This window comes from Euleptes europaea, chromosome 7 (assembly GCF_029931775.1).
Source record: "Euleptes europaea isolate rEulEur1 chromosome 7, rEulEur1.hap1, whole genome shotgun sequence".
NCBI classification, from domain to species: Eukaryota; Metazoa; Chordata; class Lepidosauria; order Squamata; family Sphaerodactylidae; genus Euleptes; species Euleptes europaea.
Window position 1 is genome coordinate 85,296,805 of NC_079318.1, and position 60,948 is coordinate 85,357,752.

Here is a 60,948-nt window from a genome sequence, read left to right on the forward strand (position 1 = left end):
AAGGGAGCTCACACCGCCTATTCTAGCCACCAAACAGGACTAAGCAGGGGCTCCACCTCCGTGAGACTGTACCAGCTCACACAAATATAGCGGGGAGGCGGACTGTTCCATTTGGTAAGGTATGCCCTGAAGATAGCACATGACCCATGTCTAGGTTCCAGCCCATCTGCTGAAGTCCAGCTGTTCCAGAGGGTCATTTTCCAGTAGGCCAGTACTTTCCCACGATTGCTTCTTAAGTGATCAGTGCAGGCGTTGGGCAACCTTTCCTGGCCTGAGTGCAAAACCACAACACAAGGTACACAGTGTGTGCTTGTGAAGATGTTGGGAGTACAGAGCAACAAAGGGGTGGGGAGAGACCACAATCGAAGCCCATCATGCGGTGTCAGAATCCCAAAGGTGCCTGCAGGCTCAAAACGTTTGGACAACCCTGTTTTACATGCGCTGCATTTTGCCTGGATGTTGTAGATAGTTGCTTTGGTTAATATGATTATTAATCAGATGGGGGGAATGCATGGTCTTCAGCCACCGGGCTCTGCTACCTCATTCGGTTTGGGCTTTTTAATTTTAGGTGCTGCTTCAGGGTATCTCAGGAGCCCCGTGGCGCAGAGTGGTAAGCTGCAGTACTGCAGTCCAAGCTCTGCTCACGACTTGAGGTCAATCCTGACGAAAGTTGGTTTCAGGTAGCCAACTCAAGGTTGACTCAGCCTTCCATCCTTCCGAGGTCGGTAAAATGAGCACCCAGCTTGCTGGGGGTAAAGTGTAGATGACTGGGGAAGGCACTGGCAAACCACCCCATAAACATAGTCTGCTCAGTAAGTGTTGTGATGTGATGTCACCCCATGGGTCAGTAATGAGTCCATGCATGCACAGGGGGACTACCTTTACCGGGGATCTTGCAGCTTTTCAGCGTGAGCATGACCACATTTCTCTTCTGTTTTCCAAGGGAGCTTTTTGATCCAATTAGAGCTGAGGCGGGATCGCATTAACTGGCAGCGTGGATATTTTCCGAGCGGGAGTGGCTGTTTGTTTTGCTTCTCCCACCCAGCAGAATCAGCTGCATCTTGAAATCTGTTTTGTAGTCTAATCCCATTAAGCCCGCGACACCTCCTGTTTCGAGGAGGCTACAGACTGCAGGCTTCGGATTTTTCCGTCATGCCTTGAAACATCCTCCCCCTCTCTCTCCCCGCTCTGTTTTATTTACTGAACATTCAGCTTGATAAAGAATTCTGGGAAGCAGAACCCCGCTCACTGGTTTTATGATGTTTCGGTTGGTCCCAATAAAAAGGAATTACACTGTCTTGTTTTGTGTTTAAACTAGATCATTAAGCACAGAAGGGATGATTGTGCTTCCCCACCAAAGACCCTGCCTTCGCAAAGACAGGTGGCTGTTTAGGACCACTCTGAACCCGGTTTGAACCTGGTTTGACCGGCACTGCTCCCTGAAAGGAGACCTAGGATTTTGGCAAGAGAGCTGAGGATCTTTTCATTATATCTCCAACCTCTGCGCAATGATAATCATTTCCAGAAATGTGGGGGCGAGGTAAATAATTCCACAGGGGTTGCCGTGTTCGGCTGCGTCAGCTACATTAAACAGAAGTCCAGGCGCACTTTAAGGACTAACAACATTTATTCCAGCATAAGCTGTTATTGAAGAGCCCCGTGGCGCAGAGTGGTAAGTTGCAGTATTGGAGTCAAAAGCTCTGCTCACGACCGGAGTTCGATCCCAACGGAAGTTGGTTTCAGGTAGAAGAAGAAGAGTTGGTTTTTTTATGCCAACTTTCTCTACCACTTAAAGAAGAATCAGACCGGCCTACAATCTATGGTGAGACCACACTTGGAATACTGTGTATAGTTCTGGTCACCACACCTAAAAAAGGATATTACAGAGCTTGAGAAGGTGCAGAAAAGAGCAACCAAAATGATTAGGGGACTAGAGCAACTGCCCTATGAGGAGCGGTTAAGATGCTTAGGGCTGTTTAGCTTGGAAAGAAGCCGTCTGATGGAAGACATGATAAGAGGTCTATAAAATTATGCATGGTTTGGAGAGAGTGGACAGGGAGAGGTTTTTCTCCCTCGAGGGTGAGAGATTCAAAACAGAAAAAAGGAAGTATTTTTTCACACAACACATAGTTAAAATTGTGGAACTCCCTGCCCCAAAATGTGGTGATGGCTGCCAACTTGGAAGGCTTTAAGAGGGGAGTGGACATATTCATGGAGGAAAGGGGTATTCATGGCTACTAGTTAAAATGGATACTAGCCATGATGCATACCTATTCTCTCCAGGATCAGAGGAGCATGCCTATTATCTTAGGTGCTGTGGAACACAGGCGGGATGCTGCTGCTGCAGTTGTCTTGTTTGGAGGCTTCCTAGAGGCACCTGGTTGGCCACTGTGTGAACAGACTGCTGGACTTGATGGGCCTGGGTCTGATCCAGCAGGAATTTTCTTATGTTCTTATATTCTATGGATGTACACTTCGTTGCAAAGTATGGCATTATACCCCCATTAAAGTCCCTCTCCGAGCCCCACCCTCCTCTGGCTCCATCCCCAAAATCTCCAGGTATTTCCCAACCTGGAGCTGACAACCCTACATAGAGTGCAACTTCCAAAGCGGCCATTTTCTCCAGGGGAACTGATCTCTCATCCCTGGAGATCAGTCATAATAGCAGGAGATCTCCAACCACCACCTGGAGGTTGGCAACCCTATTGGGGACCCCTGTCCTAAATCCAGCCCTCCAAAGCAGCCATTTTCTCCAGAGGAACTGATCTCTGTCATCTGGAGAACAGCTGTTTTGTTTATTGTTGTTACAGCCAATGGCCAGCATAGAACAGCTGTAATTCCAGGAGATCTCCAGGCTCCCGAGGTTGGCTGCCCTAATTCCAGCTCTTGTGGAAATCCACCTACTGTTCCTGTTTTGATCATTTCCACTGCTGTTTTGAATGTGGTTTGCTTTGAATTGCAAATGACTCCTGAAGCCCTGAAGTCCTGACGGCTATTACTTTCCCAAATAAATCCCAAAAACGTCTACACATGTTATGTCGGGTGTTTGGACCTTTTACAGTTTGCCCCCTGGGGTTGCATTTCTAACAACTTGTCAGTCTGAGATTTTTTTTCTGCCCTCTTCCACATTCCATCCTTCCCGTCTAACTAGACTAGTCATTCAGGTTTCTGATTAGGGAGGCAAAGAATTAAGCGGCTAAGAGCCGAATGTGGTTTTCAGCCCCGTGTAACAAAAACAGAAGTGGGAAAACTGCACCTTCCATGAAAGAAAAATATGCAAGTTTCCAGCCGTCAGCAGTGTGAGAAAATGCATGTTGTAAGTTTACGTTCAAGGTTTAGGCTGTGGGAGCTTAGTCACTTTTTCTCAGAAGTAAGCCCTGTTGCGTTCTGTGGAATTTACTTCTAAGTAAGGGTAAAACTAGATGATAATGCTTAGCAGTTCCAAATGTTCTTTGTGTTTCACATATGTAACCTTGTAATCCTTACAACAGTCTCCTGAGGTAGACCACTATCCCCCCTATCGGGTGCCAGCCTCCAGGTGGGGCCTGGAGATCTCCTGGAATCACAACTGATATCCAGATGACGCAGATCAGTTCCCCTGGAGAAAATGGCTGCTTTGGAGGGTAGATTCTATGGCCTTGTGCCACATTGAGGTCTCTCTGCTCACCACCCCCAACCTTCCCAGGATCCGCTCTCAGATCTCCAGGAATTTGCCATCTTGGAGTTGGCAACATTATGTCCCAACTGCAAGCAGAGAGAGGTAAGAAACTGGGGTCTTCCTAATACGAGCTGGAGGGTGAAGAGAAACTGGAGGGTGAGAGATTCAAAACAGAAAAAGGAAGTATTTCTTCACACAATGCATAGTTAACTTGTGGAACTCCCTGCCCCAGGATGTAGTGATGGCTGCTTTAAGAGGGGAGTGGACATGTTCATGGAGGAGAGGGCTATTCATGGCTACTGGTCAAAATGGATACTAGTCATGAAGCATACCTACTCTCTCCAGGATCAGAGGAGCATGCACATTATATTAGGTACTATGGAACACAGGCAGGATAATACTGCTGCAGTCATCGTCCTGCGTGTGGGCTTCCTAGAGGCACCTGGTTGGCCGCTGTGTGAACAGACTGCTGGACTTGATGGGCCTTGGTCTGATCCAGCATGGCTTTTCTTATGTACTTCATGAGCTGCACGTTTGGAGAGTCATGAAACATTATGTCTAATCACCAGCGAGGAAGACAGAAAGCTCACTATCCCTGGACTTTAGACATGTGACATCATATTGCAGGACACAGATGAAAACCAGATCCAGTCTAAAGAGTAAACAAACAATGCAAACCACTCCCAAGTGGCTGATGAATTGGCAAAACAAGCCAAGTAGTTTACACAGCCCTGGAAAGAGGGATGCCCATTGCCCAGACCTCGAAAGACCAGGCTTGATCTCATTGGATCTTGGAGGCTAATCAGGGTCAGCCCCAATTAGTACTCAGATGGGAGACCACCAAGGCAGCCCAGGGTTCCTACTAGGGTTGCCAACTGCCAGGTAATAGCAGGAGATCTCCTGCTAATTCAACTGATCTCCAGCCAATAGAGATCAGATCACCTGGAGAAAAATGGCTGCTTTGGCAATTGAACTCTATGGCATTGAAGTCCCTCCCCTCCCCAAACCCCACCCTCTTCAGCCCCCAACCCCAAAATCTCCCGCAGGTTGAGAAGAGGGACCTGGCAACCCTAATTCTTACACAGAGGCAGGCAATGGAAAACCATTTGTTTGTCTCTTGCCTTGAAAACCTGTGGGGTTGCCATAGTATTTCCAGGTCCCTCTTTGCCACTGGCGGGAGGTTTTTGGGGTGGATCCTGAAGAGGATGGTGTTTGGGGAGGGACTTCAGTGCCATAGAGTCCAATTGCTAAAGCGGTTTTTTTCTCCAGGTGAACTGATCTCTATTGGCTGGAGATCAGTTGTAATAGCAGGAGATCTCCAGCTAGTACCTGGATGTTGGCAACCCTAGGTTACCATAAATTGGCTTTGACTTGATGGCACTTTCTCCCACGTAAAGAGGGATAAGTAGGGCTGCCAGCTTTTGGTTAGGAAATACGTGGAAATTTGGGGGGAGTGGCGCTTGAGGCGGGTGGGGTTTGGGGAGGGGAGGGACCTCAATAGGGTATAATACCATAGTGTCAACCCTCCAAAATGGCCATTTTCTCCAGGCGAACTGATGTCTGTCATCTGGAGATCAGTTGTAATCCCTGGAGAGCTCCAGCCACCACCTGGATGTTCGCAAGTTTGAGGATAACTATATTCTGTAATGAGCAAAATGCTTCCAGTTTCTATTGAGTGCAAGTCTGATAATATCAAATCTACACATGGATTCTAATTCAGCAACCTCTAGCTTGCGTTTGCCTTTGAAATGCTTGAACACATGTACATATGAAGCTGCCTTAAACTGAATCTGACCCTTGGCCCATCAAAGTCAGTATGGTCTACTCAGACCGGCAGTGGCTCTCCAGGGTCTCAGGCAAGAGCCCACAGTCTAGCATGACGCTGATTTTTGAGCTCCCTAATCTGAAATGTTTGTGGGTAAGGGGGAAAGTCACAAATGGGAGCCAGGGCATCATCAAGAATGACATTTTTGACCACCCATCTTTGTGAGAAATGTTGGTGTGGAAGGATTCTGCATCTGTGGCATCCAACACGGTCATTTCGGGAGGATTCCTAACAGACTGTAGTTTCCTCAGGAAATCTGTGGGATCCCACAGTTAACTAGAAGTACTGCTAGCATAAGGCCTGAGGGTGTAGTACACACAGGCAGATGCTTATTTAGTGACTGTGTGTGTGTGTTAAGTGCCGTCAAGTCGCTTCCGACTCATGGCGACCCTATGAATGAAAGTCCTCCAAAATGTCCTATCTTTCACAGCCTTGCTCAGATCTTGCAAATTGAAGGCTGTGGCTTCCTTTATTTATTGAGTTCATCCATCTCTTGTTGGGTCTTCCTCTTTTCCTGCTGCCCTCAACTTTTCCTATCATGACGGTCTTTTCCAGTGACTCTTGTCGTCTCATGACGTGACCAAAATACGACAGCCTCAGTTTAGTGATTTTAGCTTCTACGGTCAGTTCAGGCTTGATTTGATCTATAACCCACTGATTTGTTTTTTTGGCAGTCCACGGAATCCGTAACACTCTTCTCCAACATCACATTTCAAAGGAATCTATTTTCTTCCTATCAGCTTTCTTCATTGTCCAGCTTTCACACCCATACATAGTAATAGGGAATATGATGGCATGAATTAATCTAGTCTTGGTGGCCAGAGTCAGTACCAGTTCCCAAAACAATGGAGAAACATCAAGTGTTCTCCATTTTGTGAGTCTTGGCAGCAAATAGAAGAATTCTAGTTGAGGTTCCTGGGACGTGTCTATGACGACTTGCTCCTATGAACTTTCCGGAAGTTTCTTCAGTGGGTTGTTTTGTTTACAGCGGGGTCTGGAAATTGATGCCTGTAGAAGATGGTGTGGGGCAGCTGCCTCTCAGTCTCCTGTTTCTTATCCAGTTTATCCAGGACCACCGTAACACCTTCGTTGTCAGAGTTATTCCTGAGGGTGTTGTGGGACTATGTCCTGCAGTACTGAGATTCTGGGCCCAGTGATGTTGCCTGTTCACAATTCCAGCCTGATCACAATGACAGAAGCACTCTACATAGAAGTCCAGTCTGGGGTTATCCACCATTAGGTTAATAAATAACCATTTATTACGCTACAAGAAATAAGGTGCCGCTGCACCGTTCTTGCTGCAGCCAGCTAACCCAGTTTCCCCTCTGGAACAGTTCAGTACCATCTGCTCTGGCTGGCAGAGAAGCTCTCCAGGGCCTTTTCCAACACCTGCTATCTGGGATCTTTGAACTATGCAGAAGCATAAATGCATACAAATCTGGCACTGAAATTTGTAATATCCAGAAACCAGTGGATACACATTTTCATCTTCTAGGGTATTCTGTTGCTGATCTGAAAGTCACCGTTCTCCTATGAAATAACATCAAAGGGAGAGTTCAATGGGAAATCTTTTTATTAACATTCATCAAGAAGTTCAACACTATCACTCCTCTAGGTCTTAACAGGATCTGGTGTTTCTCATTCACAACAGGTGCTAATTTCTTAGCATATTCCACCCATTACAGATGTTAATTAGTTCAACTGTGCCTCTAAAATTTTCTAATTGGCCCTGCATATCATGTTGCACCCTGCGCTAGACCCAAGTTATGTTAATTCTACTTTGCCTGTCTATTAGTAGCTGGGAGTGGTCCTCATCCACTCCACATGGATTTTTATTGGTTACTTGCCTCTCTTGATAACATCTTCCCATCACCACCATTGTGAGCAGCTTTTAGGATAAATTTGCCTAATGGATTAACACTTTGTGCATCTGATGAAGAGCGCTCTGATTCATGATGGAAGCTTTTGTTGGAATTAATTTTTTTAGGAGTCCAGTGGCACTTGTGTGTGTGTAAAGTGTGGGTGTGTGAAGTGTCAGCAAGTTGCAGCCAACTTATGGCAACCCTGTAGAGTTTTCAAGGCAAGAGACTAACAGAGGTGGTTTGCCAGTGCCTTCCTCTGCACAACAACCATGGCATTCCTTGGTGGTCTCCCACCCAAATACTAACCAAGGCTGACCCTGCTTAACTTCTGAGATCTGATAAGATCAGGCTAGCCTGGGCCATCAAGGTCAGGGCCCAGGGGCACCATAAAGATGGTTATATTTTGCTGCTACAAGCTAACAAGTCTGCCCATCTGAAATTAACTAGAGGCATTAAGAATTGAGCCAGGGGCCTTTGGCATGCAAAGCATGTGATCTGCTGAGGTGCAAACAGGAACACGTGAAGATGCTTAACCAAGAGTCAGACTATGAGTCCATCTAGACTAGCGTTGACTGACTGGTGGAATTACAACTCATCTCCAGAAAACACAGGTCAGTTCCGTTGGAGAAAGTGGCTACTTTGGAGGGTGGGTGGCATGGTATTATACCCCACTGAGGTCTCTCCCCTCCCCAAACCCTACCTTCACCAGACTGCACCCCCAGATCTCCAGAAATTTCTCAACTTAGAATTGACAACCATACTTCCACCAGTTTGTCATTTGGCATCTTCCGATTATGCCACAATCGAGTTCCGCTTTTTTTTTGAGGTTTACACTAAGTTATATCAGGAATATATCTGAAGAAGAGAGCTGTGACTCACAAAAGCTCACACCCTGCCAGAAATTTTGTTAGTCTTTGAGGTGCTACTGGACTCTTGCTCTTTTCCACTGCTGTACATAGTATTTTCTCAGCAGTTGCAGCATTTGAAACGGCAGGCTGTGCCCTCCAGAGGACATTAGTGTTCATGCTCACGCGTGGACGAGGATGTGCGCAACAGACAAATCTATACCCTTATTCAAAGATACAAGTTCTACAGACCCTGAGGAAGGAGAACTGAGAAAAATTGATGGTACTTGCTAAAGACACCCTCCCAAGGCAAAAAATAAATAAATCAGGGCAGTACTTCAACAGGAATAGGGTTGCCAGCTCCGGGTTGGGACATACCTGGAGATTTTTGGAGCCTGAAGAGGGCAGGGTTTGGGGAAGGGACAGACTTCAATGCCATAGAGTCCAATTGCCGAAGTGGCCCTTTTCTCCAGGTGAACTGATCTCTATTGGCTAGAGATCAGTTGTAATAGCGGGAGATCTCCAGCTACTACCTGGAGGTTGGCCACCCTAGGCAGGGACCAGGGCAGAGGGATTAAATAGAGGCAGCTGGAACCTCTGCAGTCAAGCCTGCCTATTTCCTCACGAGCAGCCCCCAGCACCCGGTTGATTGGCAGCTTCCCCAGGTCCACCTTCCTCTGACCTTACTGCAAGCCCCAGGTGGAGTGGGCGCGGAGTGGAGCTGGCACATGTGACACTCCCAGGTGAGCGGCAGGGGAGGGGTTGGGTTCAGCCCTTACCTGTTCAACCAGTGTGACCGCAGCAAGCTACACCCCACTGACTCAGGTAGCGCTGCACCTTTAACCTGCCCTACCAGTGCTTGCTTCTTCTCAGCCTTTCCTGACACCTTGCTGGGACTGCCTCCCCCGCCCATCCATCCAGCCTCATTCCAGACAATCGCTTTTCCTCCAAGCAGATAAACTTTGCTCCTTTTCCTCTCTGTCCAGGATCTCAAGCTGACTACCTCCTGGCTTTAGTGTTTTACATCTCTACAAAGAAACGCAGCCTGGTGGTTCCTTTTTTTTCTGTTTCCTTCCTGGTTTATTGGACTGCAGCGTGGTAGCTAAGGGAGGAAGCTAACCGAGGAAGGCTTCCCCAGGGGCAGCTGGCCCACCGAGGCAAGGAGCCATGGGCACGTCGGAAGAGGATTATAACTTTGTTTTTAAGGGTGAGTGCCAATTTGGGTCCTCCTACTGTAGAGGCATGCTCTTTGAAAAGTCATGCCTCTCTCAGACCTGCAGGTAGGGATGCCAGCCTCCAGGTGGGACCTGGGGAGCCCCCAGAATACACCTCGTCTCCAGACTACAGAGATCCATTCCCCTGGAGAAAAGATCCTCCCCAGGCTCCATCTCCAAATCTCCAGGAGCACCTATATATTAAACCGAATGACAGTAGTATTTTTCTTTCCAATCTCTTCATGGAGCACTAGGAGATGCTTTGCGGAGCACCAAGTGCTCCTTGGAGCACAGTGTGGGAATCTCTGAGGATGCATGCATGTTTCACTATGGCTATCATCTCAGAAGAGGCATTCCCTCTTGTGTGAGGAGGAATGCCTCTTCTGAGATGGTAAATAAAAATAAGAACAAGGCCGATGGTGCAAAATGTCTGTCTGTCTATCATGTTTCGACAAGAGGCTTCTTCAGGAGAATCTGTTAGCCTTGAAGTGGTTCTCCAAAAAGATTAGTGATTTTTTTTTAATTTCCTGTGACTGGCGTGGCCCTTTTATTTCCCCTTCTTCTATGGTGGTGCAAGGCATTTACAGTTCTCCTAAGTTCCTATATAAAAATAACTTGCATGTTTAAAAAGTTCTGCCGCTACTCATTAGACAGATGGCAAGTTTTAGTTGTTTAAATGGATTTTAATTGATGGGTCAATTAATTGTCTAACAGCTGCAGTCTTAATAATTCAGTCACTGATGTCAGATCTCCTGCCACTACCTGGAGGTTGGCAACCCTACTTCACCCTTATGTGACTCTCTCCTCCCATTATGTAGCCTAAGAGACATACACAGAAAGAGATTTGCCTGCAAACTACCACTGAATCCATACCTGAGAGAGGATCTGTACTGAAGTCTCTCAAGAATCACACCAACTTTTTGCTACTCTCATTAGCAGCCAATGAACAATTAAGGCCAAATATATATTTTTTCCTGAGCCCTGACTTGGACGGCCCAGGCTAGCCTGATCTCATCAGGTCATGGAAACCAGGGTTGGTCCTGGTCAGCACTTGGATGGGAGACCACCGGGGAAGTCCACAACTGATACACACAGGCAGGCGATGGCAAACCACCTCTTGCCTTGAAAACCCTATGGGCAGGGGTGTCGAACTCATTTGTTATGAGGGCTGGATATGACATAAATGTCACGTGTCCGGGCCATGCCTCGCCAACCCAGATCGGGAGCAGGGGAGTGGCTGCCTCAGCTGGTTAGCCCACAGCGGGCTTGTCAGCTAGGGTTACCAACCTACAGGTGGTAGCTGGAGATCTCGTGCTATTATAATTGATTTCCAGTCGACAGAGATCAGTTCCCCTGGAGAAAATGCTTTGGAGGGTGGACTCTATGGCATTATACCTCATTTAAGTCCCTCCCCTCACTAAATCCTGCCCTCCTCAGCCTCCGCCCCCAAAATCTCCAGGTATTTCCCAACCCAGAGCGGGCAACCCTATCGCCAGCCCATATCGGGACTGGTGGGGGAGGGCGTGGCTGGCTCACGGGCCGGATAAGAGCTCTCAAGGAGCCAGATTTGGCCCCTTGGCCATATGTTGGACACCCCTGCCCTACGGGGTCACAATAAATCAGCTGTGATTTGACCACACTTTCCATCACTATTTGTTCTAGATCGGGGTGGGGAACATCAGGCCCGGGGGTCATATAAGGCCCACGAAATCATTTGGTCTGGCCCTTCATGGGTCCTGGCAGGTCTCTAGCTCAGAAGGATGCTGCCCTGCCTGAATCTCTTGGGCCCAGCTGGGGACAGCAGAGCTCAAAAGCGAGTCGCTCTACGTGGCAGACACTTGGAGCCGTCTCCAGTCATGCCTCTTGGCTAAATGTTTGACCAAATATAGCAGGCTAGTTTTTAAGTTGATAATTTTGTATGGCCTGCGAATGATGTTATAAATATCCAAATGGCCCTTGGCGGAAAAAAGGTTCCCCACCCGTTCTACATGCTAAGCAAACCACTTTTCCAGTGCTATTTTTTTTTCTCTTTAGCCCAACATGTAGTTTAAGTGGGAGTTGGCAGAGAGATAGAAACGTGACAGTTAGTTTCACTAGGCTTGCTTCTCACATATGCACACCCTTGACGCTGATCTTCCTAACATGGATTAGCAGTAATCCCAGGAGGGTTGACATCCATCTTGGTGATTCCAGGGTGCCAAATTGGTGAGTCAGTCTCCTACCAAAGCGCTGCAAGTGCTGGAAAAGAATATATCTGGAAGCTAAACAGCTACCGAGAGTAGAGGTGTTCAGGTGAAAAGTGCACCTGCCTTCCTTCCCCCGGGACGTTCCCTATACTGTCAACGTACAGCATCCCTTAGCTGCACATGCGGAAAAAGGGTTCAGAAGAGCCTAATGGGGTTCTGGGCAAGTTGGGACTGGAGGTGAGGCCGTACAAAGAGATGGAGCAACAGACAAGGAAAGGGCAAAGTGTGAGTCTAGCTGGGAGGGAGAAAGGAGGTAAGTAAACAAGCCATTGAACAGGCGGAAGGTTAAGCCAGACTTCCCACTACGAGCTGCTGGCAACATGCAAAATGTATTATTAGGGTTTTTTTAAAATACTAATAAAGTGGCCAGCTGGTTTATCTTCATGTAGGGTTGCCAGGTCCCTCTTTGCCACCAGTGGGAGGTTTTTGGAGCAGAGCTTGAGGAGGGCGGGGTTTGGGGAGGGCGGGGACTTCATAGAGTCCAATTGCCAAAGCAGCCATTTTCTCCAGGTGAACAGTTCTCTATCGGCTGGAGATAAGAACATAAGAAAGGTCCTGCTGGATCAGACCAAGGCCCATCAAGTCCAGCAGTCTGTTCACTCAATGGCCAACCAGGTGCCTCTAGGAAGCCCACAAACAAGATGACTGCAGCAGCACCATCCTCCCTTTGTTCCACCGCACCCAAAATAATAGGCATGCTCCTCTGATACTAGAGAGAACAGGTATGCAGCATGACCAGCATCCATTCCAACTAATAGCCATGAATACCCCTTTCCTCCATGAACATGTCCACTCCCCTCTTAAAGCCCTCCAAGCTGGCAGCCATCACCACATCCTGGGGCAGGGAGTTCCATAATTTAACTATGCGTTGTGTGAAAAAATACTTCCTTTTATCTGTTTTTAATGTCTCACCCTCCAGCTTTAACAGATGACCCCGTGTTCTAGTATTATGGGAGAGGGAGAAAAACATCTCCCTGTCCACTCTCTCCAAACCATGCATACTCTTTCCAAACCAGATCAGTTGTAATAGCGGGAGATTGGCAACCCTATCTTCATGTCATGGTAGATGCTATTTGCAAGAGTTTCTTTTGTGGATCAGGCTCTGGTTTTTCTAATCCTATTTCTGACCAATGTTTCTAAAAAAAAAATTACCAGCAGGGCCCAGGAAAGGTGGTCTTGTGTTTGGAGAATCCATTCAGCTGCTGTAACTTACCTAGCCTCCACATTCAGAGGCAGTCTACCTTCATGAAAACCATGGTCAGAGGAAGTGTGCCAATCTTGAGTACTGGAGGAGTTGTTGCCTTCACTTCCAGGCCTGACTTGGAGGTATTTGGCTGGCCACTGGTGGTAGCACAGGGATGCCAGTCTCTAGGTGGGACCTGGGGCTCCCCCAGAATTACAGGTCATCTCCAGACTACAGAGGTCAGTTCCCCTGGAGAAATTGGCTGCTCTGGAGGGTGGATTCTATGGCACTGTACCCCACTGAGGTCCCTGTCCTCCCCAGGCTCCACCCTCAAATCTCCAGGAGTTTCCCAGCGAGGAGCTGGCAACCCTCCCCTCCCGCCACCAGTAACCAGGGGGGACTTGGCAACTATATGGTAGCAGGGGTTTGGACTATATGAATTATTTGCAATGACCCTGCATAGCAATTACCAAAACAAATGCCTTCAAAGAACTATTAAGTATGTCTAAAAAATTAAATACAGACAGTTGTGAGCCTGCTGCCCTTAAAGGGGGCTGCCCACTGCATCTCTGCGTGAATGCTCTGGCCTGCCATTCTTCCAGCATGCCTCTGTTTGGGAACAGGTTATTCTGCTGTGCTTCTGCAGCAAGTCTGTATGGATCCCTCAAGCGCTCCTAATACAGAAAGGCAAAATCACCCAGCTCTCAAAGACTGCCTGGTGTATCTCTGCATGACTCACTGCTCCCTCTTTCCAGTTGACCTGTGCTGAAAGCAGGTCATTCTGCCACATCTGTGCATCAGTTCTATTTGGATCAGAGGCAGAATTACTCAACCGCTCCTATACAGAAGGCTGCCTAGTGTGTCTCTGTTTGACCCCTCGATTCTTGGAGAGACAACAGGAATGGGTAGATACCTTCAAGGACATGCAATTCCAACAGATTCTGAAAAGGAACATGGGGTGGCTGTATCTCTTCACAAGGAGTAGAATCCTCCCTCTAGCACAGGAGATCCAAAATCCCTTGAAATCCTGTTCTTAGTCCTGGCCAATCCCTTCTTTACTCAGTGGCGCGGTTGATTCTCTGCTAGCTGATGCCACATTCATTCATTTCATCAGCAGTAGCCTCTCCTGCATTGGCTTCAGAAGCAGGGTGTGTTAAGCACACAGACTGTATTCGTTGTTGTTTTTTAAAGTTATATATATTTATCCTGTTCATGTTGACTCAAATTTATTTTATTTATTAAAATTTTTGTATCCCACCTTTTCTCTTGGCTCAAAGCCATTTACAGGTCACAGTAATTACTGTCTTTTCTAGTGACTCTTACCTTCTCATAATGTGACCAAAATACGATAGCCTCAGTTTAGTAATTTTAGCTTCTAGGGTCTGTTCAGGCTTGATTTGATCTATAACCCACTGATTTGTTTTTTTGGCAGTCCACAGTGTCCGTAACTCTCTTCTCCAACACCACATTTCAAAGGAGTCTACTTTCTTCCTGTCAGCTTTCTTCAATGTCCAGCTTTCACACCTATACATAGTAATAGGGAATACAATGGTATGAATTAACTTGATCTTGGTTGCCGGTGACACATCTTTACACTTCAGAATCTTTTCTAGCTCCTTCATGGCTGCCCTTCCCAATCTCAATCTCCTTCTGATTTCTTGGCTGCAGTCTCCCTTTTGGTTGATGATGGAGCCAAGGAATAATCTTCAACAATGTCTATTTCCTCATTGTCAACCTTAAAGTTGTGTAATTCTCCTGTAGTCATTAACTATATTTACTCTGTCCTATCCAGAAATGGAGTTCTTACAATAAATGAAGTATGTTAGTTTTAATAGATAAAAGGCTACAAATAATTTTGTTCCTGGCACACACAGAAACTAGATAGGCTTTGCTGCACACAATAGCCTTTGAGCCCTCTGCTAAATTACCAGATTTTATATGAAAAATTCAACAACTTGGACTTTTTTGTAGATTCTGGCCCCTGAATTTTTGTTGTAGTCGTTTTTTTCTCTTTTTTTGCATCTTCATTATTTAATACTGCGCATTCTTTTATTCATTGTTCTATTGATGTGGGCTGGTGTTTTGTTGTTCACTGTTGTAGATAATTTAAAAAATGTTTTCTTGATAATTTGCCATGTTTGAAACGAATATGGAAAACCTCTCTCTGACCTAAAATGAGGTGTTGAATGGAATGGCCTTGGTTTGCTTCTTCTTCCAGTGGTCTTGATCGGAGAGTCCGGAGTCGGGAAGACCAACCTCCTTTCCCGCTTCACCCGCAACGAGTTCAACCACGACAGTCGCACCACTATTGGAGTTGAGTTTTCGACCCGCACCATTATGGTGGGAGACGCCCTGGTGAAAGCACAGATCTGGGACACGGCTGGGCTGGAGCGTTACCGCGCCATCACCTCTGCGTAAGGCTAAACGTCTGGGGGAATGGGAGCAGCAGGGAGAAATTCAGGTGTAAACCAGGAAGTACCTTGTTCAAATGTGCCACTGCCACAAACTTACCCGGTGACCTTTTACAAGTCACTTTCTCTCATCCTCAGCCCTTCTGCCTGCAATATGGGGAGAAATAGATTGACTTACCTTACCAGTAGGGTTGCCAGCCTCCAGGTGCTGGCTGGCGATCTCCCACTATTACAACTGATCTCCAGGCAATAGAAACCAGTTCCCCTGGAGAAAATGGCCGCTTTGGCAACTGGACTCTATGGCATTGAAGTCCCTCCCCAAACCCCACCCTCCTCAGGCTCCACCCCTAAAATCTCCAGGTATTTCCAGACCCAAAGTTGGCAACCCTACTTACCAGGCTGTTACTGAGAACATATTCTTTCTTTTTGTGTTATCTCTAAATGTGTTTAATACTAAATTGTGTAGGTCTACATAGGGGAGGGGCTGTGGCCCAGTGGAAGAGCTTCTGCTTTGAAACCGGAAGGTCCCAGGTTCAATCCCCAGCATCTCCAGTTAAAAGGACTAGATAGGAGAAAATGTGAAAGACCTCTGCCTGAGACCCTGGAGAGTTCTCCCCACTTTTGAATTTTCAGTGGATCGGTCAAGCCCTGAATATCTGATACAGAATATCAACTACAGAATATCCCATTGGAACCTCCCTGTCTATTAGGATCTCCGGCGGTCAGCTTTCTCCTGGCACTCTGACCTTCTGAAGGGAGGCTTGTGGGGTTAAGGCAGATCAACACAGCTGCCCTCTGAAACGAGTTCAAAAGAGAATCAGTGAAGTCATAGCATAGATAACTCAACCCCCACACACACATACACACAGTCTCCCATTCTCCCCTAGATCCTCTGATAACAGGGTGGCCAACAGCCTGTAGAAAGAAGAAGAAGAGTTGGGTTTTATATGCCGACTTTCTCTGCCACTTAAGGAAGAATCAAACCAGCTTACAATCACCTTCCCTCCCCCTGCCCACAACAGACACCCTGTGAGGTAGGTGAGGCTGAGAGAGTGTGACTAGCCCAAGGTCACCCAGCTGGCTTCATGTAGAGGAGTGGGGAAACCAACCTGGTTCACCAGATTAGCCTCCGCCACTCATGTGGAGGAGTGGGGAATCAAACCCGGTTTTCCAGATTAGAGTCCATCGCTCCAAACCACCGCTCTTAACCACTACACCATTCCGGGTTGTTTCCCTGCGGTCACCCTGCCGACTGTTTCTGGGCTTCCTTTTAATTATGTGTGCCTTTTCTGCCCGTCAGAGGTCGCCTCGCTCGATGCTGAGCAAAATGCGCAGAGAAAGCAAGGCAATCTCTGACGGGGTGGGAAAGGCACGCATAAGGAAGCCCTGAAGCAGTCGGCGGGGGTGACTGTGTGTGTGGGGGAATGTCCTTGCATAAAAGGCCCTTATCTCCCTGCTTGTGAAAAGCTTCTTCAACTGCCTATTTCCATGCATTTAGCCTCTATTAATGGGGCAGGACATTTTTTTAAACACACACTCTGTCAGCATCTCTACCTGATCATCTAGCTCTGCTGGTTCCTTTGGCAGGTGGCTGCTTCCTCCCACTAGCCAGCAGTCTTTGCACTTCATGCTGACCGGGTAGGCAGCAGCCTTGGTGTCGAGACAGGCAGGGAGGCCACCTATGTAGTCTGCCACCCCATCTAGGAATGGGACATAGGGTTGCCAACTCTGGGTTGGTAAATTCCTGGAGGTTTGGTGGAGAAGCTAGGGTTCTGAACCCCCAGGTGTTGGCTGGAGATCTCCCACTATTACAACTGATCTCCAGGAATTTCCTCGGAAATCACAAGCCTATTGCTTGCCTAGACCTCTTTTAAAAAGAAGAGCAAGCATGGTGTAGTGGTTAAGAGCGGTGGTTTGGAGTGGTGGACTCAGATCTGGAGAACCGGGTTTGATTCCCCACTCCTCCACATGAGCGGCGGAGGCTAATCTGGTGAACTGGATTTGTTTCCCCCACTCCTCCACACGAAGCCAGCTGAGTGACCTTGGGCAAGTCACAGCTCTCTCAGCCCCACCTACCTCACAGGGTGTCTGTTGTGGGGAGGGGAAGGGGAGGTGATTGTAAGCCGGTTTGAGTCTCCCTTAAGTGGTAGAGAAAGTCGGCATATAAAAACCAACTCTTCTTCTTCTAAACTGCACATATCCAATAAAGTTTCTCAAGAAAGGATTCTGAAATATGTCCTAGGACACCAACTCTTTTCACGTAGAGCACTGGCTAGTACCATCAGTGCTCAAGATCACCCAGAGTAAATTAAAAGGGTGTCCTAAATCACACACACAGTAATGCCAGGAAAGGGAATATTAGTGAGCAGGCTATTTTTCAGGAATACGGGTCCACCATGACTAATCTTTTCATTGCCTTCAAGGAAAGTCAGGGCTCCCTGGGCCATGGCCTGCTCTTAAGGAAACCAACAGTGTGTCTTTTGGCTTTGGTTTGGCTTTTAACCCAAAGTTGGAACAGACATGGAAGATGTAGAGGGAGGGAGGTGCGGGTCGAGAAGCCAACCAAAGGAAAGGCCAAGATGTGACGATGGACTCTCCAAAGGTGTTGGAGCTCTAGAAGAAGACCTTCTCCTCCCCCTCCTCTGGTGGCTTCTAGTTCTCCTCACACTTTCCTCTGAACATCCTGTTCCTTCTCTTCTCCGTGCCTGTCATCTCAGTTACTACAGGGGAGCGGTGGGTGCCCTCTTGGTTTTCGACATCACCAAGCACCAGACATACGACGTGGTGGAGCGCTGGCTGAAGGAGCTGTACGACCACGCCGAGGCCACCATAGTCGTAATGCTGGTCGGCAACAAGACAGACCTGGCCCAAGCCCGGGAGGTTCCGACAGAGGAGGCCAAAATGTATGCAGGTAGGGTCTGGCCTTCCGGAAGCTCTCTGCTTCAGAGGGTGGCTCCTAAGAATTTGTTCCCTCCTGTCTTTGCGCGTGTGGGTCAGGATATGAATCTCTGGCTACTTTCACAAGGAAGTTGTCAAGATTTGCCTCTGAATAACTTTTTTTCCCTCTTGAACCTGTGTGGTAGGGTGGCCAGCCTCCAGGTACTAGCTGGAGATCTCCTGCTATTGCAACTGATCTCCAGCCGATAGAGATCAGTTCACCTGGAGAAAATGGCCGCTTTGGCGATTGGACTCTGTGGCATTGAAGTCCCTCCCCGCCCCAACCCCTGTCCTCCTCAGGCTTTGGTGGCGAAGAGGGACCCAGCAACCCTAATGTGTAGACACGATGCACACAAACACAACAACATGGAATTCAGGCAACGTACTGGGTAACCACGACAATCCAAATGCCGTGGTTACAGTGGCCAGCAGCAGGAAGCGCATGAGGATGCAGAGCCCCCCACTGGAGCTGGAGGGGGAATAGTAGCTTGCGGGGCGGGGGGGGATGCAATTTCCTTCCCTCATGAGCCTTGTGGGTCTTGTACATATCTAATAGCCAAAGGCTCTTCTCCATGTGGAGGTAGACAAATCTGCAAAATGGAGCCAGCTTCGGCTACAACATAGGGTTCTTCACACTTGGGGAGATAAGAAAGCAAATGAGGAGGGGATAGGGAACCTCAAGCGGGCCGAGATAAGCCCCAGTGGCATAGTGGGGCGGGGGGAGATGGGATGACGCAAGCTTGGGTTGCCAGGTCCTCCTTCTCCTCCGGCGGGAGGCCGTTTGGTTGAAAGCGCGTGCGCCGACGCATGCGTGCATCACTTCCGGCTTAGAACCTGAAGTGCCGCCTTGCGAGGGGCCTTATACCTCTGAGTGGTAAAGCGGCCCTTTACCACTCAAACTAAGAGGTATAAGCCCCCTCGCGAGGCGGCACTTCCAGTAAACCGGAAGTGACGCGGGCGTGCACGTTTGCTCGCCAACTCTCAGGTGGTTGGCGGGCAGAGAGGCAAATTGCCGGGGGTCTGCCCGCCACCAGCGGGCACCTGGCAACCCACAAGCTGAAGAGTGAAAGTGCATGGAGGGAGGCAAGGTAAAGATGGGGGGGTAGTAGTAGGGATGGGGGGGGGAATGGGATTTCCTCTTTGACACCAGTCCTTACAGACCCCCTCTTGTATGTATAGGTGTTAACCTCACAAGGATGGTCTTGTGAGGTTTCCTTGTTGGCTGCCAAGACAGCACAGCAGCAATGGGGCTTCCACATCATGGGTTTCCCCTCATTTTCCCTGCCCCAATTCTCCATGGTGGCCAAACCCCCCCTCATTCCTGTTGTGGCACTTTAAAAAAAAACCTGGCAATTGACATAGTGTTACAGCATTATAACAAGCTATCTACTACCTGCAGTGCATTGCCAACTTGTTGTTAAAAAAAGTAACCCTCTAACCCCTTTTTTTCAGAGATATAAGAGGAAATGCATCTCTCTACAACAAAAAGGGCTGGAAACTTACTTTAAAAAAGAAAGCTAGGAATTCAGAGGAACAAATATAGGTCGTTATAACACTATAATGATATGTCGATTGCCAATTGCACCAATGTGGGCAGGACTGGGAAGATCCAGACTTTTTATGACTGCCTGTTTCTCCTAAAGTCAAATACACTAGATACTCGACTTGTGCCAGGTCACGGATGCGCGACCCATCTCGCAGTCAGATGTACTGGTATATGGGGGGAACTCACCTTAAACAGCACTCCTTCAATCGGCGCTGTGAGGGAAGAGAAAGAGCTCCTGATTTACCTCCTACCCTGCTTTCACCAGTAGAAATGGCGAAGTAGAGGGATTTTCATCCCCAGGAAGCGCATGTAGAGCCGGAGAAATGGGTAAAAAAAGCCCACCCCATTACTGTTTCCACTGGCGAAAGCAGGTTGGGAGGGAAACTGGAAGAACCTTTCTCCCCTCCCCTCAGTGCTTCCTCACAGCACCAAGTTAGCAAGCGGTCTAAACAATATGTATTTAAACGGTCTGCTATGCATTTTAACTCTGTTTTTTAAACTCTTTTAAAAGTTGTTTTAATTATATATGTTTGGGAGGGGGGTTGATTTTAATGGTTTTGTAATGTGATTTTATCATGTATGCTTTAAATTGTCAGCTGCCTCAGTGGCCCTTGTAAGGGCAGAAAGGCGGGATATACACATTCTAAATGAATAAATAATAAAGTGTGTGTCCCCCCCCCACCCGATGTACATCTGACTGTGAGTTGGATCACACACCCGTGATGCGGTACGTGTCAGACAGATTGTGTATTTTGGTTGTCGGTAGAGATCAGGTAGCGTTTCACTGTCCCTCTTCTCACAGACAACAATGGCCTGCTCTTTGTGGAAACGTCGGCGTTGGACTCTACAAATGTGGAACTGGCTTTTGAAACTGTTTTGAAAGGTATGTCGGCTGGTGGTGCGGCCAAACCGTCTCATTCAGAGAACACACAATGCTGCTTCCTCAGGGAAAGCTAGGGATGCCAATCTCCAGGTGGGGACTGGCGATCACCTGGAATTACAACTGATCTCCAGGATGCAGATGTGAGTTCCCCGGGAGAAAACAGCTGCTTTGCAGAGTGGTCTCCCCCACACAACTGCACATGACAGAGGAAGTTCAGTAGTGGTAGTCAGGACTGTCTACCATTTCTGATCCTCACACAGAGGAAATCCTGAAAAGCTTCAGAGGAACCGCAGGGCTTTATTCTACCCAAAGCTGTAATATTTCAGTTGCCCCCAACTCTAGGGTTAAATCTAGGCTGCCAAGTATGCATACTATTCAATAAGTTTGTTAATGATGCAAATCAAGCACGTTAATTGCTGGGTTGTCTACCATTTGCTTTGTGTCTGCTACTAGCAGTTGCTAGACATTGGGGAAGGATCGAGGCAAGCATCCCCCCCTCCTAGCTTTTGAAAACAAAGTTGGGAAGCCAACAAGGGTTGCCCAACAGTCTAGGAAAAAAATGTCCTGCTCTTTTACTAGAGGCTTAATGTATGGAAGTGAGCCAGCATGGCATAGTAGTTAAGGTGTCAACTAGGACCTGGTAAACTGAGGTTATAATCCCAACTCGCTGCATGGAAGCTTACTGGGTAACCTTGGGCCAGTCGCACACTCTCAGCTACAGTTGCTGGGTGCCTCTTTGCCACCGGCGGGAAGTTTTTGGGGTGGAGTCTGAGGAGGGGAGAGACTTCAATGTCATAGAGTCCAATGGCCCAAGCAGCCATTTTCTCCAGGTGAACTGATATCGACTGGAGATCAGTTGTAATACCAGAAGAATAGGTAGTACCTGGAGGTTGGCAACCCCACTCTCAGCCCTGACTCTGGCTAGTATTTGGGTGGGAGACCTCCAAGGAATACCAAGGTCATGATGCGGAGGCAGGCAATGACAAACCCCAACCTCTCTTGCCTTGAAAACTCTATGGGGCCGCCATAAGTAAGCTGTGACCTGACGGCCAAAAAAATGTATGGAAATTGGCAGTTGAAGCTTTTCAAGGCATGGAGGTAAATAGCATCCGATTAAGCCTCTATTAAAGGGAATTTGGGGTTGGATCCAGCTAGCTTTTTTATGCAATCTCACCCAATTCTCTTCGTTATTTCAGCCTCCACCCCACATGGATTTTGTCCATATAGGCCCCAAGATCCCCAGCATAGCCTTTTTGAGCAATCAAAGGGAATCCCTCTTTCCTTTTTCATCAGCAGAAAAGCTGAGTTGATCCAACCCTTTTTTCTCCAAGCTGTTGGCACCTTAGACACCTCTAGCTAATGTCTTAGAAAGGCACTGGGTGACGTGTCTAGAATCTGGACAAGAACCAGATAACTGTCCCATATGGCAACTCTACGTGGACAAGAGTTTCAAAACTGGTGGTCTACGGAAGTGAGATTCATAAAAATGCTACTTATCCAAATCTCTTGAGTGGAGATGAGAACTATGAATCAGAAAAAATAATAATACATTTCCCCATGCTTCCTAGACATTTTCAACAAAGTGCAGAAACAGAAGCAGAAAAGCCCACTAGACAACAAAGTTGTGCTCTCTGCTGAAAACCCCAACGGTGTGTCTGCTTCACCCACGGAAGGGAAGCGTGCATGCTGCCTGAACCTGTGAATGAGCCGGAAGCATGCATGGAGCATCAGCCAGGTTGTCAAGACAATGGGAAGTGTGCGCATGTGTTCCCACTCAAATGCTGGATAATTTGCTGTTGAGATATGTAGTCTGTCTCCAGTCTCTGCAACTGATTGGTAACTTATGAAACTTGGAACTGGCCGTCCCTATCAAAATAGAGAGACCATGTGGTGTCTTGAAGGAACAAAGCAATTTACGTCACCAAGGGCCATGAAAAATTTGCTCGGTCTCTGTAGTGGTATATATTTTTATCTCCCCACCTCTCCGGCTGGTCTTCCAGATCTTATCAAGCTATAGTACCCTGTACATAACAGCTGGCACAATGCAGGAAAAATTATTTTGCATCGGGATGGAACTTAGCTATGACTAGAGTAATTCCCAGCAACTTCAGTGAGATTTACACCTTTATCCTAACCAGATTGACCTGGAAGTTTGCTGCACTAAATTCACTGGATCTTTTCTGGTAGTAACTTAAACACTTAAAACAAAATGCTGATGGCTATTAACCTTGAGAACTACAGTGGTGTATTGGATAGTGTCAGACTAGAATCCTGGGAGACCTGGGTTTGAATCCTGGCTTCTACCATTGAAGCTTGCTGGGAAACCTTGGGTCCCATTACAAACTCTCAGCCTGGCCTACCTCACAAGGTTACTGTGAGAATGTGGAGAGGGGAGAACAGTGTTCTTAGCCTCTTTGAGTCCCAACTGAGGAGAAAAGCGGGATATAAAGAAATAAATGCAAATAAAATGCAGGCATTATTTTATAGCAAAGTCAGCTTTGGGAAGGGAAAAGGCCTTTCTTTATTTTTGGCTTACATGGAGCTGGGTTTTTTATGCAAAAGATAATTCAGAGTTGGGATTTGGCACCTGTAGTTGTAAGCAGCGTGGTCCATCCCTCCCTTTCAGGGGTTTTTCCTCCTGCATGTGTGAATTAGTTGCTGGATTTGTCAAATCTCTGTAACCAAAACCTTGTGTAATGAAAAATAATTCCTCCGAATACAAGCCATCCAGAAGACACGAACACACCTGTGTGGGAATGGAAAACCGCCAGTATGTGTACATTTAAATATATATGTAAATATACATAGAACATATTTTGTAAATAAATTGTGCTGGAGTCTATTCTTTTTAATGTATTTTTTAAATTATTATGCTGTATCTCATTTGAAAAGGCAAAGCCAGGAAGGGAGGGTTGATTGGTTAGAGAAGTCTACTCCAGATCTAAGAGTTAAGGGCTTGTTTTGAGGATATTTAGGGTTCCTGTCGCACATTTCAAGCATTCAAAGCATTTGTTTGTTAGATTTCTAGGCTGCCCTTCCTGAACAGGTCAGGCTCGGAGCGGCTTACAACCATATAAAACAGTCTCAGAGTCAGTCCATAAAAACAATTTCTATACCCTCACTAAAATCCTGCCCCCTTCAAACCCTAGCAGCAACAAATTACAAATTAATAATAACAATAGCAACATACAATAAAGGCGGGAAAAGAAAAAGGCAGGAAGGAGGGGAAGAGGAGGGGAGACCAGCCAGATGGAAAACTGTCACTGTCCTCAACCATATGCCTGGTGGAACAGCTCAGTTTTACAGGCCCTGCAGAACTCCTTCAAGTCCAGCAGGGCCTGGATCTCACTGGGCATAGCATTCCACCAGGCCGGGGCCAGAGCCGAGAAGGCCCTGGCAGAGAACAGATGGATGCTTTTTGGGGCAGGGATCACCAGAAGATTTTCACCAGCCGAACAAAGTGCTCTTTGTGGGGTGTATCAGGAGAAATACACGATTATTGGGAGAAATACATTTTTTCAGGGAGCACAACAACCCTGCGAGGTAGGCCACTATTATTAGCGGGAGGGAAATTACAAGAGAGAGAACAGCAACTTGCCTAAGGCTATTGCTAGAGGATAGGGCTCATGTGACATAACAGACAGGTAATTATTTCCCACGGCATCAGGTAGAGTGTCTTCCTTCCCTTTTACCTGGACTGAACCAGGAACTGCCAGCATGCAAACCTCCTCAAGAACATATGAATCTATCTTATATCAAGTCAAACCATTGGTCCATCTGGCTCTGGTATTGTCTGCTCTGGTTGGCTGTAGGGTCTTGGGCAGAGAATATCAAGATACCAAATGCTAAACTCTTGCACTTTTTTCTTCCAAAAGAAGTGTCCGTAATTGAGAATGGCGTAGGAAAAAAATAAAACAAAACAAAGGGTGACATTTGGCAAAACCAATTGAAGTGCACAGAAATTGCATGAGATCCTCCCATTCATTTCAAGCTTTAATGAGCGCTTGCATCCGGTAGTAGGAGTGCCATTTAATTTTTAACCTGGAATTACAGGTGTCTACAACTCATACAGATCTCAAAGAGCTTCATTTTTTTTCAGTCACTCTGTGCTGAATGAAAGAGCCGTGGCTCAATGGTAGAGCACCTGCTTTGCATGCAGAAGGTCCCAAGTTCAATTCCCAACAACTCCACTTGAAGGATCTCACATAGCAGGTGTGGGGAAAGACCTTTTTAACACAGCTGTCCTGAAAATCTGTCAGTGAGGCTGACAGAGGTGGGAGGGTTTGCTCACAAGTTTACATGCTCAAGCTTGGCTTTTGGTGAGTCTCCACAAGGTGCAGGTTGAATAATTCAGGAAATGGGAATAAGGAAGCAAGAATACAACTTTTTGTACTTTTGCTGGCTGAATGTGATCAACAGGACCAGGTGGTGGTGGAAAATGCTGTCAAGTCGCAGCCAACCTAGGGTTTTCAAGGCAAGAGCCGAACAGAGGTGGTTTTTGCCATTGCCTGCTTCTGTGTAGCAACCTTGAACTTCCTTGGTGGTCTCCCATCCAAGTACTAATCAAAGCTGACCCTGCTTAACTTCTGAGATCTGACAAGATCAGGCTAGTCTGGGCCAACCAGGTCAAGGCCCAGGGCAGGTATCTCACCCTGAATTCCTTGGAGGAAGAGTGGAATACAAATCTAATAAATGAATGGAATGGAATAAATAGGGTCACTGGTCATTTATGCTTGGGAGGTTTTGCCTTGGATTTGCCCCTCTCTAGATGTCCCATGCCCTGACCTGGATGGCCCAGGCTAGCCTGTTCTTGTCAGATCTCAGAAGCTAAGCAGGGTCGGCCCTGGTTGCTACTTGAATGGGAGACCACCAAGGAATACCAGGGTTGTTATGCAGAGGAAGGCAATGGCAAACCACCTCTGAACATCTCTTGCCTTGAAAACCCTACTGGGTCGCCATAAGTTGGCTGCGACTTGATGGCACTTTACACACAAACAAGCACAGAAGTCCCATCCGAATTCTCAAAACTCTGAATGGGGGCTTATTATTGAGTTTTGAGAATTTGGATGGGGTAAATATGCATCTAGAGAGGGGCAAACCCAAGGTAAAACCTCCCATGCATAAATGGCCATTTAGAGGTAGATCTTATAATGGGCAACACGGGAGAAGTCTGTCCAACAGTTCAGAGGTTTGTAGGTTGTACATGAAGCATATGCTCCAAACAACCACTCAGGGTAATCTGAAAACCACTCCAAATCCAGAAAAACCAGCAACCTTGGCATGTATCTGGGGAAGGAAACTGGCCCGACAACTTCCAAGTAGTCCAGTTAGTGGATATAAGGTAGATCTAAGGTCAGGATGTTGTTGTTATGTTGGATGCCTATAATAAGAGGCTCAGTATGGTGCTAGGATAAGATCTTCAAAACAGACCAGTTTTGTGGTCATTTCAAAATGTCAAGAATCATGTGAGGTTCGCTGTGAGACGTACGGACATGCCCAATCCCTAGGATTGCCAACTTCCGGGTAGTTATTCAAATTCTGACACAGATAATCTTTACGCCTAGTATAGTTTAAATGCCCTGACCTGGATGGCCAAGGCTAGCCTGATCTTGTCAGATCTCAGTAGCTAAGCAGGGTCAGCCCTGGTTAGTATTTGGATGGGAGACCTCCAGGGAACACCAGGGTTGCTGTGCAGAGGAAGGCACTGGCAAACCACCTCTGTTAGTCTCTTGCCATGAAAACCCCAAAAGGGGTCGCCATAAATTGGCTGCAACTTGACAGCAGTTTACACACACACAGTATAGCTTAAACAAAGACTGTATTGTACAAATTACAAAATACACTTAACATACACATACCAGTAACATGCAAGCACATACAAAACTGTCATATAGAATATAATTCACCATACAAAAGTCTCAGTCCTGTATACCAATAATGGTTCTTTTTCTCTTTCAGATGTGGATGCAAGGTAAGTATTATTCTATCCCGAAGTAGGGAGGTCACTGAGGAAGTAGAGGGGAAGACCATCATTTCAATTCTTCATCAGTTCCACCTTACCACTCCTCGCATTCCATATGTCTTATTCCTTGCCATAAAATCTGTATGTAACAGTCTCAAGGTTTCTTCCCAGGATACCACTTACCTCCCACCGATGGCAAAGAGGGACCTGGCAACCCTACCAATCCCCCTACTTCATTGCCCAGATTATAAAGTTGGCTTTCATAATATCCAGCACTATCTGCAATATTTCAAATCAGGGATTACTCTGCACATGTGCTGAGTTAGTATCGAGCACAGAACCCCGGATACACATGAAATTTCTTTCTACTGAATCAGACCTCTGCTCTATCAAGTTCAGACTTGTCTACTCTGACTGGCAGGGGCTCTCCAGGATCCCAGGTCTTTCGTAACACCTCCTACCTGATCTTTTTAACTGGAGATGCAGGGGACTGAACCCGGGACCTTCTACATGCAAAGCAGATGCTCAACCACTGAGCCACGGCCTCACCATTTGGTGGTGGCGGTGGCAACTATCTTTGGCCCAAATTAAAGGTGATGCTGGGGAACATGAAGAACTGACATTCTGTGGTATTCCAACGTACCAGACCTGTAATTTAAACAAAGCCTTCAGTGGCTTTGTGTGGACTGTTAGCCTGCCACAGATACACAGTCTGGGCAGCAGGGCCATTTCATGCTAAATGGGGTTGCTGGGCTCCCATGTGGGACTCTGAAGAAATCTGTGCTTTCCTAGTTGACAGGAATCTCTTTAAGAGGCAGTGTGGTGTAGTGGTTTAGAGCAGTGGACTCTAATCTGGTGAACCAGGTTGGTTTCCCCAGTCCTACACATTGAGCCAGCTGGGTGACCTCGGGCTCGTCACTAGGGTTGCCAGGTCCCTCTTCGCCATCGGCTGGAGGTTTTTGGGGTGGAACCTGATTAGGGCGGGTTTGGAGAGGGAATCCAATTGCCAAAGCGGCCATTTTCTCCAGGTGAACTGATCTTGTCAGCTGGAGATCTTTTGTAATAGCAGGAGATCTCCAGCTATTACATGGAAGTTGGCAACCCTACACAGTTCTCTCCAAACTGTCTCAGCCCTACCTACCTCACAAGATGTCTGTTGTGGGGAGAGGAAGGCAAGGCAATTGCAAGCTGGTTTGAATCTCCTATAAAAAAGGTAGAGAAAATGGGGGTATCAAAACCAACTCTTCTTCTTCTTCCATGCTAGGGATGCCACCCTCCAGGTGGGACCTGGGGATTCCCCGGAATTACAGCTCATCTCCAGACTATAGAGGTCAGTTCCCCTGGAGAAAATGGCTGCTTTGGAGGGTGGACTCTATGGCATTGTGCCCCACTGAGGTCCCTGTCCTCCCCAGGCTCCATCCACAAATCTCCAGGAATTTCCCAACCTGGATTTAGCAACCCTATCACCCCCCACCAGTGGCCAAGGGAGACCTGGCAACCATATACCAGGCCTTAGTATCTTTGTGTGGCTTTCAGCCATCTCTGAATAGTTACTATAGGAAATGTATGGACTGGATTTTTAAAAGGGTATTTTTGTTTTGTTTTGTTTTTTACATTCAAAGGCTTTTGTCTACTGACACTTTTTAAGATCTTTCTTAAGATAACCCTTAGCACCATGCCATCCATATGTATAACCATAGTAACTCAGGGGACATTTCCTCCCCCCGATCATTTAGCAAGATAATTGGTTGGATCTAGGGTTGCCAAACCTCCAGGTGGGGCCTGGAAATCTCCTGGAATTATAACCGATATCCAGACTAAAGAGGTTGGTTCCCCTGGAGAAAATGGCTGCTTTGGAGGGTGGACTCTATGGCATTATACCCTGCTGAGATCTAGGGTTGCCAGCTTTGGGTTGGGAAATACCTGGAGATTTTGGGGGTGGAGCCGGGGTGGGTGGGGTTCCGGGAAGGGAGGGACCTCAGCAGGGTACAGTGCCAAAGAGTCCACTCTCCAAAGCAGCCATTTTCTCCAGAGGAACTGATCTAGAGAAAAATTGTAGTAGCAGGAGATCTCCAGGTGCCTCCAGTCCCCATACTCTGTCCTTTCCAGGGACCACCCCCAGATTGGCAGGAATTTTCCAACCTGGATCTGGCAATCCTAGTTGGATCCATGGATAAGGCTTGCCAACCTCCAGGCAGTAGCTGGAGATCTCCTGCTATTACAACCGATCTCCAGCCAATAGAGATCCGTTCACCTGGAGAAAACGGCCGCTTTGGCAATTGGACTCAATGGCGTTGAAGTCCCTCCCCTCCCCAAACCCCGCATTCCTCAGGCTCCACACCCAAAACCTCCCGCCAATGGCAGAGAGGGACCTGGCAACCTTATCCATAGATTCATCCCACAAGCGGAAGTTCTTTCCTCCAGTGGAAAGAGCCTTCCCCAGGAATAGCTAATGACAGCATACTTTAAAAATCCAGTTTGAGCCAAGGAGAATCTTGGGTGGGCAGAACCGGGAAGGTCAGGTGAGAGGAGTTTGGAGAGCAACCACTTATTTTTTTTTAACCAGTAATTTCCCTATTCTAAACACAGGTCTTGTTCCGTCCTCAAATTAAATATGTCTCCTTCTCCTACCCAAGAAAAAAATCTTAGGTGGGGCAAGGCAATGCTCCAAGTGAGTAGCACGGGCTTGCACCACCCATTTGCCCCACCCCTGGCTATGGGCCTGCTGGGCAGGCTCTGTTCTGGCACACTAAGGCAACAATCCATGGGTAGCAACTGAGCAAAGTTTAATTTTAAGGAAGGCATGTGCAACACCCACTCCAGGAAGTGCTGAGACATTTACGAATTTGGTTCTTGTAGGTTATCCGGGCTGTGTAACCGTGGTCTTGGAATTTTCTTTCCTGACGTTTCGCCAGCAACTGTGGCAGGCATCTTCAGAGTAGTAACACTGAAGGACAGTGTCTCTCAGTGTCAAGGGTGTAGGAAGAGTAATATATAGTCAGAAAGGGGTTGGGTTTGAGCTGAGTATTGTCCTGCAAAAGTATTGTCCTGTAAGTATCAAGATAATGTGCTAATGAGGGTATGGTATGTTAATATGGAACCATTGTATCCTGAAGTGATCTGTTAATGTGTGTAATCCAAAGCTAATCTGTATGGCTATTGTTGAATGTTGTCTTTGTCTGGAGGTTTTTCAGGGCAGGAAGCCAAGCCTTATTCATTCTTAAACTCTCCTCTTTTCTGTTAAAGTTGTGCTGATGTTTATGAATTTCAGCAAAAGACAAAAGAGACCCCCTCACCTCTGCAGGAGTATATCGTATACCTTGCAGCTGTGGAGAAGTTTACATCGGGACCACAAAACGCAGCATACAAACAAGGATAAAAGAACATGAAAGATACTGCAGACTGGGCCAACCTGAGAAATCAGCAGTGGCTGAACATGGACTGACACAAACAGGACACAGGGTCTTATTCCAAGACACTGAAAGACTGGACAATTCTACCAACTATTTTGTCAGATTGCACAGAGAAGCCATTGAAATTCTCCAGCTATTTCCTGGAGGTTGGCAATCCTACCCCAGCACTGCTGTGCTGCCCTCGAGTGCTGGAACTGCTCCGTGGCGGTTGTGTGCCAGTGCAACTCAGGCCCAGGCCTCTGCACTGGCATCCTTACAGGTGGACCGCGGGGCGCGTCTGCAGTTAGTCTGCTCCCTAACATCTTTCAGCCTGGGAATACCGCCTGACAGAGGCACAAAGTGGTGCCAAGAAAGAAGGCGGTGCAGCCCATAGGCAGCAAATAAACAAGTGCGCCCCCTCACTGCCACGGCCATGCCCGTGAAGCCCCAAGCAGCTCTGGATGCCCAGTAAGGGTGCAACCGATCACCTCTAGGGTTGCCAACAGCCGGATTGTTCTGCCCATGCAGAACTTTCAGTGTTTATTCTCATTATTTTATTTTGTAAGCGGCCTTGGGCTGGTGCCCCAGGAAAGGTGGCATTAAAATTCCCCATAAAAATGAATGAATGCTGGGGTTAAGATGACTACCGCTGTTACATCTAGTATGTGAGCTTCCCAGGAACAGCTGGCAGATATTGAGGTAGGGAGAATGCTGGGTTAAAAAAAACTTTGATCTAATCTAGCAACACTAGGGTTGCCAACCTCCAGGTACTAGCTGGAGATCTGCTATTACAACTGATCTCCAGCTGATAGAGATCAGTTCATCTGGAGAAAATGGCTGCTTTGACAATTGGACTCTATGGCATTGAAGTCCCTCCCCTCCCCAACCCCCGCCCTCCTCAGGCTCCATCCCAAAAACCTTCCACCAGAGGTGAAGAGGCACCTGGCAACCCTAAGCAACGCAGTTCCTAAAAGTTTCTACTCCTTGGGGCTGTGGAGTAGGAATGTGTAGGAAGTACCTAACGTTGCCAGCTCCAGCTTGGGAAATTCCTGGAGATTTTTGGGCGGTGCTTGGGAGGACAGAATTTGGGGGAGGGAGGTGGCTCAGCGGAAACGAGATGTCCTCCAAAGGGGTCATTTTCTTCAAGGTAGCTGATCTCTGAAGTCAGATCAAATTTAGCTGTGGGAGAACTCCAGGCCCCACCTGGAGGTTGGCAACCATAGCAGTAATGCTGAAAGCTATGAAGGCGACAGAGCAGGACTTCAATGGTCAAAGGTTGCCTTCAGCACCCTGAGTGGATCCTCCACCTGGCCACCAGCTAAAATAGATATGCAACTCGGCTTTTGTGGCTGCAAGAATTCGGCTTTTGTGGCTGCGTCATGTAAACTAAAAAAACACACCTTTTTGCAGTGAAACACCTTCAAAAAGATCTGAAGCTCCTTGTGTATTAAAAACAACAACCCCAAACCTGATCCAAGCAATGTCAACCATGATCCATACAAAACCGAATCCATATAAAAACTTGCAGAAATTAACAATTTACACCCTACCCTTCTTTCTTTCTTTCTTTCTTTCTTTCTTTCTTTCTTTCTTTCTTTCTTTCTTTCTTTCTTTCTTTCTTTCTTTCTTTCTTTCTTTCTTTCTTTCTTTTCTTTCCCGGAAAGAAACTCTGGCCCTTTAAGAAAAGAAACAGAGAGGCATGTCCCACCCACTTACCTGAGCCAGGTATGCTCCTTGCCATTAGCCTATTAAAAATCCAGACCCAAAACAAGAGGCCAATCAGAGCCAAAGGAGAGGGCAGCAACCTAACCCATTGGCTGAGACAGAAAGGCTTTCTAAGGCCTTCCCCTGCCTGTTCCACCTGAAGCTGGTCTATACCCAGGAAATCCCAGAGTAGTGAGGTCACCCGCTTTTATTTTGTGGGGGGGCCCTGGGATAGAGGCACAGGTGTACTCTTATATATTTTATAGGGAAGGCTTTCGTAGTTCGTTGGACTCAGCAGATTTTACCATGCGGGGCAAGGATGATGAATATGATTACCTGTTCAAAAGTAAGTTTAAAAAAAAAAAAAAAACCTCACAATTTCTGCTTATTCTGAGACTTGCAAACTTCCGCTTTCTTCCTGATGTTAGCAGACAGCTTTTCACTTATCGCTTCTTCCTTCTAGCTAGTGATTTTTGTGACTTTAAAATTACCAAAAAAAAAATCCATTTCTGGAAGCCTAGAGTTGCTGTAAGTTCCTTAGAAAGTATCACCAAGAGAGCTCCATACAACCTTTGAAACTGCCCCTTTTGTTCATAGAACTGTGCCCCTCTTGTGAAAAACTTCCCAACATACTCTTATGCTTCAGATCCTCTCCTTCCCACCCAACCCTGCCTAGGGATGCCAACCTCCAGGTGGTACCTGGGGATCCCCCAGAATTACAGCTCATCTCCAGGCTATAGGGATCAGTTCCCCTGGAGAAAATGGACGCTTTGGAGGGTGGACTTCGTGGCATTGCACCCTACTGAGGTCCCTGTCCTCCCCAGGCTCCACCCTCAAATCTCCAGGAGTTTCCTAACCTGGATCTGGCAACCCTACCCCACCAGGGGCCGGGGGGGGGGTAGCTGGCAACCCCTGCCATCCTTTGAAATAACCTGCCCTACGGAATCACTTACACACCTCCCTAGAATACGAATCTCTTTTTCTCAACACACTGTTCCATCTCTATCCTGTGGATTCTTCCCTGCCACCCACCCCGTTTTCCAGCATACCACAACTGTTGCCCGTTTCTTTTTCCTCCACTCATCCTGGTTCTCTGTTCTGCCTCCCTGTTTCTAAAGCTTCATAGTGCTAGAAATCTAGGAGTTCAGGATGTTTTGTGGGCTCTAGATTTTGGGCATCTTCTGGGGTTGATCGTCTCTTTGGCATTGTAGCAGCCCATTAGGGTGGAAGCCCCCATATTGGGCAGGTTCTGTCTGAAAAAATGTTGCCCCTCTTATGGTTCCGGCTTTGGCAAACTCTTGATGTTGGGAAGGGGGCTGGTTGAGAATGGCCTCCGCCCCCCTGCCTTTTCTGCCTCTACTAATTTATTTAAATGTTGGTGCGTGGCTTTTTGGAAAGGGTAAACCTCGTGGAAACAGGTGGTAAGAAAAATGGCAAGACGCCATGAAATTTCCGATTTGGAACCCGATCACAAGTGATACATGCAGTAAAAGTCATGAGATCTCTGTTCCCTGGATTTAAACAGATATTGATTTTGATTGCCAAGGAGAGGTCTGATTACTAACAAGTGTTTTTTAAAAGCCTATTTTTACTTGGTCATTCTCATTTTCAAAACCAGAAGCTGATCTGGTTTGCTGAGCAGCTATTTTGCTAAAGAGTTTTGAAAGCTACTACAGATCATGGGACTATTCTTTGTTGCTGTTCACTTTGCCTTAATCTTCTCCCCTCTCCAACATCCTCCCGCCAATGGCAAAGAGGGACCTGGCCAATCCTAAGGGTTGGCCCTGTCTAGTATTTGGATGGGAGACCTCCAAGGAATACCAGGGTCGTGATGTGGAGGCATGCAATGGCAAACCACCTCTGAACGTCTCTTGCCTTGAAAACTCTACAGCGTTACCATAAATCGGGTGTGACTTAATAGCACTTTCCACCTTTCTACCATATTAACTATGGAAACATGCACAGTGAATAAGAGCAATATTTTTAAAATGCACGTATAACAAACATCTACCTTCCTTTAGTTACCTTTTTCCTAGGGTTGCCAGGTCCCTCTTCGCGACCGGCGGGAGGTTTTTGGGGCAGAGCCTGAGGAGGACGGGGTTTGGGGAGTGGAGGGACTTCAGTGCCGTAGAGTCCAATTGCCAATGCGGCCATTTTCTCCAGGGGAACTGATATCTATCGGCTGGAGATCAGTTGTAATAGCAGGTGATCTCCAGCTAGTACCTGGAGGCTGGCAACCCTACTCCCCCCCTCCAGAATCCTATTGTACTCCCAATCTTTGTAGATAAAGGTTTTTGTTTTGGTACTTTTTTGCAGGATAGGGTTGCCAAACACCAGGTGGGTCCTGGATATCTCCAGGAATTACTACTGATCTCCAGACAGCAGGGATCAGTGCCCTGGAGAAAATGTCTGCTTTGGAGGCTGAACGCTATGATATTATATCTGACTGAGGTCCCTCCTCTCTCCAAATTCTCCCTTCCTCAGACTTAGGGTTGCCAGCCTCCAGGCTGATCTCCAGCTGAAGATCTCCTGCTATTACAACTGATCTCCAGCCAATAGAGATCAGTTCACCTGGAGAAAATGGCCCCTTTGGCAATTGGACTCCATGGCATTGAAGTCCCTGCCCTCCCCAAACCCTGCCCTCCTCAGGCTCCACCCCAAAAGCCTCCGCTGGTGGCAAAGAGGAACCTGGCAACCCTACTCAGACTCCACCCCCCACATCTCCGGGATTATCCCTGCCCAGAGTTGGCATCACCTATGATAAGGGAAAAAGTGGTCCTGAAAAACCTGCCCTGGGCAGACTGGGTGGGTGGAGCTTGGAGAATTGCCATAAGGTGGCCAGGCCATGGGTGTCATCTGCAGTGATCCTTTGAAACTGGAAATCCTCCCGTGCTAAAAATGTTCTGATTTTTGTAAAGGTGAGCTGTTGTCTCACACATTGTAAAGCCTCCCCAAAATTCTCAGGTGTGCAGGATAGGCGCAACACATAGGGTGGTGCATTCTCCTCTTCCTATTCTGTGTGGGTATCTTCGTTCTAGTCTGAGAACCCATAAGGTGTAGTGGTTACGTTGTCAGATGGGGATCCTGGAGACCTGGGTTCAAATTTACATTTGGCCATGAAATTCACCTTGGCTCAGCTGCTCTGTCTGGGCTTTACCTCCTTCACAAGTAGGGTTCCCAACCTCCCGGTGGCACCTGGAGATCTCTTGCTATTACAGTTGATCTCCAGACAACCACGTTCCCCTGGAGAAAATGGCTGCTTTGAAGGATGAGCATTAAACCCTGCTGAGGTCCCTCCCCAAACCCTGCCCTCCCTAGGTTCCACCCACAAAATCTCCAGGCATTTCCAAACCCAGAGCTGGCAACCTGCTTCACAAGACCATGTTGCAAAGATAAAATGGAGAAGGGAAGGATGATTCAGCTTGCAGGGTAGGGAGGGGGCATAAAAATTTGTTATTTGCATTCTTGGAAGCTTCTTATGCAATATATTTTTTGCAATGCTTAGTGCTAAAAATTATTGTTTGAAAAGATTCATGGAGGCTTGCAAAGCTTTAGGGACAGGTGGAGTTTGTTGACTAGCCCTTAATTGCCCTCAAAGGTTCTATGGAAACCTTTCTGCATCATAGAGGTTACTTCTGGGGATTCATCTCTGTTGGACTTTGCCCCTCTTAGGCTTGACCAGAAGGGCTTGATTTCCTGTTGGCTTGTTTGGAAAGGCAAGAAGTGAACATTCTGGAAAGCATTTGCATTGTTTCTGTATTTTTTTTTTAAATTAGATATAAAAAGGATAGTGTGGAAGAGAAGGGGAAGCCTTGCAGTATCCATCTAAGAAATGTCACACCTGTAGTTATTCATTGCTTCATGGGTTCCTGGCGTGGGAAAACTAGGGATGCCAGCCTGGGTGGGATGCCAGCCTGGGTGGAACTAGGGATGCCAGCCTCCAGATGGGACCTGGGGATGCGCTGGAATTACAGCTAATCTCCAGACTACAGAGATCAGTTCCTCTGGAGAAAATGGATGCTTTGGAGGGTGGACGTAGAGTTGCCAGGTGGTGGCTGGAGGTCTCCTGCTTTTACAACTGATCTCCAGGCAGTAGAGATCAGTTCCTCTGGAGAAAATGGCTGCTTTGGCAATTGGACTCTATGACATTGAAGTCCCTCCCCTCTCCAAACCCCACCCTCCTAAGTCTCCACCCCCAAAATCTCCAGGTATTTCCCAACCTGGAGCTGGCAACCCTAGGTGGACTCCATGGCATTGCATTGCACCCCATTGAGGTCCTTGTCCTCCCCAGGCTCCATCCTCAAATGTCCAGGAATTTCCCAACCTGGATCTGGCAACCCTACCCCCTCTTCCCCTTCCAGTAGCCAGGGAGCCTGGCAACCCTAGATGGAACATCCATTCACCCAATTCCTGCCTGATGTCTAGGGTTGCCAACCTCCAGGTACTAGCTGGAGATCTCCTGCTATTACAACTGATCTCCAGCCAATGGAGATCACCTGGAGAAGATGGCTGGTTTGGCAATTGTACTCCATGGCATTGAAGTCCCTCCCCTCCCCAAGCCCCACCCTCCTCAGGCTCCGCCCAAAAAAACTCCTGCCAGTGATGTGCTGGTCATTGACTGTAATAAAATTTCTATTCTATTCTCCTGCCAGTGGCGAAAAGGGACCTGGCAACCCTACTGATGTCGGCATGCAATACATTTCTTTTTAGTGCCAGTTTGCGTGATTCTAGGCCTGGATTCTTAGAGTGAAATCTGGGCTTTTGGCCTCCCTTCACCTCGAGATCCATGGCAGGCAAAACGGCTGAGTCGTTGTCGGTTTAAAACCTGCTAATTTGCCTGGAGACGTCCTTGGGTTTGGCCATGATGTGTGGGGAGTGAGTAATGGTCCTGCCTGACATTAAATCATCGGCTTTGGTTTCCGATGAGTCTCCTCTGCTTTCTTTGCAGAGACTGGAATGGCAACTTTGGCAGTTGCGCCATGGAGAAGGTGGCAGGGTTTTTTTTGTAATGTTCCTCACCCACACCCAGATCTTGGTGTACAAGCAGGTCTTTTTTGTTTCATGCGGAACAGAGAGCAGCCAAATGGGGAAGTGTGACGGGAGGGATTTCCCAATTCACATGTGGGAAAGAAGGTGTTGAGTGTGTGAGTTCCCTTTTGACTGGCTCAGTTTTTAACAGGGGAAAAAATATCCAGCTTCTCAAGCTCGGTAGCTTTTTGTCCTGCAATGAAGTTGCCGGTTGGTAGGTACAAGGTGAGGGAGGAGAGCAGTTTGGGTGTAAGCAGGCGTTAGGGTTGCCAGATCCCTCTTCACCATGGGTGGGGTTTTTTGGGGCAGAGCCTGAGGAGGGCGGGGTTTGGGGAGGGACTTCAATGCCATGGAGTCCAATTGCTAAAGCGGCCATTTTTTCCAGGTGAACTGATCTTTGTCGGCTGGAGATCAGTTGTACTACCAGGAGATCTCCAGCTACTACCTGGTGGTTGGCAACCCTAGCAGGCATACACCCGCGTTACCAAGGCTGGCCGACTGGCCATATCTGTCAGAGGTTACAAGGCATTTATCTAATAAGTTGTAGCTACTCCAAAGTTTTACAAAATAGTAGTAACAACAACAAACTTCAACCCACAGCTGTCTACACTACAGGTGTTAACTGAATTTATGGCTTCATTTTCTCCTATTACTCATGTGTCATAAAGGATAATTACTTCATTTCTGATAGCTACAGTTACAGTCTGAAGAAGGATATCAAAATGGGATAGGGTTGCCAACCTTCGGGTAATAGCTGGAGATCTGCTATTACAACTGATCTCTAGCCGATAAGAGATCAGTTCGTATGGAGAAAATGGCCACTTTAGCAATTGGGCTCTATGGCATTGAAGTCCCTCCCCTCCCCAAACCCTGTCCTCCTCAAGCTCCGTCCCAAAAATCTCCAAGTATTTCCTAAGTCGGAGCTGGCAACTGTACATGTGAAACCTCGCCCTCCTCAGGCTCCGCCCCAAAAACCTCCCACCGGTGGCAAAGAGGGACCTGGCAACTCTAAAATGGGATACTAGCCGGCAAACCGGTCACTGTTGTGGTTTTGTGTTATATTATCAACACTTGCTTTTTGTGTTTGCTCATTATTTGTATACTGTAATACATGTTTTGCAATTTATTTGAACCTTTGTTGTTACTGTGGAGTAGCTACAAGTTATTAGATAAATGCCTTGTAATCTCTGGTGCTTTGCACATTTTTTCCCCCTGTCTCCTGTCAGAGGTTTCTCCCCCTTCTTTATTTCGGCCATATTTATCACCTTTTGATCTTGCCCTTCCTCTGAGGCGATGAGAGCATCATACATACGTCTTCCCTTCTTCGTTTTTACACTCCTAACAACCCTGTGAGCTGAGACTGTCACTCACTTTCCCTGCAGAACGAGAACTTGAATTCAAGGGCTCCTAATCTAGTACTCTAACCCAGGGGTCCCACACTTGTTGACCTTTGGGCACTTTTGAAATTTTGGGAAAGGGAAGACGGTAGCACCACAAAACGGCTGCCATGGGATGTGGCATTAGTAAGGTTGCCAACCTCCAGGTACGTAGGAAAGAGGCACCTCTATGCTAGTACCTGAGGTTTGGAAATCAGCATAGATGTGAAAAGATGTATACAAAGTGCAAAATTTTATAATGCTACACAATAACACAATACACAATATGTATAGATGTAACAGAAACAACACAAATAAGTGCATCACCAACAAGCAATCAAAGAACAACATACAGTCCAAAATGTGTACAGTCCTGCACCAGGTAAGTAATTAGCAATCCCTTGAAGGGTAGGTGTACACAGTCAACACTGGTCCCACAAAGGTTTCCACAAAGTGGAGATGTAGACCGATGGGTGTACTCACCTGTGAGATAGTACTGCTACACTTGTTGTATCCCTGCGTGGAACTGGTTGATGTTGTTCTAAATAATATTGCTGGCAGTCATATTTGAAGTGAGAATAAGCTGTTTTTTGGGGACTGAAGAAGAGATTAATATAAGAAATCGAAACGGCCGTATCCCCATCGGTCTACGTCTCCACTTCATGGAAACCTTCGTGGGACCAGTGTTGACTGTATACACCTACCCTTCAAGGGATTGTTAATTACTTACCTGGTGCAGAACTGTACAAATTTTGGACTGTATGTTGTTCTTTGATTGCTTGTTGTGATGCACTTATTTGTGTTGTTTGTGTTACATCTATATATATAGTGTATTGTGTTGTTGTGTAGTGTCATAAAATTTTGCACTTTGTATACATCTTTTCTCATCTATGCTAACCTCCAGGTACGAACTGGAGATCTCCTGCTATTACAACTGAGCTCCAGTTGGTTGAGATCAGCTCACCTGAAGAAAATGGATACTTTGGCAATTGGACTCTATGGACTCCCTCCCCTCCCCAAACTCCGCCCTCCTCAGGCTCCGCCCCAAAAATCTCCCGCCGGTGGCGAAGAGGGACCTGGCAACCCAAGACATTAGTCACATGCCAGGCATGGCAATTACAAAAAGAGGTCCCAAACTGAGTATCCTCCTATAATGGCTAGTTTCAAACAGACAATCTTTTCAAACACAAAGGTTATGCTTACTGGGGTCTTTTGAAGGGAGGGTTGCCAGGTAGGCTCTGAACACCTGTGGGGGATAGGGGGGTAGGTTTGCCGGATCATGGTTGGGAAACTCCTGGAAATTTGGGGATGGAGCCTGGAGAGTACAGGGACCTCAGTGGGGTACAGTGCCATAGAATCCACCCTCCAAAGCAGCCATTTTCTCCAGGGGAACTGATCTCTGTAGTCTGGAAGTGAGTTGTCACTCCGGGGGATTCTCAGGTCCCACCTACACATGAATACACATGAAGCTGCCTTCTACTGAATCAGACCCTTGGTCCATCCAAGTCAGAATTGTCTTCTCAGACCAGCAGCGGCTCTCCAGGGTCTCAGGCTGAGGTCTTTCACATCACCTACTTGCTTAGTCCCTTTAACTGGAGATGGCAGGGATTGAACCTGGGACCTTCTGCCTGCCAAGCAGATGCTCTACCACTGAGCCATGGCTCCTCCACCTGGAGGCTGGCACCCTCTCTGAAGCATCTCCTGTTCCAGTGATTTACTGGAAAGCCAGGATTGGCTCTTTGGTTTGGGGAAGAGCCAAGTGGGAGATAGGAAACATATTAGTGGGCACTATGATGCCCATGGGTACCATACTGGGAATCACTGCTCTACCCACTACAATGGCTCTCAGTGCATACACTTCTTGTCCCTGTGTACTAAAGACAGTCCTTATTTTCTGCTATCTGGTGAATCACTAGCCCTTTTTAGACGTTACGTGCATATGTTACTGGCAGCACTTGCTACTCGCAGTGGTGTCAATACATGTAATCACCATATTGTCTGAACATGGGGCAGTGTGTGTATTTTGCAGGCATGTATAGCTTTGGTACACACACACCCGAACCCTGAAAAATCCAGGGATGTACTGAAGTTGGAAATACGTGCGAAATACTGCGCATTGTCTGTGTTCAGAAAACTTGGAGACCCTTTGTATCTTGTAGGGCTGGCATGCCAACTCCAGCCTGGGAAATCCCTGCAGACTTGGGGGAGGGAAGGAGCTCAGCTAGGGTTGCCAGCTCTGGGTTGGGAAAGACCTGGAGATTTTGGGGGTGGAGCCTGAGGAGGGCGGGGTTTGGAGAGGGGAGGGACTTCAATGCCATAGAGTCCACTTGCCAAAGCGGCCATTTCCTCCGGGTGAACTGCTCTCTATCGGCTAGAGATCAGTTGTAATAGCGGGATATCTCCAGCCACCACCTGGAGGGTGGCAACCCTAAGCTCAGCAGAGATGTGATGCTGTGGAATTCACTCTCCAGTGCTACCATTTCCTCCATGGGGGAACTGTCATTCCGGGGGATTCCCAGGTCCCACTCTGGACGCCAGTTGTAATTCTGGAAGATCACCAGGGCCCACCTGGAGGTTGGCAACCTTATGAAGTAGCACTCACTCCCAGTATGAGTGGTTGCCGTGCCCGTCTTCCAGTATGCAAAGATAAAACATCCAAAAAGGACTACTGTCTCTGTTCTGGCTGTTTGGAGAGGCCCTGTTAAAATGTTGTCTGTGTGTAAAGAAATCTTCATGGTTCAGCTCCCTCCTCGGGGAGCTCAAGAAGTTGAAATCTCTGGGTCACTGGCTAGCTGCTTCTCTTCTCAAGTGCACATCCCTGGAACAGCCCGAGCAATAAGGCACCATGCCGCGCACAGCCGGCTGCTTCACACAGCGCAGCTGCTGAGGTATATTTGGAACCGATGAGAACATATTGTGGGACGGTTATGCTTTCCTAGTATAGCTTTAACCAAAAGAACAATCACGCTCTAGGTGTCTGAAATCAACGACAACAGTGTACTTCAGAGTGAACGAATACAGCCCTCGACGATGCAGGACAGGAGAGGAGGCGGGGCTTGCAAAGAGGTCCTTGATATGAGGGAGGCTTGCCAACCTCCAGGTGGGGCCTGGAGACCAGTTCCCCTGGAGGAAATGGCTTGCTTTGGAGGGTGGACTCTATGGCATTATATGAGGGTTGCCTGGTCCCTCCTGGCCACCAGCAGGGGATTGTGTGTGTGGGGGGCGTAGGGTTCCCAGATCCAGGGTGGGAAACTCCTGGAGATTTGGGGATGGAGCCTGGAGAGGTCAGGGACCTCACTGGGGTACACAGTACCATACAGTCCACTCTCCAATGCAGCCATTTTCTCCTGGGGAACTGATCTCTGTAGTCTGGATAGGAATGCCAGCTCTGGCTTAGGAAATACCTGGAGATTTTTGGGGTGGAGCCTGGGGAGAGCTGTGTTTGGGGGGGGGACACATCAATGCTATAGAGTCCGGTTTATATGGAGAACAGGGGTTCCACTGCAGTCAAGGAGCCTGCAGTACAAGGGTGAAACCCTTGTTTTCCAAATAAATTGCATGTTATCTACGCCACAGAGCTGGTGAAACTGACACACACTTCGGAGAACATGGGACTGTCTCCAACTAGCACCACCACAGGCTTTACAATTATTTGGATTGGACTTTTGCCTTGATACCTTCGATTAGGTTTAATTGTGCAGAGGTTTTTGTATTGCTGTTAATGGTCAAACAGCTTCTTTTGGAATTGTAAGATTGAAGAACGGATTTTTCAACTCATTTTATATACTATACCTTCTAGTGGATTGTGTGAAAGTATTCAGTCTTTACCTATACTGGTTTTATACTACTTCTAGTGGTATAGAGGTGTAATTTTGTATTGAGTACCTGAAGGTTGGCAACCCTAAGTCTGGAGATGAAGTGTAATTCCGGGCATTCCTTTAATGAAACCCAGAGGTCCCTCTCCCCCCCATATCCCACGCCACCTTTCCCGGCTTCACCCCCAGGAATTTTCCAACCCAGAGTTGGGGATAGGGTTGCCAAGTGCCAGGTGGTGGCGGGCAAACCCCTGCCAATCCACCCGGCTGCCCGCCAACCAGCTGAGGGTCAGTGGGCAATGCGTGCACTGGGAGTTTGAGTGGGAAAGGCCTCTTGCGATGCAGCACTTCTGGTTGTAAAACGCATCACAAAGGCCGTTTGTGCTGGGAGCTTGAGTGGTACTTGATGCAGCACTTCCGGAAGTGATGTAATCGCGTTGGTGCAGCCGTGCGCGCGATCCCACCCAACTCCCACTTTCAAAACCTCCTGCCGAAGGACAGGAGGGACCTGGTAAGCCTAGTTGGGGATGCCAACTCCAGGTTCAGAAATACTTGGAGATTTGAAAATGAAGCATGGGGCAGTGGGATTTAGGAAGGGGAGGGACCTTGTAAAGTATAATGCTATGCGGTCCACCTTCCAAAGCAGCCATTTTCTCCAGGAGTGGAATAAATGTTTTGAATAAATAAATGCTTTATATAGTCTGCAGATCAGTAGTAATTCCAGGAGATCGCCAGCCCCAGCCCTGGAGGTTGGCAACCCTAGCATGAGGCATTACAAGTATGTTCCTGTTTTCATCTCTGAAATGTTGGAGGGTTTGCTGTCGTGCCTGAATCCAGGCTTGGAATGTGTGTTTTCCCACCTTCCCTGAGAACCGCTGTCTTACTGCATTTTTCAGCAGTTTGCTGTATGACACAATAAGCTTGGCAGCAGTTTCTGGAGCACTGCGTTCTACACAGTGCTTTCCAGCAGTAGCTGGTTGCTGTTGATGTCTGAAGGATGCAGGAAGTGCCAAGTCCCAAAGACAAGCTTGAATTAAATAAGTGTTCGGTATTTAATTTTGCTCTCCCTTGGCTTTGTAAACAAATAGGATGGCCCAGGCTAGCCCAACTTCATCAGATCTCAGAAAAGGGTTGCCAGGTCTCCCTTGGCCACCGGCGGATCATGGAGTGAGGTTGCCAGATCCAGGTTGAGAAACTCCTGGAGATTTGGGGATGGAGCCTGGGGAGGACAGGGACCTCAGTGGGGTGCAATGCCATAGAGTCCACCTTCCAAAGCATCCATTTTCTCCAGGCGAACTGATCTCTGTAGTCTGGAGATGAGCTGTAATTCCAGTCCCACCTGGAGGCTGGCATCTGTACCTCAGAAGCTAAGCAGGGTGAGCCCTGGTTAAGTACTTGGATGGGAGACCACCAAGGAATTCCAGTGTCGCTGTGTAGAGGCAGGCAATGGCAAACCACCTCTGTTGGTCTCTTACCTTGAAAACCCTGTGGGGTCACCATAAATCAGTTGTGACATGACAGCACTTTCCACCACCAGTTCCTGAAGCAAAGAAACACTCAAAGAGGTGCCTGAAAGACTAAGGCAATTTATTCATGGTCAATTTTGATGCTCACTCAAAGCTCTTTTTTAAAATGCGACTTTAAAAATGCCTATTCACGGTCCCGATTCAAAAGAAGACATTCCACTCCTACCACTCGCGTGCTCCTTTGTCCCTGTTAGCATAGTCATTAGCATGGGCATAGCTAACTCGCCGCTGTTGTTTTGCATGGTTCTTTGAGGACGATTCTTCGCCAGCAAACACCAAAGATCGCGTTAAGTGAGCTCTTTAGTAATGGGAAGCAGGTCTGTGCCGGCTTCGCAGTCACTTCCGGAATGACAGTTCAGCATGCAAAATTCAAAAAAATATGCGGGGCAATTCAGTCTGGAACGAGCTGCTAATTACCGTGAATAAATGGCCTAACACACTTTTGGCAGGCAAAGGAGAGTGGGAAGAATTAAGCACCCCCTTTACCTGTGTTGCTGCCTCGGTGAAATTTGGAGCCCACCGAGAGTGTGAATAGAAGAAACTGTTGAGAGACGCTTTGCAGACCTCCTGTTTTCTGTCTTCCTTGGCTCCGAATATTTATGCCATATGTGATAGATCGAGAGGCTTCTTGTTACTCTCCAAACAGATTTATGTTCCCAATACAATTTAAAGACTGCATTTATTTCAAACAGTATTTTTAGAGCATTTGTTGTGGGACATCAAAAACATAGCTGCTGTTATATCAATGTTGTAATATTCTCTTAAAGAAAGGATTTGTGCATTTGACATGTGTATCTAGGAAATACACCAGTTTCTTGAACTGTGGTCAAAAACAGAGCCTAACCCTGTTCATGTGTTAGAGTGAACACGCACGCATCCCTCCTGTATGTACGTACGTGCATCTGTTTGTAAGAAAGCGCTAATGTGCATTCACTTTCGAAATGAAACTGGGGACCAGTACCTCTGTACTGGTGTTGACTGTAATATGCAAATTATTAAATGCACATATAAAGAACAAGCATGGAAATGATCATGGTACGTGAACTGTATAAGTGTTTAGTGTAACTTGTGAACAGGACTAGGGTTGCCAACTGCCAGGTAGTAGCAGGAGATCTCCTGCTAATTCAACTGATCTCCAGCCGATAGAGATCAGATCACCTGGAGAAAAAAGGCCGCTTTGGCAATTGAACACTATGGCATTGAAGTCCCTTCCCAAAGCCCGCCCTCTTCAGGCTCCACCCCCAAAATCTCCTGCCGGTTGCGAAGAGGGACCTGGCAACCCTAGAACAGGACCCATGTTAGTGATTATCCAAGGCATGGGCCCTGTTCACACGTAGGGTTGCCAGGTCCCTCTTTGCCACCGGTGGGAGGTTTTTGAGAGTAAAACTCGAGCTTGCATTAAGAAATCATGTGCATCTTCTGAGGAAGAAATCTTCGAAAAAGGAACAACCAACCGGTAACCTGAAAAGAAAATAACTTTACACGTGGACATATCTGGAAAAAGTAAAAGTAGATATGAACACTTACCTTGAGAAGTAACAGTGATACGGTTCATGGACTTCGCTTGTTACATATGGAGACTGTACCCTCTGACCTCAAAATTTTGTATGACGACTGATCTACTATGTGGTATTTGTATTGCATATCTGTGGGACATTTTGTGTGTATAACATTGAGTTGGTTCATGTTTAGCATTATAGTTGTAGTAAGAGCACATAGCATAGGAATTTAATCATGAAATGTACAACCTTGATATGAAAACCTGGTAAAGATTATAATAGCTTGTTTTTGTTATAATACAAGCCCTGGAGGTTGGCAACCACAGAATTTCAGTCTAGAGAAGCCCTTGAGATTGACAAACACTCTTTCCTCCAGTCCATTCGTGGAGGGTGGCAACAGATTATTTTTTCTCCAGGCCTGGAGGCCTGAGGTTTTTTTCCTCCTTAGGTTCGTCCAGGAGTGTAATAACAACAAAACTTGCAACTTTTTGCAATTTGATTTACACTATAATAGGTTGTTTTTGCTAAAACACTATCATTCTAACAACCTAGGTTCTTCTTTTTGAGGTGACTACCTGGAGGTTGGCAACCCTATTCACAAGTTACTCTAAACACATGTACATCTGTGGCCAGGAGTGCCTTTTACTAGCTTTGGCTGGTTAGCCAAGCTGTTGCCTTTCCTGGGCAGAAATATCTGGTCACTGCGGAGCATGCCCTGGTTACATCTAGATTACATTACTGCAATGTGCTGTATGTGGAGCAGCCCTTGAGAAGTGTTTGGCCATTTATGCAATTTTGATGCTTGCTCAAAGCTCGTTGTTAAAATGTGACCTTTAAAATGCCTATTCACAGTCCCTACCCAAAAGGAGAAATTCCGCACACACCCCCACTCGCCTGTTCCTTTGTTCCTTCCATTAGCAATTGCAGTTTGCATAGCTAACGCGCGGCTGTGAATTTGCATGCTTCCTCGAGGAGATTCTTTGAGGTGGGGCGGAGGAAACACAAAAGGTTGCACTAAAGGGGCTCTTAAGAAAGGCGAAGCAGTCACTTCCTGAATGACTGTTCAGCGTGGGGGGGGGAAATTATGGGGCACTTCAGCCTGGAACACTCTGCTAATTACCAAGCATAAATGGCCCAATTTGGAAACTTCAGTTGGTACAGATTGCCGCAGCCAGGATGTTGATTGGAGTGGGTCGTAGGCACTATGGCCATTTATGCAGAAAGGTGGGATAAAAATTTTGTAAATAAAAATAAAGGTACACTGCATGTATTGTGTATGCTTGGTTTTTCTTCATCTCTGTGTTGAATTAGTACTTATATTACATTCTACGTACAGCTCAATGAATGATTTTAGCCTCATATTTATGCAGGTACTGGTCCTTGGTTTCATTTGTAAAGTGAACACTCAGTGTTACATTCAACACATGTACAGCTGAACATATGATTGAAGTAGGGTTGCCAGCCACCAGGTGGTTCTGGCCTTACAATAAGAATTTCAAAAACAATAATAGATGCAAAAGTCGCAAATCTAAATTAACAATGAAATAAGCAAGTAATGAAGTGCAACATTTGTGACTCCAAAACCTCATTTTGCACCTCATTACTTGTTTATTTCATCGTTAATATATATTTGTGACTTTTGCGTCTATTATTGTTTTTTAAATTCTTATTGTAAAGCCAGTGCTGCTGGTTATTCTCTTGCACAATTCCTTATTACAGCAGGTGAATAGTTTCTAAGTGTTCTTGGACCTCTAGGTGGTACCTGGAGATCTCCTTGGATTACAAGTGATTTCCAGCTGACAGAGGTCAGTTCACCTGGAGAAAATGGCTGCCTTGGCAATTGGACTCTATGGCTTTATACCCCCCAAAACTGCCCTCCTCAAGTTCTGCCCCCAAAATCTCCAGGTATTTCCCAACCCGGACCTGGCAACCCTAGATTAAAACCCCACATTTATCCAGGTACTGACCTTTGGTTTCATTTGTCAAGTGAAGGCCTGTTAGCTCCTTCTTATAAACAGTTATACACACATATATGCAGGTTGTATGTAGGTTCATTGTAACATGTGAACAGGACTTGTTAATTTTCTGCAGGTACAAACTTTCCTCAGAAATAGTCATAGGCCTTCCATACTTGCTAACTGTTAGCCAAGGTGCCTTCCCTTTCATCATCTGCCTATCTTCTGGGCATGGAGTAGGGGTCCTTGGGGGTGCGGGGGGGGAGGTAGTTGTGAATTTCCTGCATTGTGCAGGGGGTTGGACTAGATGACCCTGGTGGTCCCTTCCAACTCTATGATTCTAAGCCACTTTGGGCCTCCATGGGGGGGAAAGAAGAGCATAAATATTTAAATAAATATGTTGCAGCGAGGAAAAGGCTTTTGAATTGATGGAGAAGTAGATGGCTTCCGCTTGAAGCGGTGTCAGCTCTCAGTACAAATGGAGTTTGATGTATGGTTAATAGGGTCGCCAGGTCCCTCTTCACCACCGGTGGGAGATTTTTGGGATGGAGCCTGAGGAGGGCAGGGTTTGGAGAGGGGAGGGACTTCGATGCCATAGAGCCCAATTGCCAAAGCAGCCATTTTTTCCAGGTGAAGTGATCTCTATTGGCTGGAGATTAGTTGTAATAGCGGGCGATCTCCAGCTAGTACCTGGAGGTTGATAACCCTAATGGTTAACCTGTAAGTGTCAAGCAACCCAAGGTGTGTTAAACCTGTGCCTCTGAACACTGCCAATCAAAATCTGCCTTGATACATCCTGTCCGTTTTGCTTGACCAACCCTTTATGCTGGTGAGAACCTGTGATTAGGGGGAAGAGTTGTGGTTGATTGAGGTTCTGTATAAGTGTTTCCTGTTTGCAAATGGAAGGCTCTATGGCCAGGGTGAATTCCTAGAGAACCTTGCAATTAATTGAAGATGGGGATGGAGGGCTAATAGTCAATGGGTGGTGTGCTGTACATACTAATGAGGTACATGGCACTTTAGAGTGGCATAAACAAAGATGGTGGACTCCTGCCTCAGAGTGCTTAGTAGGGAGAAACACAGGCAAAAAGGAATGACCAAGAGGAAACGCTTAATTTCAGTGGGAAGGAGGATTAAGGGATCCAACCGAAGGCTTGATGGGGAAGGTGGGATTTTAAGAGGTGGGTGTAGGGTTGCCAACCTCCAGGTACTAGCTGGAGATCTACTATTACAACTGATCTCCAGCCGCTAGAGATCAGTTCACCTGGGGAAAATAGCCGCTTTGGTAATTGAACTCTATGGCATTAAAGTCTCTCCCCTCCCCAAACCCTGCCCTCCTCGACTCAGCCTCAAAAATCTCCCACCGATGGTGAAGAGGGGGGACCTGGCAACCCTAGGTGGGTGTCAGACAGGGCTGATTCCAGATTTGGGGGCCTTGGGCAGTTGCCAGGTCCCTCTTCGCCACTGGTGGGGTTTTTTGGGGCAGAGCCTGAGGAGGGCGGGGGTTTGGGGCGGGGAGGAACCTCAATGCCATATTGTCCAATTGCCAAAGTGGCCATTCTCTCCAGGTGAACTGATCTCTATCGGCTGGAGATCAGTTGTAATAGCAGGAGATTGTTGGGATGTTGCAGCCTTCCATTCAAACACTGACTCTTGAATCTACTAGAGCAGTGGTTCCCAACCTTTTTTTGACCAGGGACCACTAGGACTTTTTTGTTCAGTGCAGGGACCCCAAGGTTCAAAATAAAAATTCCGACAATTTGAAAATAAACTTTAATCATAACTGTTAGTTAAACATTAAACTTAGAATAATATTTGAATATATATTTTTATAATAGAGAACTTTTAATTGAAAATATTAATTTATTATTGGTTTATAACTTTGTTTCGCGGACCTTAATTTAGTTCTCGAGGACCCCTGGGGGTCCACGGACCCCTGGTTGGGAACCAGTGTACTAGAGGGAGAGAGCAAAGCATTCTGGGAGGTGTGGTTGACAACACTGCTGTTTTGCTGTTGTGTCAGTTTGTTAAACTATCAGGCTGTCAGCTCTCTATCTTACTATACTAAGAATGCGTATTTAAGTCAGTTGTTACACTGTTATACACGACTGTAAGAACGTAACTATGTTTTGTGTACGTTCTGTAGCGGGGGAAACGGAAGTTAATCCAGGCCCTTATGTGGGGCAATATCCCGGCACTCACTTGTTGCAGGATATACCACCTTTGTAAATCAGCAGAGTTAAAAAACACCCAAAAGCTATGTGGAGGAATATAACAGCACACATATTTAGAATAAAGAAAACGGAATTTAATGAAAGATTAAAAGGTTCTGTAAATAAACAACATTTTCTCCTTAAGGTGTTTGTACTACTTTTCTTATATTAACTGAAACATTGTTACTTCTTCATGAGTGTGAGGCAGAGAGCGAACACAAGTTATGCTTATAGTGACTTCTGACAGGATCTTTCTGAGACTGAGTGCTGAGTGACTACTGAGTGAATCTTGAGTGAGTGACAGTTGGAAGCGTCGGTTAGAACCAACTGCCACCTGAAGGGAGGGGCCGACTCCACAGGAGCACAGAGCCCCCTGCCAATCAAACTAGGTCCCAGCGTTAAATCTAACAAGTTCAACTTAACTGTATGAACGTAACTAAGCAAGTGAATCTGATTTTTATTTAACAGTTATGTGAGGAACTGAGTTTACTTCTCCACAAGCCCACGGATCCTAACAGATTCAGTAACCATTGTCTCTAAACTAAATTTTGCTGTTCTAACTCTGCCTGGGATACTGTAAAGAAAAAGGATTTCACAAGTGCTGTCACATATTCAAACCAATATTGATTTTACTGAAAAGATCCCAGAGCAGATAAATAAATCTTTCTCTTCTTCAGAGATCTCCAGCTAGTACCTGGAGGTTGACAACCCTACCTCCCCGCTTTCAGGTTCACACAGCAGAGATGGGTGTGTTCCAAATAACATCCATTTATTAGTAAGAAGGTAAAGGGATAGGAGCAACTGGTTTCTTGACAAGGGACCTCAGGCGGACTACGGTCTTTTATGCATGCTGTTTCACTCGCCGTCACCCCTCTGACGACTTCAGGTCTTCGTTTGGATTATGCATGCTGTTCCCAACCATCAGAGGTCGCCCCCCTCTCCCCCCCTCTCCCCCCCCTCTCCCCCCGCATTTTCCCACATTTTACCCGGGTTTTCAGGGACCTGTTTTAACTCGAATTTGAATACGCGGGCAAAACGTGGGGAAAGGCAGGGGGGGAGCGAGGCGACCTCTGACCGTCGGAAACGGCATGCATAATCCAAACAAAGACCCAAAGTCGTCAGAGGGGTGGCGGTGAGTGAAACAGCCATGCATAAAAGACCTACGGTTCTAACTAACAAACTAAGCAGCAGGCACTGGGCTCTACTCCACAAGATTAAACTAATATACACACACACCAAAGGGGAGAACAGATTGTTCCATTGCATTGTATCCCATTTGTTTTGCCATCCACCCCAAAAACCTCCCACCGGTGGCGAAGAGGGACCTGGCAACCCTCCCTCTGCACTGTGACCCTGGACTTCCTTGGTGGTCTCTCAAATACAGACCAAGAGCAGCCCTGCTTAGTTTCCGAGATCTGACAAGATCAGGCTAGCCTGGGCTATCCAGGTCAATACAATAAATGAATACAAAAATGTACAAAATAAATGTGTGTGTTTGTGATGCTGTCAAGTCGCAGCCGACGTACAGTGACACCTTGTGGGGTTTTCAAGGCAAGTGATTAAGTGGAGGTGGTTTGCCATGGCCTTCCTCTGCAGAGTCTTCCTTAGAGGTATCCCAGGTACCGACCCTGCTTAGCTTCCAGGATTTGATGAGATCGGGTTATATCGTGCTGCCTTCCATCTCAAGTACACCGTAAAAATAGAACAGGGATCTCCAAGGAGGTGCCCATGGGTGCTGTGTGTTTCCTGGTGCCCACTCCCTCCATTCGCAGAACAAACTGCCCGTCCTGGTTGTCCACCACCTTATTGGGGCAGGAAATGCTTCAGGGAGAAACCTAAGATGCTTCACCTTGACGTCTGCAGGAAGCAGCTGTAGACGTCATAGGAGGATGCTCGGCTTGCAACTTCATGAAATGTTTGGGCTGGCTCTGGCTTGCATGGCAACCTTTCTGCTGTGACGTTCACTTGATGTTCTAAAAATTCCAAAAGAGGCCACAGGTTCAAGAAGTTTAGGGATCTTATGGCAGAAGCATACACTTGCCCTATAACATAGCTCAGCAGCTGCAGTGTGACAAATACATGATGCCTTAATGTTTGTGGGCAGGAGTTTACAGGTTTGCGCACTAGAGACCAAATGTATCTGTTTGCCGTGCTGAGATTTAACTTCTAGATACTGTGGGTAGTAGGGTCGCCAATGTCCAGGTGGTGGCTGGAGATCTCCCGTTATTACCACTGATCTCCAGGCAGCAGAGATCAGTTCACCCAGAGAAAATGGCCGCTTTGGAAGGTGGACTCTATGGCATTATATCACATTGAAGTCTCTCCCCTCCCCAAATCCTGCCCTCATCAAGCTCCACCCCCAAAATCTCCTGGTATTTCCCAGGCCAGAGCTGGCAACCCTACTGGGTAGAGAGCTAGGGTTGCCAACCTCCAGGTGGTGGTGGGAGATCTCCTGCTATTACAACTGATCTCCCGCCAATAGAAATCAGTTCCCCTGGAAAAAATGGCCACTTTGGCAATTGGACTCTAGGACATTGAAGTCCTCTCCACTCCAAATCCCACCCTCCTCAGACTCCACAACCAAAATCTCCAGGTATTTCCCAACTCGGAGCTGGTGACCCTATAGAAAGCTGATCCTAAAGGATGAAAATTCTTGCCATTCAAACAAGCAAAATTTTAACAAGGTGTCCCCAAAAGGCCAAGAAGACTGAGAGGGGATATGATAACCTTCTTCAAGTACTTGAAGGCCTGTCATATAGAGGATGGTGCCAAGTTGTTTTCTGTTGCTCCGGAAGGTCGGACCAGAACCAACAGGTTGAAATTAAATCAAAAGAGTTTCCGTCTAGACATTAGGACAAATTTTCTAACAGAGCGGTTCCTCAGGGGAACAGGCTTCCTCGGGAGGTGGTGAGCTCTCCTTCCCTGGAGGTTTTTAAGAAGAGGCTAGATGACCATCTGTCAGCAATGCTGATTCTATGACCTTAAGCAGATGATGTGAGGAAGGGCACCTCGGCCATCTTCTGGGCATGGAGTATGGGGTCACTGGGGGTGGGGGGGGAGGTAGTTCAGAATTTCCTGCATTGTGCAGGGGGTTGGACTAGATGACCCTGGTGTCCCTTGCAACTCTATGATTCTGTGATTCTAAGGCAAAGCTAGGAATAAAACGGGCAAAGTGAACTGTTAGAGATGAGTAACAAAAAATAGCATGGTGCCCTGATGCCCCCCCCCAGTATCATTGTAAAGAAGGAGTGCCCAATCTTTCTGAGCCCGTAGGCACCTTTGGAATTCTGACTTAACGTGGTGGGCACAGCCACAAAATGGCTACCACAAAATGGCTGTCACAGGAGGTAGAGGCAGACACAAAATGGCTACTACGGCTTACCTTCAGTCACACCGTGGAGGCCCTTATGCTGTGGTGGCAGCTGCCGCTAAAGCTACGTTTTTAAAAATCTGCACAGTCCATCGGAAGCCTTGCTGGGCAAAAATCCCACCTGCTCCTTCCCAATTTCTAAAAACACTTAATGAGCTGCAGAAGTGTCGTGTAAATAGTAACCATTCTTGCTTTTTTCCCCTTGTGGATTTCCAGTTGTCCTCATTGGGGACTCGGGAGTAGGGAAGAGCAACCTGCTCTCGCGATTCACCCGGAACGAGTTCAACCTGGAGAGTAAAAGCACCATTGGGGTTGAGTTTGCCACGCGCAGCATCCAAGTGGATAACAAGACTGTGAAAGCCCAGATCTGGGATACTGCTGGACAAGAACGCTACCGTGCCATTACCTCTGCGTAAGTATTTGTTCTTTGTCCTCCCTCTTCGTTCTCTTAGACCTCTGAGGTTTTTTTTTAATACCTATTCATGCCGAGGGCTCTAAAATGGTATGTGCTACATGGGTTCCATTTGTACTGATTAGCAGGCTCCAGGTGTCAGGTTGCAGCGTCTTGGGGGGTTACCGCACTTTGAATTCCCAGCGATGTATTAAGAGTGTGAAAACGTTATAAAAAACATCGCTTTAAAAGGGTTTTTGGATACCACGGCTTATAAATGGTTGGAAGACGTCTTCACACCTAAAGGGGCCAAACAAAGTGCGAACAGTATTTTTTATAACGTTTTCAAACTCTTAATACATTGCTGGAAATACAAGTGCTGTAACCCCACTGGTAGCAGAGAGCAAGGAGGGTTCCAGGAGTCAGAGGCTTTCAGTCCAAGGTCAGCTATCAAGGGTTAGCCAGTACTATTAATCAAGACAAGGTCCGAGTTCCAGGCAACAGAGGGGCGTCAGGTAAGCGTTTGCTGTACTCGTTGTAGCCACACCCGACAGTTTCTCCCCAAGAGCCTTTTATGCTTGGCTCCCACTAATTCAGTCAGATTCCTGCAACAACTCATCTCCACTATTAGCCGACAGCTGCTTTCTGTTCTGGAGGTGAGCACTGCATCTTCTCTCTCGTAACTCCATTTGTAATCTTTTCCTACGTTGCTGCAAAGGTGTAGGTGATCTGGGAGGCCTGGGCACCACTGCTTGCCCTTCGTCTGCTGACTCAGGACTGAAGGGAGGCTGTGCTTCCTTGCCCAGCTCTGTCTGAGCCTCAGTCCCTTGCTGGCTGCCTTCTGTTAGCTCTGGGTTGGCTACACAGGGCCCTTCTTCCTCTGATGAGTCCTCACTGCCATGCAGTCCTGGCTAACCCACGACACCATTCTTATCTCACTGACCAGTACCTGTCCCATGGGCATAGGGTTGCCAGGTCCCTTTTCGCCACCGGCAGAAGGTTTTTTGGGCAGAGCCTGAGGAGGGTGGGGTTTGGGGAAGGGAGGGACTTCAATGCCATAGAGTCCAGTTGCCAAAGCTGCCCCTTTCTCCAGGTGAACTGATCTCTATCGGTGGAGATCAGTTGTAATAGCAGGAGATCTCCAGCTAGTACCTGGAGGTTGGCAACCCTAAAATGTATACAGGGTGATTGTTTACACTGGCTGTGTGCCAGATGTGTTCCTTCTGCTGCCAAAATGGAAGGGGAGGTCTTTTGAGCCCTGATCTGGACGTTCACAGATAGCCCGATCTCATCAGACCTCAGAAGCTGAGCAGGGTCAGCCTTGGTTGGTGCTTGGACAAGAGATCACCAAGGAAGACTAAAGTTGCTACATAGAGGCGAGCAACGGCCAACTACCACTGCCCGTCTCTTGCTGTGAAAACCCTACGGGGTCCCCCTAAGTCAGCTGTGACTTTATGCCACTTCCCATCACCAGTTTCTTTGAGGAAGTTTCTATGTCCTGGCTTGGCTGTCGCTAGGGTTGCCAGGTTCTTCTTCGCCAATGGTGGGAGGTTTTGGGGGTGGAACTTGAGGAGGGCAGGGTTTGGGGAGGGGAAGGACTTGAATGCCATAGAGTCCAACTGCCAAAGCGGCAATTTGTTGTGCTGTACAGGGTAGAATAAAGGTGTCATAAACCGCCTTAAGCTCTGTAAGGAAGAAAGGCAGCTAAGAGATGCAATAAATAAATAAATGTGTGAAACACATGGCCATCTGTAATAAAATCAAATGCAAATTAAGCATTTGTAATAGGTTAAAAATAATTTGCTTATTATGATGTTAACTTTTTTGGGGTGTGTGTGTGGAGGTTTTAGTGTAAATCCAGCTATAACTGATCTTCCTTCTCTCTCTTCCCCCTGCAGTTACTACCGAGGGGCAGTTGGGGCGCTTCTGGTTTATGACATCGCCAAGTACCTAACCTACGAGAACGCGGAGCGCTGGCTGAAGGAACTGCAGGACCACGCAGACACGAACATCGTCATTATGTTGGTGGGAAATAAGAGCGATCTGCGACATCTACGGGCCGTGCCCACCGATGAGGCCAGAAGCTTTGCAGGTAGGGTTGCCAGGTCCCTCTTTGCCATTGGCGGGAGGTTTTTGGGGTGGAGCCTGAGGAGGGCAGGGTTTGGGGAAGGGAGGGACTTCAATGCCGTAGAGTCCAATTGCCAAAGCGGCCACTTTCTCCAGGTGAACTGATCTCTATCGGTGGAGATCAGTTGTAATAGCAGGAGATCTTCTGTGATTATCTGGAGGTTGGCAACCCTATCTGCAGGTACAAACCTCTGCCTGTCCTCCCTCTAGGGAGCTTGCAGCAATGTAGAGAAAGGTTGCTGTGAGGTAGGCTAGGACGAGCAATAATGACCAGTCTAATGAACTTCATGGCTGAGCCGGGGATTTGAAGTCGGGTATGCCCAGTCAAATTCCAGCATTATACCTGCTACATACCATACTGCTCTCGTTCTTTCTCTCTTGCTCTGGTGAGGGCGATTTCAGAATTAACTTCATAGATACTATACCCAAGGCTGTGTATACCGGTACTTTCTCTTCATCACAAGCCTGTTACAAGTTCATGCCAATCAATCATGCTCACGCTAAATTTGTATATTTCCACTTCAGCCACTTGGGTGGGAGGAAAGGGCAATCTAGGGTATTTTTGGCTTGCGCTCACACCCCTCTTAATTGCTTGCATGGCTTGCCAACTAACTATGCAAAATAAGAATTAGAAACTTTTTTCTTAAAAAAAACAACCCTGAGATTCCCAGGATGCTCATCTACATGGAATTCCAAATTTGCTATTGCTATGTTTGTGTGGAATTCTAGATTGTACACAATCGTGGTTTATAGATACATAGAGGGGCATATATATTGGGGTGGAGTTTGTAGGCTGGAAGGGCTCTGGCTCAGTGGAAGAGGTTCTGCTTTGCACACAGAAGTTTCTAGGTTCAGTCCCCAGCATCTCCAGTTAAAAGGACTGGGTAGTAGATGATATGAAAGTCCTCTGAGGCCTGGAGAGCTGCTTGCCAATCTGAGTAGACAATACTGACCTTGATGGACCAAGGGTCTGATTCGGTATAAGGGAGCTTCATGTGCGTTTGCTGAGTGGCAAATTCATGCTATAATCTGGCCTTCAGGACTGCAGTCTTGAGATTAGTTGTAATTCCGGAGGAACTCCAGGCCCCATCTAGAGATTGGCAACCCTACCTGTGAGGTAAGTTAGACTGAGGGTCTCCCAAGAGCTTCAAGGAGTACTGAGGAACTGAACCTGTTCCCTCGACTAGCCACTGTATCTGCAGCACTATACTGACTTTCAAGGCAGGTATAGATATGGATAGAATTTTAAGGCAATGCAGTTGGAACAAAGACCTCGACTTCCTGAAACGATACCTACCTTTTGGTGTTAAGTCTAATCATTCTTCTTTTGCCCATATGGATTTCTGGGAATAAGAGGCCCCCTGGATATGATGGGGATGAATACAGGCTGGAAGTAGGCAGTTTTGGTCTGGGCAGTGCCTAGATGGGAGCCTTCGTCGGTGCCCCCATCCCATGCATGCTGTTTTGATAGACGTAAGGCCGAATGACAGAATGTGTGTGTGTTAAGTGCCGTCAAAGTTGCGTCCAACTCATGGAGACCCTATGAATCATTGTCCTCCAAAACGTCCTACTTTTAACAGCTTTGCTCAGGTCTTGCAAATTGAGGGCTGGGGCTTCCTTTATAGAGTCAATCCATGTCTTGTTGGGTCTTCCTCTTTTCCTGCTGCCCTCAACTTTTCCTAGCGTAATTGTCTTCTCCAGTGACTCTTGTCTTCTCATACTATGACCAAAGTATGATAGCCTCAGTTTAGTCATTTTGCTTCTAGGGTCAGTTCAGGCTTGATTTGATCTAGAACCCACTGATTTGTTTGTTTGTTTATTTGTTTTTTTTTTTGGCAGTCCACTGTATCTGTAACACTCTTCTTCAACCCCCCATTTCAAAGGGATCTACTTTCTTCCTGTCAGCTTTCTTCATTGTCCAACTTTCACACCCATACATAGTAATAGGGAATACGATGGCATGAAGTACCTTGAACTTGGTTGCCAGTGACACATCCTTACACTTAAGAATCTTTCCTAGCTCCTTCCTAGTCTCAATCTGATTTCTTGGCTGCAGTCTCCCTTTTGGTTGATGACGGAGCCAAGGAATAGAAAGTCTTGAACAATTTCAATTTCCTCATTGTCATCCTTAAAATTGAGTAATTCTCCTGTAGTCATTACTTTTGTCTTCTTGATGTTCAGCTGTAGTCCTGCTTTGGCACTTCCTCCTTTAACTTTCAGCAGTAGTAGTTTCAAGTCTCCGGTATTTTCTGCCCATAATGTAGTATCATAGAATCATAGAGTTGGAAGGGACCACCAGGGTCATCTAGTCCAACCCCCTGCACAATGCAGGACATTCACAACTACCTCCTCCTGATAGAATACATGCAGTAAATATCATCAGAACCTGATTACCGAAGTGGAGGTTCTTTACAGTAGCACCTTAGAGACCAGATTTTCAAGGTGTGAGCTTTTGTGAGTCAAGGTTCCCTTCATCATATTCTGTTTCATTCTTATAATCATAGGCCTTTTATGCATGGCTGTTTCCCTCGCGGTCACGCCTCTGACGACTTCAGGTCCTGTTTTGATTATGCATGCCATTTCCAGCTGTCAGCGGTCGAGTCACTCCCCCCCCCGCCCCGCGTTTCCCCATGTTTTGCCTGTGTTTTCAAATTCAAGATAAAATAGGTCTCTGAAAACACGGAAAACGCAGGGGGGAGCGAGGCAACCCCTGACAGTCAGAAACAGCATGTATAATCAAAACAAAGACCCGAAGTTGTCGGAGGGGTGACCGTGAGGAAAGCAGCCATGCATAAAAGGCCATAGATTCTGTAATAGTTCAGTGGTAAAGCATCTGCCTTGAACACATGAAGCTGCCTCATGCTGAATCAGACCCTTGGTCCATCAAAGTCAGTATTGTCTACTCAGACCGGCAGCGGCTCTCCAGGGTCTCAGGCAGAGGTCTTTCACATCACCTACTTGTCTAGTCCCTTTAACTGGAGATGCCGGGGATTGAACTTGGGACCTTCTGCATGCCAAGCAAAGGCTCTACCAGGTCCCAGGTACAATCCATGGCATCTCCAGTTAAAAGGTGATGTGAGCCACTGCCGAAGTAGACACCACCAATCTTGGTAGACTAACTATAGGTCTGACTCAGTAGAAGGCAGCTTTGTGTGTTTGTGTCTGAGCATGTACAGAGTACCTTTCCAGTCGCCACTGAGTGAACCCCAGGAGCATCTTGTGGGCCAGCTGATACAGGGGAGTAGAGTTTCCAGATGACAGTGTAGATTTAGTGACGCTTTGAGACAATGGCTTCTTGAAATTAAACACAGAAGCCTCAGGGAAGATGTCATGCAAAAGTAGAGATGTGTGGATAAAGATCTGACATAATTTCTCTCTGGGCTTGCCACAGAAAAGAACGGCTTGTCATTCATAGAAACGTCGGCTCTGGATTCTACTAATGTGGAGACTGCCTTTCACAACATCCTCGCAGGTAAGTTGTCCCGCAAGCACGCACCTTCTTCTGGATTATGGGGCAAGCTCTAGCTATGCTCTAAAAAAGGGCAAGGAGGTTAGGGCATGGGCTACCTGTGATGGGCATCCTAATGGTTCCTTGGGTTCTTAGACGGATGTTATGTAATGCTAGTTGTGGACATAATTACCCTTTATAGAAACAAAATTAAGGCTAGGCTGCTGCCCTGAGAATTTGCCATCTAAAATTCCATATTGACAGATTCAAAACAGATAAAAGGAAGTATTTCTTCACACAACGCATAGATACACTGTGGGACTCCATGCCCCAGGATGTGGTGATGGCTGCCAACTTGGAAAGCTTTAAGAGGGGAGTGGACATGTTCATGGAGGAGAGGGCTATTCATGGCTACTAGTCAAAATGGGTACTAGTCATGATGCATGTCTCTCCAGGATCAGAGGAGCATGCCTATTATGTTAGGTGCTGTGGAATTCAGGCAGGATGGTGCTGCTGCAGTCGTCTTGTTTGGGGGCTTCCTAGAGGCACCTGGTTGGCCACTGTGTGAACAGACTGCTGGACTTGATGGGCCTTGGTCTGATCCAGCATGGCCTTTCTTATGTTCTTATATGAGGGAGGCAATAGAGGGAAGAGAGGGTGAGGAGGAGGAGACATATGCCTTCAAGTTTGTGACGTATACTGAAGCTTAATTTCTGTGGGAACTTGAAGAGTCTGCAGCTGAAAACCTGGCCGAGATGAGCCTGATGATTGTCTCCAGCCTTTCCTGCCAACTCACCAAATGTCAGCAGAGAAATTATACATCACTTGTACCCAGATCAAACACACATGCACGCACACTGATGATCAGCCATAACTTGGTTGTTGGGTGTGTGCTGGAAAGATTTAGGATTAATTGAAAGGGTGAGAGGAGTTGGGAGTCTTCTGCGGCTTCACGATGGGCAAGGCCTAGGTGGCTGCTAGTTAACCATTCGTAGCAGAGCTGGCCTGTCCACTGGAGAAGGGCGTAGGTGATTGCCTAGGGTGCCCAGAGACAGAAGTAGGCAGGAGAGATCTCTATAGCAGGAGACCCCCCTGCCTCTTACATAAGGTTGCCAACCTCCAAGTAATAGCAGAAGATCTCCTGCTATTACAACTGATCTCCAGCCAGTAAAGATCAATTCACCTGGAGAAAATGGCCGCTTTGGCAATTGGAGGGCCAATGTGGTTCACCAGATTAGAGTCTGCTGCCCTTAAGTATGTCAAGGATCCTATAGCATTACCTCCCCCTAATGTGTAGTACTTGACTGCTGCAATTTAGTAATATGTTATGCGTAGAGACTCCTCGTAGTCTGAGGCCCTAAACTGTGCCGTATTTAGCCTGTAGATAAATCCAGTTCTGGTAGGCTGTATATACCAGATTTATGCTGAATGCACAGGTATTGCACAAGCAAGCATGGTCCATCTATTCCTATTGCCTGTATGCTGTTGTGTGTACATGACTTCACCCATCAGTTCAGTCCTCCATTTCTTGTTTTCCATTGTCTTTCAGAAATCTACCGGATTGTGTCCCAAAGGCAAATTGCCAGTGGGCAGGCGGAGACAGAATTCAGTCCCAGCAGCACCATCGAACCCATCAAAGTCCTGCCTACTCACCAGGAAGGGAAGCAAGCACCTTGCTGCCAGAATATATAATCTGCCAGGATGGCGTGGGGAAGAGCATGCTGGGACAGCGCCGAGTTATCTAAGAAGGCCCTCCTCCTCCTCCTAGTATCCAGTCTCTACTGTGTTCCTCTGCTTCATGTACGTCCTACAGAAACGCTCACCGGATCATGTCCTTCCCCCATAGCCAGAGGTTGGCAACTAGAGGCCCTTAGGCTCAATCCTATCCAAGGAAGGATATCAGTTGGCCCAGCAGAGAATTCCCCTATCCATACCTTTCTTTCCTGATAGGGCTGCTGTTGTGGCCTCCTGGTCATTCCTACTGCTCCAGGAAAACAAACGCACTGGAAGATGACGGCGGTTGCTATACAGCCTCAAGAATGGCACCTTGTATTTCCTGTTGCAATCTGGAATCTGACAGGGGTACACAAATGTTTGCTGGAGCAGGTAGCCCCACCCCACAATCATCAGACATCTTTATCCTGCTGTATCCCTGACCATTATACACTAGCTGCTTTACACAGGGCCTCCTTTGGCTCTGTTTTGTGCAAACAAACTAATAAAAGTGGCTGTGGTCCCCCCCCCTTCCAAAAACCAGGCTGAGATAAAAGGATTTGGTGTTTCTTCCACCCGTCCAAAATACAGAAAATTAAGCTAGGTGATGCTCGTCTGCCTTCTACGTGGACCTATGATTCTGAACTCGAACCAGTCTGAAACGAAATTCACATTCTTTCACGACTTTCCCTGAGGAACCAGGGGAATGGTAGATTCGTGAGGGACTGTTAATGGGTTAGCCTTTTCTAAGAGCGGCAGCCCCCAAAGTTCCTTTGAGGGAAGCCGGGGCAACTTAGGCCTGCGGTGTGTTTTTTTAAC

General features: G+C 47.1%; 2 protein-coding genes across 2 annotated transcripts; both read left to right on the forward strand.

Annotated features, from left to right (window-relative positions):
- Positions 1 to 9,328: 9,328 nt before the first annotated feature.
- On the forward strand, positions 9,329 to 22,312 carry RAB25 (RAB25, member RAS oncogene family). Its single transcript, XM_056853030.1, has 5 exons — positions 9,329 to 9,397; positions 15,052 to 15,247; positions 17,962 to 18,155; positions 20,530 to 20,610; positions 22,179 to 22,312. Exons 1-5 carry the CDS (start codon positions 9,358 to 9,360, stop codon positions 22,310 to 22,312), a joined length of 645 nt encoding a protein of 214 aa, XP_056709008.1. The 5' UTR covers positions 9,329 to 9,357.
- A 9,646-nt stretch (positions 22,313 to 31,958) lies between these two features.
- LOC130480488 (ras-related protein Rab-11A-like) lies at positions 31,959 to 60,142 on the forward strand. Its single transcript, XM_056853029.1, has 5 exons — positions 31,959 to 32,014; positions 52,667 to 52,862; positions 54,740 to 54,933; positions 58,360 to 58,440; positions 59,966 to 60,142. Exons 1-5 carry the CDS (start codon positions 31,975 to 31,977, stop codon positions 60,106 to 60,108), a joined length of 654 nt encoding a protein of 217 aa, XP_056709007.1. The 5' UTR covers positions 31,959 to 31,974; the 3' UTR covers positions 60,109 to 60,142.
- Positions 60,143 to 60,948: the final 806 nt, after the last annotated feature.

Coding starts and splice junctions, on each gene's coding strand:
- RAB25 (XM_056853030.1), top strand. CDS start 9,358: ATGGGCACGTCGGAAGAGGATTATAACTTTGTTTTTAAGG. Junction 9,398..15,051: donor TTATAACTTTGTTTTTAAGG/GTGAGTGCCAAT, acceptor TTCTTCTTCCAG/TGGTCTTGATCGGAGAGTCC. Junction 20,611..22,178: donor TTTTGAAACTGTTTTGAAAG/GTATGTCGGCTG, acceptor CATGCTTCCTAG/ACATTTTCAACAAAGTGCAG.
- LOC130480488 (XM_056853029.1), top strand. CDS start 31,975: ATGCGGGGCAAGGATGATGAATATGATTACCTGTTCAAAA. Junction 32,015..52,666: donor ATATGATTACCTGTTCAAAA/GTAAGTTTAAAA, acceptor GTGGATTTCCAG/TTGTCCTCATTGGGGACTCG. Junction 52,863..54,739: donor TACCGTGCCATTACCTCTGC/GTAAGTATTTGT, acceptor TTCCCCCTGCAG/TTACTACCGAGGGGCAGTTG.